This window comes from Solanum pennellii, chromosome 7 (assembly GCF_001406875.1).
Source record: "Solanum pennellii chromosome 7, SPENNV200".
Taxonomy (NCBI): Eukaryota; Viridiplantae; Streptophyta; class Magnoliopsida; order Solanales; family Solanaceae; genus Solanum; species Solanum pennellii.
Window position 1 is genome coordinate 61,559,431 of NC_028643.1, and position 72,089 is coordinate 61,631,519.

General features: G+C 33.7%; 2 protein-coding genes across 11 annotated transcripts; one reads left to right on the top strand and one right to left on the bottom strand.

The window, feature by feature from the left end:
* Positions 1 to 24,544: 24,544 nt before the first annotated feature.
* Positions 24,545 to 27,902, top strand: LOC107026343 (protein phosphatase 2C 50). Of its 9 annotated transcripts, none has more exons than XM_015227280.2 (6): positions 24,545 to 24,663; positions 24,933 to 24,999; positions 25,399 to 26,211; positions 26,361 to 26,699; positions 26,792 to 26,897; positions 27,225 to 27,902. In XM_015227280.2, the coding sequence occupies exons 2-6, from the start codon at positions 24,979 to 24,981 to the stop codon at positions 27,557 to 27,559; spliced, it is 1,614 nt and encodes a 537-aa protein (XP_015082766.1). In that variant the 5' UTR covers positions 24,545 to 24,663; positions 24,933 to 24,978; the 3' UTR covers positions 27,560 to 27,902. The 9 variants fall into 9 exon arrangements, with proteins under 9 accessions (XP_015082766.1, XP_015082770.1, XP_027774230.1 ...); XM_015227284.2 differs by having other exon boundaries at positions 24,546 to 24,663; positions 25,647 to 26,211; XM_027918429.1 differs by lacking the exon at positions 24,933 to 24,999 and having other exon boundaries at positions 24,582 to 24,663.
* A 605-nt stretch (positions 27,903 to 28,507) lies between these two features.
* On the bottom strand, positions 28,508 to 31,966 carry LOC107025546 (pre-mRNA cleavage factor Im 25 kDa subunit 1). Of its 2 annotated transcripts, none has more exons than XM_027918431.1 (7): positions 31,664 to 31,966; positions 31,535 to 31,580; positions 29,519 to 29,585; positions 29,333 to 29,400; positions 29,165 to 29,251; positions 28,967 to 29,077; positions 28,508 to 28,820 (listed from the first exon to the last, which is right to left on the bottom strand). In XM_027918431.1, exons 1-7 carry the CDS (start codon positions 31,789 to 31,791, stop codon positions 28,746 to 28,748), a joined length of 582 nt encoding a protein of 193 aa, XP_027774232.1. In that variant the 5' UTR covers positions 31,792 to 31,966; the 3' UTR covers positions 28,508 to 28,745. The 2 variants fall into 2 exon arrangements, with proteins under 2 accessions (XP_027774232.1, XP_015081817.1); XM_015226331.2 differs by having other exon boundaries at positions 29,492 to 29,585; positions 31,664 to 31,961.
* Positions 31,967 to 72,089: the final 40,123 nt, after the last annotated feature.

The following is a 72,089-nucleotide window of genomic DNA, read 5'->3' on the forward strand; positions in this document are numbered from 1 at the left end:
CCTGCTCAAAGCATCAATAACAACATTAGCCTTACCTGGGTGATAGAGAATACTCATTTCATAATCCTTAAGTTACTCCAACCACCTCCTCTGAATATGATATTAATATCTTTTTGAGTGAAGACTCTTGTGACCACTGAACACATCTACATGGACATCATAGAGAAAGTGAAGCCATATTTTCAAACCATATACCACAACAACCAAATCTAGATCATAAGTTGGGTAATTCTTCTCGTAAATCTTAAGTTGATTGGAGGCATAAGATATAATTTTGTCATTCTGTATCAATACACAACCAAGTCCAACTCTGAATGCATCACAGTATATAACAAAACCTTTTGTACCCTCCGGTAGGGTCAACACTGGGGTAGTAGTCAACCAGGTTTTCAATTCTTGAAATGTTTTCTCACAACGCTTAGACTATTTAAAATTTGTTGTCTTCAGAGTCAACTTGGTCAACGGGGATGAAAAGGATGAAAACCCCTCGACAAACTTCCAATAATAACTAGCCAATCCTAAGAAAATCCTAATATCCATTGGTGATCTGGATGTGTCAACTCAAATCCCTTCACCAGAATAATGTGGCCTAAGAATTCCACAGAATCAAGTGAAAACTCACGCTTAAAAATTTGGCATACAACTCTTTATCTCAAAGAGTTTGGAGAACCACTCTAAGATGACTAGCATGATCCTTCTTATTTCTCAAATAAATTAAAATGTAATCAATTAACACGATAACAAACATGTCACAATGAGGCTTAAGTACTCTGTTCATAAGGTCCATGAATGTTACAAGAGCATTAGTCAAACAAAAAGACAACCAAAAACTCATAATTGATGACCATAATGGATCCTGAATATTGTTTTCGGGATTTCACTTTCTCTAACTCCCAACAGATGATAGCCAGATATGAGGTCTATTTTAGAAATGCAAATAGCACCCTGAATTTGATAAAAAAAAGATCATCAATTCTCGGAAGGGGATACTAATTCTTTATAGTAACCTTTTTTAGTTGGTGGTATATTGTAAGAGAACCATCTTTCTTCCTAACAAATAAGATCGAAGTGCCTCAAGGTGAGACACTTGGTCAAATGAAACCTTTATCAAGGTCTTTCAACTGCTCTTTTAACTCTTTTAACTCACCTGGAGCCATTTTATATGGAAGAATGGAGATAGGTCAAGTATCACGAAGAATATCTATATCGAAGTCTATTTCTCTCTCAGGAGGGACTCCGGGAATATCATCAGGAAGTACCTTTGGAAACTCACTCACAACAGGAACTAATTGAATAGTTAGTGTCTCAATACTAGAGTCATTAACTCGAACTAAATGATAGATGCACCCCTAGGAAACTAACTTTCTGGCCTTAATGTACGAAACAAAACAGCCCTTGGGCACTGCTGAACTACTCCTCCACTCAATAAATGAATCATTAGGAAACTGGAACTTAACTACTCGAGTTCTACAATCAACCAAGGCATAACTAGAATGAAGCTCGTCCATACCTTGAATAACATCAAAGTCCACCATGTCTAACTCGACTAAGTCAGCTATGGTGTCCTTGTGATTGACGGGATTGGTACAATCACGATAAACTCTCTCGGCTAGAATAGACTGACCAACAGGTATGGAAACACTGAAGGGCTCAAGAAATTGCTCAGGAAGGATATCAAATCTCATAGAAATATACAGTCACAAAAGGTAGACTCGCACCTTGACCAAGAAATCCATATACCTCAAAAGTAGAGACTTTTATCATAACAGTGACAACTTTTGGTGAATTCTCGATTAGTGATAACATGCAGACAATTTGGTCATCCACTTATTCCTAAAGTAGCTCCTCTAGGTGCAACTTTTCTGTTGGAGCCACCGAAGAAGATTAGGATATATTACCCCTATTACCATTACTTTGCCTGATCTTTGGGCACTCTATTATGAACCCGTCTGATCACACTAAAAACATCTAATAGAGCCATCACAATACGCTCTTGGGTGATTTTTACCACACTTAGCACACGTAGGAGTCTAGTTAGCCCCTTGTACCACACTATCTTGAGACTGAGCAGGTCGAGCTTTGAAGTTCTGCAAATTATGATTCCTGATTTCACTCACCTTTGTTCATTGGTGTAGGTGCACTAGAAGATAATGGATCAGGTCTAGTTGACCTTTTTGGAAAAGAATACTAGTTTGCATTGCTGACATTTTTTTGCTCAAACTCATTACTCATTGTCTTAGCCTTTTTGCTGCGGAACTCTTCCATATATCTCAACTTGTCTTCCTAAACCTGTTTCACATGGATCATAAGCCTTCTGATGTCCATGTCTCCTATCAACATAGTAGCCTTACCCACTTTCCTCGACAAGCGAGACAAACCATACACAAACAAGTTCACCTTGCTCCTCATATCTGCAACTATCTCCGAAGCATAATGGGACAATTGATTGAGCTTAATGCTGCACTCATGCACACTCATGGGATCCTTCTTAAAAGTGAGGAATTCTTTCACCTTTGGCTCTCATAGCTCATGGGGGAAGAAACGCCCCCATGAAGGCACTTTCAAACACATTCCAACTCAGAATTGGTTCCCCTTCAGCCTGCTTTTTTCTATTGGTCGTACCAAATCCTCACAACACCCTTGAGTTGGTATGTAGCCAACTCCATTCGATCAACATCAACAACATGCATAACCTCAAACACATTTTGCAGCTCCTCTACGAAGTTCTACGGATCCTCAATGACATTTGACCCAGTGAATTCAGGGGGATTCATCCTCAAGAACTCAATGATCTTAGATGTATCGACCACATAATATTGAACCGATCTTTGTTAACCAACTTGATTGGCCATAACTTGACTCAACAACCGGATACCATCACGTAACTCAGCATTAGTGACCTCTCTTTGGGCTTGCACTTTTTATGCAATAGGGACCCCTTGATCATGGGGATCAACATGTATCCTAGCAGGACGAACTCAAACAACTCTTCATGGATGCATGATCTAAAAGATTCGCGTAAGAACAAAATTAGAAAGAAATTTTAGTAGAGTTGAACTCTATCACACGAAAAGAGAATGAAAGAAAAGGAAATGTTTCCTAATTGTACTTGCCTCTTAATTATAGATGTGACACGCTTCACACAAATAAACAGGACTCTAAAGACACGTCTTCATAAAAAGCCTAGGAATTTTTTAACTCTGTGCGTCGATACCAAACTTTTCACACCCTTAGCCTACACCCTACACGTGCTGGCACTCGAGAATCATTGTTGATCCCTAAGCTAACCCTTGGTCTGGATCAATACTCGGTGAAGACTTAATTAACAATATAGGAACTCAATAGTAAAGGTTCATCAAACGTCTCAAAGTAAATAACTCTAAATATTTAGAAAAAACATTTAACTATCCAAAAGAATCAACTCAAGTCTTAAACATTAACAATGGAAATGAAAAAGTCTCCTAAAAATGCTACTATCTATAAAGCCTCTAAAATACTATGATAGGAGTTAAGGCAAGACCCAAGACATCCCAACAAGACTGAAAGTAATAATTGGGAAATTCTCCATTAGCAAATAGGCTCACCAAAGCAACTCTAGGTTGCAAGTGGACGGAGCATCTGTTGATGACCCTGAATAACTGTATTGCATCTTTTCATGATGCATGACAAATGGCGTCAGTACATTGAATGTACAAGCATGCAAGGGGAACCCTAATGCATATACATAAGCTTGAACTGATAAAAAGGAAGAACATACTCACCTCATCTTAACTCAACTCAGCATAACTCAGCTCAAGGACATTGAAGGACATTCAACTCAGAATGTGCAACTCAATTCAATATAAAACAACAATAAAGATGTAGAATAAAGAAAGCTTTTTAAATAGTAGATAATAACTCAATGTATATAAAATACAATAGTTAACTCTTTACTCTTAAATGAGAGATTCTCTAACCGACAACCATCACTATGAGCTATGTGATGATATAACGTCTCGCCCACGCTGTCAAAATTGTCCTATATCTTGTTGGAGTATAAGATATCCTCAACTAGTGGATCCACTAAGCTAAGCTAAGAAACAATAATAAAATATGTAAAAAGTAAGACTGTTATCCATGTTGGCATACATTGTTTGTGAGGACTTTGAGCTGTCGGAACTTGTCCCCATATCTGTGCTCAATACTACTCCCAATAGTATAACCCATGCACATATGTTTAAAAATATTTATCTCATCCTCAAACTTTGAGATTATTACTCGGGAAGTTATCTTTAAAGAGATTATACTCAAAACTCCTCATGAACTCATTCGGAATCAATGTTTTCCTCTCATTGTGAAATGTAACACTTTTACACATGAACTCAACTCTCTTCATCCTCATGCTTAAGGTACTCAAATCATAAAACAAGTTCTGAAAGTATGTAAAAGACTCATTAAAGTGAGTCAAAAGACTTTACTCTTATCCTTTCTTGAATTCTTCTTGAATTTGAAATGTGAATTCAAGAATTATGATTTGGATAAATAGGATTTTTTAGTGATTATATGATATTTGGATAATTGTAATTAGGAATAGACAGAAGATACGTTTTAGAAGAACTTAGACAGGACGAACGATGGAAAAAGAGGCGGGAGTAGGCGACTCTGGCACACTGAGTGGCGCGGGGCGCCATCCCCTAAACTTCAGGATACCAATACTGACGTACTGCAGGCGCGGCGCACCAGCCACCATGACGCATCAGCCACCATGACGCATCAGTGGCATGTCTCCCTAGGCCCTGCCCATAAAATTCGATGAATTTTCTTCTTCGAGTTTCGGTCTAATCCACATAGAATCGCTTGATTTCTTCCAAGCTTCCTTAGATTCATAAATCCAACATAAGTAAACTAAAATCCATTGAATTTCCTCAAGAGCAATGCACAAACTCAAGACATTCACCTCAATAACTCATCAAACCCCATTTACAAATAATAAAGAGCGAAATCTCAAGAAAATCATCAAGAACGTCGATACACGGATTTTTCATGGAAGAATTTAATAAAGAAACTCATGATTGGCGTGAGGGTGAACAAATTCATCACTATGGAAGCTAACATACCTCGAAAGGATCAAATCCTTAGAGAAATTCCTCAAAGATCATAAGAACTCTTGAATGCTTGAAGTTCTTCTCCCTTTTCTCCTTTTGAACTTTACCCTAAATTTCCAAACACTTTTAGACTTTAGCGTAAAATGATTTTAATCATCATTGACCCCTAAACTGGGTTAGAAAATGTGTGGAATTAGTGGGGTAAGGAAAAGATAAAAATATCTCTCCTTAATTTGGATAAATTTCCTTAACGGATGGACTGAACTCAAACGGGCATATCTCCTTCATCTGAAATCAAAATTTAGCAAACTCGGTGGGTTGGAAAAAGGACTCAAAGATTCTTCATTTAATATCTCATGGTCCACCTAACACATCCTGTACTAAAAGTTATGGTTGTTTGAGTTGACCCAAAACTTACAATTAAAGACTAACTTGCACAAATCTCAAATTAGCTCTTTCCAATTTAGTTTTTTTTCTTCTAAAATTAGCTCTTTCTAAGATCGAGGTGTTACAATTATCTTCAAAATTAAAAAAATCTATAGATTGTACTATTTGAAGCATAACCAAGTAAAACAAAAGTAGTAACTTTCTTACCCAACTTTGTTATCTTGGATTCCACTAGCCTCACAAAGGCTAGACAACCTCAAACTCTTAGGGGTCGTTTGGTGTGATGGATAATACCATATAGTCTTGGGATTAAATTATAGTATCACTTAATTTGTTGTTTGGTTGGCAAGTTAGAAATAACTAATTCTGAGATTAATAATTAGTACCGGGATAAGTTATCCCTCTCTTTGGGTGGTATAGTAATCCAAGGATAACTTATCCCAGGATAAAATAAGTAAATGACAAAAATGTCTCTTTCAACCCTTCTGTTACATCACTTTTTATATTTATGAAGGGTATTTTCGTAAACCAATAGTTTTTCTTAAAATTTATTATTTTGAATACAACAAACCAAGCACTCAATAAAAAATAATTCATCAGAACTAATCCCATCATAATTTATCCTATCATAATTAATCTCATCATAACTTGAATTCAAAACAAACAACCTCTTAAATATTCCAAACTTGACTTGTGACCTTTCCACAATTGAAAAGGTCTCAATTTAGATTTTTTAATGAGGCATCTGATTTAACACATAACAAACCATCAAAATAGTTTCACCCCGTAAATTAAAAGGTGCATGTGACTCAATAAACATGACATTAGTCAACTCAACCAAAGTTCTATTTTTTCTTTCCATTACACCATTAGATGAAGAAGAATAAGGAGAAGGAGTTTCATGATTTATTCTCAATGATCTAACAAAAGAATCAAACCCATTTGATTCATATGCACAACTTCTATCACTTTTAATTCTTTTTATTTTTCTTCCAAACTGATTTTCAACCTCATGTAGATAGATTTTAAAATTTTCAAAAGCATCATTTTTATTTTTCAGAGATAAATCATCAATGAAAGTGATCAAATATCTATTTCCTTTAGGAGTTAAAATTTCACCAAGTTCGCAAATATCATCAGTATACACTAATTCTTAATTTCACCAAGTTCGCAAATATCATCAGTATACACTAATTCTAGTAAATCAGTTTTTTTACGACTTGACATGCAGCATTTTAGTGATTTTTTATACTACAAGTCTCGCACTTTTAAAAAAATCTTTGGTCATTGAGATTAATCGTAAATTACTATGATTGCAACATAAAAGATTATTAATATGACACAAACGAGCACCACTTGTCCAACATATCTTGACTTGTCCCCTCCAGGATACAACAGTCTAATCACAAAGTATAACCGAAAAACTCCAGACAAGAATAACGTCCAAAGCTCCACAAAAAGAAAACCTTATACCTTCCTTCGACTAATAAGAACTCTCTTTTTGACTTATTTTTATACACTCTTTATGTTCTTATATCCAAAACAAATGAGACCACCACTATTCGTAGTTGAGAAAATCCTCCTAGCAATGAATAAAAAGATACTGGGGTAGTAGATAGTGAAAATAAATAGTCTGGAAATTACATATATACGAGGTACATGGAGAAATAAAGAGCTAGATAAAGTGAGGAATAACCCATGCCACCAATGGCTACTGAAGATGTTGCCCCCCAACGTTCTATATATGGAATGTATGTTAACGACAAATGAATGATTGCAATTAAGCCAAATAAGAATCAAGATGGCATCAATTGTCATCAACTGCTAAAAGGAAGTAATGCACTATAATCATGTGTTTTTTAGGCAGAAATGAAACAAAAGGAATTGGAAACCGCACATTAGTATAATATAATGATATTAAAATGTCATAACACTTTAGAAGATTTGCATGATGACTTTATAAATGAACGCACATCGATTAATCTTACTCATCTACACTATCATAAAAACAATTTTTAGCGGCTATAAATAGGCACAAATAATGAAGAGTGTTAAAATCTTTACCTCTATTAGTTAAGTGTCATTAGATTCAATATCGCTAAGGCCTTTGGAACATATACAAAGAGTGCTAATTGTCACTAAAAATACATATTCAGCGGCAATTGCTAATTAATTACCGCTACAGCTCATTTTTGATGTAGTGCTAGGGGCTAATTTGCAAATATAGACGATGTATAAGTTCCTATTTTTTTTACTTCTTTGTACAATTAGAATGTTTCAACGACCTTTCACGTGCATATTCGTGAAATTCTAAGGTTTCTTTTAAGGAAATTCTTGATATTATGCCTAAAATATTTCAATAAGGACTAGTCCTATCACCATGTAAGTCTTACACATGAACAATTTTGTCACATGTTACCTAAGTGGAATGATGATATATAGGATGTGTCTCATAAATTGAGATCGAGAAAGCGTAACATATGTGTTATGCATGCTTTTTTTGCTTGGTTATTTTTATCTTCGTCTTGAAATTGAAGAGCTTTGTTTGGTTGAATTTTGTTAGAATATGTGCGTCCACTAACAGTCAATGAACCAAGTCCCTTGAAACGCTAAAAGTAAGAACAAATTGTAAGTAAAGGCAGAATATAAACACAAGCGGATTACGTGGAAACCTCCTAGCTCAAGGGAGTAAAATCACGACCTGTCACACAAGATTTTCAACCATTTTCACTAGTCTTCACAAGCAAAGGTGAAACCGATTACAAAAGCGTGAGAAAAAAGTTATTAATCTCACAACCAAGCAATAACTCTATTGCTTGAAGAGCCTAAGCAGATATGACTCCGCCCACTAAGCTATCACCACTAGACAACTTAGGATTCACTAAGCAAAACGCAGGTTACCCACTAAATCACCACACAACTGATGACCAAGAATTTACTAAGCCACACACAAGGTTGCCAACTAAATTAGTTGACCTTAACTTACTTTGAATTTACAGACCAAAGCAAACTGAATCCTTTATAAGTTTAGGAACAGATTTACAATATACGATCAGAAGAAATGCTCCTAAGACAACTAAGCTTCCAGCTCTTTCCATTTTGAGTTGCTCTTCGAAATATTTCTTCACTTCAGATTTCTAAGCCTTTGAAAGAGTTCTTGAGGTGCTTCTCAAGTTGCAAAAACTGAGATTGTGACTATTGGATGTTGTTGTTTATATGAAATATTCACAATCCTTAAAGCAATGTCATTGGCTGAGGTTTCTGTCGTGTCTGCCATTTCTGTCACTGTTGGAGACTGTGCACCAACTTTTTTTACTTTTTCCAGCTGGCAGTGAAAAGTATGTTGAGCCAAGAACCAGGTCCCTTCACAAGGTCCCTGAGTTTGTTAAATCATCAAAACTACAAATAACATTTTTACCCTTTTTGATGATGATAAACCATACACTGGTTCCCTGCATTTTCTCCCCCCTCTCAAGTAGGCACACAAATAAACAACTTACAACCTTAAGTTCCCCTTGTCAATATATCACACCCTAACCTTCCAGTTCCCCCTGTCAATATATCACACCCTAACCTTCCAGTTCCCCTGACAGTCACACCCTAAGCACCCCATGATTCCCCCTTTTGGCATCATAAAAAAGAAGTTCAGTAAACCAACAGTACAAGTAATACAGGCAGGTAAGATCATAGCCTTGTGGCAACAATCACAAAAAAAACATTAGAAAATAGATATTAGACAGAACAAAACAAGAATTAGATTCATTGCACAAAAGGAGCAGTCAATACATTAAGATTAAACTGAGCTCAGAGAACCCTGCAATTTGCCACACAAAAAGAAGACACATGAGGAACTACATGAAGGACTATGAGGAGGGAGGCTGATGGGAAAGGGACTGAATGATGAGGGTAAGTCTAGCATTGGCTTCATCATTGTCCTTGATTGCTTTTTCTTGCAATGCACCAATCTTGGTCCTCAGTTCTGCATTCTCCCTATGCAGTTCTTGAACTTCAGAGGTACCAGGTCCCTCAGTCTGCGCCTTGAGCAACTCAGCTTTAAGTAAATCGAAATCTAAGCATCTTTGTTGATCACTCTCAAGGTCATTTTCTCCAATTCATGCTTCAGTTAAACCTACTCTGCTATCAGATGAGACACCTTGATCTTTGGATTTCCCTTTCCTTAGATGCACTCGTATTCGACTAAAGTGGTCTCAGTGAATGATTGCTTGGAAGTCCCCACCTTTCCAACACCAAGTGGAATGTTCAGATACTGAAACACCTTGGTCAAAAAGTACCCATATCCCATTCCATGCTTTCCCTTTCGTTCAATTACTGTCTTGTACATGTGTTCAATCATAAGTGCAGGAAGATCCAGGGGTTCAAATTTGCACAAGGATTCCATGAGGAACAAGTCAGTGGAGGTGCCAAAAATCCTCTTCTTTGTTCGGGGAACAAGAACCTTGTTGACAAATTCAAACACCAAATGATACTCACCCTTCATTAATTTCTTGAGTAGTCCAACACGTCGGGTTGTAGGAATTTTAGAACATTCCTTGACAAATTCGACAGAGCAGGTCCTTCCAACAACAGACCTAATCCCCTCTCTACGTACTTCCAAAATGTTTCCAAGTATATCCTCATCAAGATAGACACCCATCCCCTACCCTGGTGTTGATACTACCATCCTCCTTGAACTCAATATTGTAATAATACTCATGTACCTCTTCCTCGTGAAGAATAGGAGACTTGGTGTCAAACAGGTGCAACCATGACCGAGTAAGCATAATGTCATGCAAAGCATCCATCCCAGGCCTCCTAAAGATGTTCATATCAAAAACTCTGCCTCCCAAGACGCTTTGTACACGCAGATTGTCAATGATTTTTTGCTTGTTGGTATCTCCATCATCTACATTTACTTGGGGACCAGGTCCCACTTCAAACATTTCAGGTTCAACTTCAGGAGTTGCTCTCTTCCTTTTTCCCTTATCCTTAGTACCACCTGTTTTCTTGCTCACCGATGATTGGGATGTACCTTTATTTTTCCCTCTATGACCCTTCTTCTTTGAATGTTCTTTCAGGTTATCAGATACTTCTCTAGCAGGTTCCTCTTCAGATTTTGCACCAGATACCTCCACTACATCAGAAAGCGGTATTTGAAATTGAGACACTTTAAACGTTCTTTTCTTTCTGTTGTCAGCAGTGGAGGCTACATTTGCTTTCATAGCATCAACCATCAGCTTCTTGGATTCAAACCTAGTAAAAGGTCTCCTTTTCGGCTCAACCTCAACAACCTTTTCTTTTCCCTTTTCATAGATAAAATTCTCTCTTCTTTTCAGTAAATATTAAAAATAGGATGATCATCGTCATCTGTTTCTGTAGAACTTGAAGAAGGATATCTACCAAAATCTGGAGTTTTATCAAACACATGTTGACTTTCTCTCAACTCTTCATCCATAAAATTACCATTTCCTTCAAGCAAGGCTCCTTCTCTCATCAACGTCAAACTCTCGATAACCAGACTTCCACTAGAAGCCAAAATGTTGGACTCGAACATTCTGCTTTCTGGGAGATCTCCCTCAGATAGATGATCGAACAACATATCAGAATGGTGACCAGGTTGAGGGGAGAGTACTGGGTTATTTAGATCAAGAGGAGACAATGGGTTTGGGGACTATCTAGAGCAATGTTGACTGGAGAGGTAGTCGACATCTTAGACGGAGATACAGTGGATAAAGGTGTGGAGAAGGACACAGGGTCAATTTTATTTAGGGATGCAAGCATCTTCTTCGAAGATGATGAAGGTTCAGACATTAATGTAGAAAGAAAAGAAGTGATGCAGCAAGAAAGAAAAAGATAAGGAAGGGAGATTTAGGGTTTTCTTAGAGAAAGATTAAAAGATGAGAAAGAAGAAGATGAGAGATGAGGGAGTTGTATAAAAAGGAGTGAAACAGTGTTAGGTCCATTAGATTAGACGTGTCGCTTGGATTGAAGTGATGGGACAACGGTCAAAATGACCGATGACTGACACGTGGCCATCTCAACGGTTCTCTTTAAAATAGTTTAAAGACAATGTAAAGAGTGCTAACTTGGAGAGGGACTAGGTCCTTTACTGCAAGTGAAATCCCAATCCTGAATGGTTCTGGCCATACTTTGTTTCCATAATTTTTTCATGAATGTATACCCGCAATAGGTACAAAGTTGAACTTACTCAAACAGTGTGTACTATAAATGAGGATACCTGTACTGCAAATCATAGCCATCACGAGAATTGAATGCTTTTGGATGAGGTCAGGTTAATTTGGGTTCATCATTCCCAACTTCAACTTGTTGCTCTCAAATTGGTCTTTGCTTAGAGCTTTTGTGAAGATGTCTGCAATCTGATCCTCTGTTCTGCAATACTTCAAGACAATATTCCCTTTTTCAATATTATCTCTCAAAAAATGATGTCTCACATCAATATGTTTTGTTATCTTATGTTGAACTGGATTCTTCCCCATATTAACAGCGTTGGTGTTGAGCACAGCAAGAAGCAGCAACCACATATTCAGCTTCAGCTGTTGAAAGAGCCACTGAATTTTGTTTTTAATTCCCCAAGAGATGAGAGAGGATCCAATAAAGTGTGTCATGCCATAGGTACTCTTCCTGTCTACTTGATACCCAGCAAAGTCAGCATCGGGAAAGCCTACCAGGTCAAAGGAATCACCAGCTGGGAATAATAGGACCAGGTGTCCTATTTTCTTCAAATACCTTAGTATCCGTTTGGCAGCCTTTAAATGAGAATCCCTGGGACATGCTTGAAATCTAGCACACATTCCAACACTGAACACAATGTCAGGTATTCTAGCAGTTAAGTACAACAATGAGCCAATAATGCCTCTATACATGGTCTGATTTACGAGACAATCAACTTCATCTACTCCCAGTTTAGAGTTGGTTCCCATAGGAGAGTCTATAGGTTTAAAATCCACCATGTTGAACTTCTTCAGCAGCTCCTTTGTATACTTATCTTGACTGATTTAGGTTCCATCTGGTGTTTGTTTAATTTGCAGCCCCAAGAAAAATGTTAGCTCTTCCATCATACTCATCTCAAATTTGTTGCCCATTAGAGTGGTGAATTCTTCACACAAATATACAGATGTAGCTCCAAAGATGATATCATCCACATACACTTGAATGACAAGCAGTTCTTGTTCTTTTTTCATTAGAAATAAGGTGTTGTCAATTTTCCCCCTTTTGAACCCATTCTTTAGCAGGAATTTGGACAGCCTCTCATACCAAGCTCTAGGAGCTTGTTTCAAACCATACAGAGCCTTGTTCAGTTTGAACACATGATTTTGTCGCTCAACATCTTCAAACTCAGGTGGTTGTTTAACGTACACCTCTTCCTTCAAGTCTCCATTTAAGAAGGCACTTTTGACATCCATTTGGTAAAGTTTGAACCCCATAAAAGCAGCAAGGGCTATAAGAATTCTAATATCCTCTATTCGAGCAACAGGAGCAAATGTCTCGTCATAGTTTATACCCTATTCTTGATTATAACCTTGGACAACCAACCTGGACTTGTTTCTCGTGATTACACCACTCTCATCAAGCTTGTTTCTGAACACCCACCGGGTCCCTATGATGGTCTGTCAGCAGGTTACATTGCTTTTCTCAAATTGATGCAGTTCATCTTGCATTATGTTGACCTAGTCAGCATCATTCAGAGACTCTTTCACATTCTTAGGCTCAATGGTCGAGATGAAAGCTAAAAATGCAACCAGATTTCTTGTTTTTGATCTAGTTCACATTCTAGAATTAAATGGTGAATAAGATTATCAAGTGGATGATATGAGGCGTGCTTCCACGCTGGCTTTGAGACTAAGGGTTGGATTTGATCCGTCTATCTTCTTCATCTTTAGAGCCATCATTTTCCTGAGGATGAGTTTCTGCTTGATTTACATTTTGTATGGGACCAAGTCCTTCTACAGACTGGTCATTTCCTTTTGTCTTCTCAGATGAATATGGACTAGAATCATTAGGCTCCAAATTTTCAAGTGCTTCAACCCTGCTACCTTCGATTTTCTAAGCTTGGAACAATTCATTCAAATCATCTTCATCCTTCAACTCCAGCTTTTTCAGGTCACCATCTTCATCAAATACCATATGAACACTTTCTTCAATGCATTGTGTTCTTTTGTTGAATACTATGTAGGCCTTGCTTGATGATGAGTATCCTACAAAAATCCCTTCATCACTACTAGGATCAAACATTCCAAGATCATCCTTTCCATTGTTCAAAATGAAACACTTGCATCCAAAAGCCCTTAGATAGCTCAACTTAGGTTTCTTGTTGTTGAGCAATTCATAGGGGGTTTTGTTCAGTAGAGACCGTATCAAGCATCTGTTGGTAACATAGCAAGCTGTGTTGACTGCTTCAGACTAGAAATTCTGAAGGAGATTGGACTCAATGAGCATGGTTCTAGCAATGTTCACCAATGTTCTGTTCTTTCTTTCTACTACTCCATTTTCCTGAGGTGTTCTTGGAGATGAGAAGTTGTGACTTATGCCATTTTCTGAGCAGAACACATCAATCTTTGCATTTTCAAACTCAGTTCCATGATCAGACCTAACCCTAGCTATCAAGCAATCAAATTTTGTTTGGATCATTTTGAAAAAGATAATCAGCACATCAGGTGTCTCAGCTTTTGATTTTAGAAATCTCGTCCATGTGAACCTTGAGTAATAATAAAAAATAACCAGAATATACTTCTTTCCGCTTCTGCTTTGAACTTTCAGAAGCCCACACAAATCCATGTGTAACAGTTCCAGAGTCCTTGAAGAGCTCACTTGCTTCTTCTTTGACTTGAAAGATGATCTAGCTTGCTTGCCTTTAACACATGCTTCACAAACCTTGCTTTCTCTAAACTTCAATTTTGGCAGACCACGGACGAGGTCCGTAGAAACCAGCTTATTCAGCAAAGACGAGCTCACATGGACTAGCCTCCGATGCCATAAGTTAGCATTATCACTCTGAGCACTCAGGAATGTCTGATCGTCTCCGTGAGATGTTTGTAGGTTGACCACATACATATTTTTACATCTTTGAGCTGTAAGAACCACCTTCTTGGTAGTCAGATTGGTCACAGTACAACTCTCAGAAGTAAACTTGACTTCATTTCCCTTATCACAGATATGGGAGACGCTGAGAAGTTTGTACTTTAATCCACTCACATGATAAACATTTTCAATGGATTCTTCAATAGATTTTCCAATCCTGCCAACACCTAGTATATGCCCCTTATTTCCGTCACGAAAAGAGATACCTCCTCCTTGAAGTGCCTTGAGTGAGAGGAAGTCTTTTGTGTTCCCAGTCATATGCTTTGAGCAGCCGGTATCCATATAACAACACTGACTGCTATTCTCCCTCACTCCCCTGCAACAAATATCACTTGTTAGACTTGGGAACCCATTTTAACTTGAGTTCCGAGAAGGCAGATAGAGGAGCAATCAGAGTATTTCTTGCCCAGTAAGGTAATTTGATGTTTTTCTTTATCAATGGCTTGGGTACAGGACCAGGTCCCCTTCCTGGTACCCTTTTCTGTCTGGTATAGATCGAGAACCTCTCTCGTGACTCTTTCTACGTCTCACATTCCTTTTTCAAATGTCCATTTCTACCATAGTAAAGACACAACAAATTATCTGACACATACACATATTGATTGTGTGGATTATAGGGAGGAGTGATGTTTAAACTTCCTAGACCCTTTTTGTTATAATTGCTTTGACTGGTTACATTGGAGAGCAATTTTAAGGATTTGGTCCATTTAAGAGAATTAGTGAGTTCTTTCTTAAGCTGGACCAGGTCCCTTTCTAAGTGATTATTTCTCTCCAATGTTAGGGCAAGTTTAGTCTCAGTGGTTTTTAAGTTCTCTTCCAGTTCAACTTGTAAACTAGTAGACTCTCCTTTTCTTTTTCCAGATTTCTCAATCATTAAGTCTAATTGGTTTTTGAGTTCTAGTTTTTTAGATTCTTGAATAACCATTTGTTTATCAATGACTGCCATTCTCACAACCATCATCTCTCTGTATTCATTAAGACTGTCAAAGTCAGCATTCATAGAGTCCCTTTCAGAAGTTAACTCTATTACAGAATCAATCAAGACATTTGCTAGCTTTCTTAATCTTTTAAGAGAATATGTATTCAGATTTTGCTTAAAGTTGAGGAGAGTTACCTTATCTTCATCATCTTCATCATCTAAGCCATGAGAGCAAACATTTCATCAAATACATTAGCCTCGTCTTGAATCACCACTATTGATGCATCTCTAGGTCCTTTTGAGTCTTTTGACTTGCTTGAGGAGTCTCCCAATGCAGCAAGAGCTTTCTTTACTACATAGTCAGTTGCAGCCTTTCTGTCACTTTTGTCAAGTACCAGGTCCCTTCGTTTGTCCTTTTTAGCTTTTGGCCTTTGATACTCTTTGTTTTCAGCTTTGAATATCAGACAATCCCTTATGAAGTGTCCAACCTTTCCACACTTGTGACAAGTGTCACTAGCAGTTGCAGCTCGAGGAGGATCCCCCCTTTTCTAAATCCTCTGTTTTTCCTTATAATCTTTTGAAATCTCTTGGTAAGATAAGTCATATCATCATCTTCACTAGACCCTTCTCCTGGAGTAAATTTGAGCACTAGAGACCTGTCCTTCTTGGCCTCCTTCTTTGAGAAATGTTGACTTCTGTTCATTTCATGTGTCTTGAGATTTCCAATGAGAGCATCCATCGTTGGAACTTTCAGATCCTTAGCTTCAGTGATAGCATCTACCTTGCTTTCCCATGATTTAGGAAGAATTCGAAGAACTTTCCTAACTTGCTTACTCATATTGATTGGCTCTCCAAGGCTTCGCAGCTCATTGGTTATGGAGGAGAGTTTGGTATACATGTCATGAATAGTTTATCCTTCCTTCATTTTGAAATTTTTATATTGAGAGGTGAGAATGTCTATCTTTGACTCCTTCACTTGCTCAATCCCTTCATGAGCAGTCCTTAAACAATCCCAGATCTCCTTTTTTGATTCACAGGCAGAAATACGATTGAATTCTTCAGCGCATATACCACAAACTAACAACTTCTTGGCTTTGTATCCCTTCTCAATCTTCTTTTTATCTGCTTCGTTGTATTGTTGACGAGTCTTTGGAATAACTCTTGTTATCTCACCATCCTTTACTTCAGAAGTTGGAATAAAAGGTCCATCCAACACAATATCCCATAACTCACTATCTTCAGCCATAAGAAAGTCTTGCATTATTGTTTTCCACCATCTATTGAACTGAACATTGAAATGCGGTGGTTGAGTCGAGGATTGACCTTCTTCTAGGTTAAGTGGAGCAGTCATTCTAATGCAGAAACCACTCTCTTGGTGTTAACCACCTAGAGAGTACCTGCTCTAGTGTCAATTGTTAGAATACGTGCGTCCGCTAACAGTCAATGGACCAGGTCCCTTGACACACTCAATGTAAGAACAAATTGTAAGAAAAAGGCAGAATATCAACACAAGCAGTTTACGTGGAAACCTCCTTGCTCAAGGGAGTAAAACAACGACCTTTCACGCAGGATTTTCAACCATTTTCACTAGTCTTCACAAGCAAAGGTGAAACCGATTACAAAAGCATGAGAAAAAGTTATTAATCTCACAACCAAGCAATAACTCTATTGCTTGAAGAGCCTAAGCAGATATGACTCTGCCCACTAATCTATCACCGCTAGACAACTTAAGATTCACTAAGCAACACGCAGGTTGCCCACTAAATCACCACACAACTGATGACCTAGAATTTACTAAGCAAAACACAAGGTTGCCCACTAAATTAGTTGAACTTAACTAACTTAGAATTTACAGACCAAAGCAAACTGAATCCTTTCTAAGTTTAGGAACAGAATGCTCCTAAGACAACTAAGCTTCCAGCTCTTTTCGTTTTGAGTTGCTCTTCGAAATATTTCTTCACTTCAGATTTCTCAGCCTTTGCAAGAGTTCTTGAGGTGCTTTTCAAGTTGCAAAAACTGAGATTATGACTTGGATGTTGTTGTTTATATGAAATAGTCACAATCCTTAAAGCAATTCATTGGCTGAGGTTTCTGCTGCATTTGCCATTTCTGTCACTGTTGGAGACTATGCACCAACTTTTTGTACTTTTTCCAGCTAGCAGTGAAAAGTATGTTGAACCAAGAACCAGGACCCTTTACAAGGTCCATGAGTTTGTCAAATCATCAAAACTACAAATAACAAATTTTCTAAGCTCTAATCCTCATGTCTATTCATAATATTAGTTATGAAAGTAATTTGGTCCTATTGGTCTTTAGGGATTGTGAAATGTATGTTAATTTCCAACATGGAGGAGACGTGATGTTTATGCTTATGCAGTTAAAAGTGGATATTTATTTGGGTATTCATTCGTGTTGTTCTTTTGCTGCCTGAAGTTTGATTGATAGAGACGTCGAGATTAGGATAAATGTTAGTCGGCAGTTGAGTGTTATCATAATTTTTAATATGAGATGGGAAGAATTAGTAGTATTTGCATAGTATTTTATTCTTTAAGTTTTGCTATTACATGGAGTATTATTTTATTTTTTCTCGATATATTTTGCTATTATAATTTTTCTTTGATCTTATTTTACTTTAATATCACTTTTTTTGAGTCGCAAAATTTTTTTCTACTCCCATGAAAAGTAAAGGTAAAAATAAGGTCTCAATATTCTCTGTCTTTTGTTTTCAAATTCACTTATGAAAAAAAATTTGAATATGTTATTCATTGTTATTACCGTTTTTATATACATCATAATAAAATAAAATATCAGATATTTAAACATTTTAAAAGAATTAAAAAAATATAGTTTACTCTTAAGCCAATTTATTGTAATTTAAGTAATTTTGTATGATTAAATAATTCATCTTCATTTAATTTAAATTTATTTTCCTCATTTAACCGTCCAATTGAGGAGGCTATAAATATTTTTTTTTAAAAAAAAAAGTTAATGCAATTGAGATATTTGCTGAATTGATTTTTTTTTTATTGAGGAAAAAATACGTGGCTAACTTGGAGTCGGTGGTGGTCCGCAATTGAATACGATAAGAAAAGAATTCAGATTTTCATATAATAGTGACACGTTCAAGGTTGTTCACCCATCTACTCTACTTTCTCATTATTATTATTATATATATATCCTTTTTTATATTGCAAATGATATGAAAAAGTTGTACCAAAAAAATAAATTATAATATGAAGAAGGATTTATTAGCATACGCTTATAGATAAGCAAACTAATTCCTCTTCCAATTTCAAATTTAAGCTTTAGGTAATTCTCAGGGAGTGTTGGTTATGTCAAATTTGTTTTATAAGCTATAGTGTTGACTAATTAAGAATTTTTAGATTCTTTCAATGTAAATGGAGAAAATGAAGATATTAAGATTAATATGTAATTATAATCAAAGTGATGAGATTATAAATAAGCATATCTAGAACAAATGGATCCCTTTAAGGAGAGATGTTGAAATTTGGGGGTCGAGAATATATAGAAATAGGTTAAAAAATTATTGCAGAGAGGTGATTAGATAGAACATGACTTCAGCTTATCAAGAAAATGATCTTAGATAAATAGATGTATATGGAAGTTACAATTAAATAGAAGAAATAATTTATTGAAAATTATTGTATTACTAACTTATTTGTGTATTTGATCGATTTATGATAAATGTCTCCCTATTCATGTAGTCGGTGGGATTTGATATCTGATATCATATTTAGGTAATCCCACCTTATAATTATTGTTAGGGTTTTTTGAATTTATGTTTCACCATTATTTTATTATTAATTGTCATATTTTTTTAATTACTGATTTGATTTATTTGAATTGATTGTATTCCAAAAATAGATTTTCTATTTCAAAATAATAATAATAATAATAATAATAATAATAATAATAATAAGATAGAGTGTTAATTGTTATTCACTATAATAGCTACAGTGTTTTTCTTCTTTTTCGGTGATTCTTTCGTTTTAATTTGTTTATCTTTTTTTTTAATTTTAAATATTTAAAAATTATTTAAAAAATACTATAAATCATGAAAATAATAAACTTAAAATATATGTAAAAAACATACAAATAAATTCAATTGATTCACATACAATGGGATTAAAAAAATTACATATATTATTTAATTTTGAAAATTACGTAGAAAGTATTTTAAAATTCAATAATTAACAATATTTAATTGACGCTTGAAATTTTATTTGTGCTACATACATTGGGATAAAAGAAATAACATATATTATTAAAAATTTATGTAAAATGTACTATAAATCACAATAATAAAAAAAAGTAACATGTAATATTTAATTTGAAAACTACGTGTAAAGTATTGTAAATCTCAATAATTAACAACATTTGATTGACTCTTGAAATTCTATTTGTGTTACATAAATTGAGATAAAAATAGTAATGTATATTGTTTTAAAATTACGTAAAATATTATAAATCATAATAATTAATAACTTAAAATATTTAAAAACATATTAAAATTTAATTAATTATCTAAATTCAATCTATACCACATAAAATGAGACAAAAAAAACACATATTATCATATTGAGTGTGTACTCGGACACTTGTGTCTAGTCCTAATATATGTGTTCGATGATATAAAATATATTTATCTGATCTAAGTGAAATAGTTAACATACACTATATAATTTATATCGGGAAAAAATTATTCGTGTCGAATATTTATATTAAATTAATATAATTTTAATATTTATATAATTTAATAAAATAAAATATATATTAATAATTAAAATTAAATAAAATAAATATTAAATTTAAACACATTACGTACATATATTAATTGATATAAGCCAATATGGATAAGTTTTACTTCTTTACATCATCAAAATCCATGAATTAAATATGTATATTAAATAAATCGATAGATTAGTATACTTTAGATCTACCTCTTTTTAAGCTCACTAGAATTCACCAAGTGTCCAAAATCAGTCATAACTAGATACACATGGTTTCATTAATCTACGTGATTATCTTTTTTTGGTAAAAAGTGATTTAAGTGATTACTTACTATTTTATCACCACATCAAATGTGGTTAAGATTTATTCACGAAAAAAAATAAGTTTTCCTTTTCTGGAGATATATAATTATTTTGGCTCATAGTGGACTTCATTTCTAGAAAAATAAAGTTGTGAAAAAGAAGAATGAGATCTAGGATACACCAAAACTAAACTAATAGGAGGCTTAATATTCCTGATAATTGTTGTTTTAATTTATTTGTTTTAATTATTGTTTAAATATCTAAAAATATTTTTTTATTATAATTTTTTTTAAATATCCTACTTGTTAATTAGTGTGACATAGAATATTATTTTTTATAAATGTTATATCTGAAACTATATCAAATATTAATTTGATGTTTATGCTCCTAATCAAGAAAAATAAATTAGGAAGTTGGACTAACATTGGAATCAAGGCTGAAATAGGGACAATTGTCCCATAATTTGTGGGGAAGCAAACACTTACCACTACTAATCTCTCTTTCTTAATTAAGATACAATAAGAATTCTATAATGTATACTAATGTCTCATTAAATTAATATAATGGACCATAAAATATTATTATTTTGTAGGAGTACTATTTAATTGATATTATTTGATTTAAGGAGTGTTTTGAGATTCAAAGAAGGTTAATTTTGATTATACTAAAAAAAATTTACTTTACTAGTATATGTTTCATATTTACTACATTCACATAAGAAATTACAATAAAGTATAACAAATATATTCAAATTATTGTATTTTACCAAATTATGTATCATATTTATTAAATTCACATAAAAAATAAATTCATTATATATAAAGTACAATGTACGTGTGTGATTCATTATTTCATTGTAATATTATTAATTTTTTGTTTAGTGATTGATTGATAAGATTAATTTTTATGATGCTACTAATTTTGTAATTCCGGCTTGAACGATAAATGTCCAGCAAGAGACAATAACAAATTATTTTCGACGCTACAAATTTGTTCAGGGGATGAATATCAGAAAATTTGAATGAATTTACTCATTAAAATGTTATTTATAAACTTGAAGTCATGATCAATGATATATGTTGCCGCAATAAAATGAAAAACAATAACATGTTGGATTGCCTGAGTGAAAATGATACACGTTTAGAAGTCCAAAGCTCAAAAGTAATTTTTTTGAATGTTACTGGAAAAAACAATGTTGATGATGAAGCTAAAGATGGTACAATACCTTACAACTCTTCACAATTTTATGATGCAGTTCAAAAAGACAATACCGAAACTTTTTTATACAACAAAAAAAATTAGAGATGAGCTTGAACGAGATTTAAATTTTAACAAAAAAACACAATACAATCACATTTCACTAAATTATCTTAGATATATTTATACTTTTAAAAATCATTGATTTATAATATTAATGAGATCATATATTTATATAGAGGCTTCCTCAAAATATATTGTTTAATTATTTTATTGAAATTGGTGAATTTTTTCATTGGCCCAGTCAGAATCGAAAAAAAATATCATTTTAGAGAAATTATTAATTTATCAAATATCATTTTTATGAGATTTTAATGAATATTAATCACGATTACATTTGAAAAGATTTATATTCACCGAATTTTCCCCCCTTTTTCTTTTTGGACAAAATGAATATTATTTTAAGAGAAGTATTAAAACGAAGATGAAGGTGGGTAATGTTAGGATATAATAGACATTTACAAAAATAACATGAGAAAAGTTTGGGAGTATATCTCAAAATTAAGAAGAAGTTTGATTCAGTCAATAATTATATCTATCAAACTTTAGATTAACGAGGAAATAATCACATATTTTTTTATTAAACTTTGGACTATGACCCCCACAATTCATTATAACTTTATTAATCATAAGATTACTTTTTACATGAGAGATGATTTTTTATTGTATTAAGTGTGAATCCAAATAAAGTCAGCATTTTTTGGTTAAGTACACTATTTATATTTTAATAATTATTAAATACATTAAATATTTTATTATGAATATAATAATTAAAATTTAACGATTTAAGTTTATAAATTTTAAATCTTTAATTTGATTTATTTTAAGTCAATATTTTAAAAAGGGTGGGGGTGGAGGTGGAGGGAGCGCATGAGGCAAGCAATAGTATATAGCACGAGCGAAGTATAATCCTCATAATGCGTAACATAAATTTCATCAATCTACAGATTTATATGTTATGTATTTTTAATTTTATAATTTTTCACTAAAATTAAATAAATGTAAAAAATTTAATATTGTAAAAATAAATTAAATAAATATTAATAATATTCAAAAAATCATACTCCTTCCGTTTCAAAAAGAATGTCCTTATTTTTTTTAGTTTGTTTCAAAAAGAATGACCCCTTTCTTTGTTTGGTCATTTTAACTTTAACTTTCCACGTGGCATGTTTAAGACCACATGATCAAAAGACATTTTGGTACATTTGATATAACTTTAATTTAAAATTACAAGATTAAAATGTCTTTTTTCTTTTTTTAAACTCCGTTCTAAGTCCAATTAAGTCAATCTTTTTGAAACGGAAGGAGTAATTATTATTTGAGAAAGATAAAAGAACTCAAAAATAATAATAGCACAGATAATCTTTAGTATGAAATCATTGCTCACTTCCACATCTACTACTGATTCTCATACTCAACTAGTATTTATACGGATTATTATTTATATGTATTCAAAGAAGAAGAAGAAAGATAAAAAGTATACGAGTGATTACAAAAAAAAAGAAAAAGAACTTACACAAAGAATATGAAATCTCAATCCTATCAATTTCAGATACAATTATCTAAAAAGAATTATATATATACGACAATATAATAATTATATATAAAAAAAATTACTTATTTTGCTTTTATGCTCTAAATTCTACGGCTTATGTCCAAGTATTTCGATAAAATCAAAAATATTTATAAATATTTATTTTAAAGTTAAAATAATAAATATAAATCAAAAATCATAAGTTATAAATCTTAATTTATGACTTTTGACTTATAAGTCATAAGTTAAAAATCAATTCAAAGGACACTATTTAAAAATATTTTTGAAAACACCATTTCAAACATTAAAAAATTAGAATATTTTTTATTGAAAAAGATGGTATGCGTCAATTTGTCCGTCTTGAGTCTTTGACCCAATTTACCCAAAAGTTTTTTTTGTACAGGAAAACTAAAGCTCAACGTGGCAAGGACACGGAGTTATTATGGGCCCCACTCACCAAAAAAAATTATTTTAATACTTTTCAGAAAGACTATTAAAAAAAGATCATCCCATTAGTTCACCGAAAGAAACATTAAAAATCAAGAAGTGGGTCCATTACCAATCAAAAGAAGACACCTCGTTGGACACATGTCTGCTAACTGGGACCCACTTGACTAACAATTTAATAAAACCACAGTTTTGTTTTTTCGGTTTTTTGGCCCCCACCTTTTAAAAAAAATAAAAAATACAAAATTAAGGCATAACTATTTGTTTCTATATATACTTTTATTAATCATACTAATGAAGAGATATTAATATGATGCAAAGAGAAAAGTATTATTAAATTGATAGGAGTAATGGATATCTTTTTTAAGAAATGTGCAAAATAAAATATTTTCTTTCCTTCAATAATAGATTTTTATTATATTAAAAATAATTATTTGATAATTTTTATTTAATTTAAAAAATTAAAAAGATAATTTATTTTTATATCTATTTTTTATCTTGTTATTAAATATTATTTATCATCTAATATGTTTTAAAAATATAAAATTTTTAATAAAATCCAAAAAATAATATACTAATACTATTCGTACTATTCATTATTTCTTTAAGGAAGGTAATAAATCAATAATGGAAATGAATGAGTATATTTTACCTATCTTTAATTTAAATTTTGTTTTATTATTAAAAATAAATTTAGATTAAGGGGAGAGTAGATAAAAGTGGACACATCACACACACTGCTGTCTAATCTATATTTTTTTCAATTACTTACTATTAGTATCATTTATTTTTTAATGAGAGGAACTGAAGTTCCTTTTTTTTTTCTTTTTCCTTCTTTCTTTTTTATTATTTAGTGTGTCATTAATGCAAGATTGTTTTGAAACGGTAAGCAACTTCTCACTTACCTTCCTCCCTTTTTTATTATTATCATTATTATGAGTATTTGTTTATTGGATTATTGTATTCATTGATTTGTGTATCTAATCAAACCTTGTTTTTATATGTACAATATAATACCCACAATAAATATTGAATGATTATTATCTCTAATAACAAATCTTTGCATGCACCTTTTCTTGATTTGTTTGACCCTTGAACTATATGGGGTTTTCACAAACTCTTTCTTTTTTTTTTTTTGATTCAACTAACTTTAGGTAACCAAGAAGAAGTTGGGTTGCTTTGAATTTGGAAAAAAGTTTCATGTATGGTCTGCTTGTGCTTGTAAGTCCCTTTTTTTTCAATAAAGATTGAATCTTTATATGTTGTGTCTCTGTCTTGTTAAGCAGTGACCACTAGATTTGTTGTTTCCTATATATTATAAGTTGATGAAAAGTGATTCTCTGTTTAGGGGGTTTGTTGGTAATGTGTTGTTGAATGGATAGAATTGGAATAGAAGAGTACAAGATGCTGAATAGGGTTATATGGATAGTGATTCCACAAGTTTAGACTTTGGATCCATATTCTCTTCTGTCATAGATTTATTCTGTTTTTTTGTTTTTGTCAAACCTTTTGTTGGCTTAAAACTTAAGTAAATTTTAGGGATTTGAATAATTTTGGTTGGTTAGAAGAAGGGTACTGATGGAAGAGATGTTTCCAACACTTGCTGTATCATATAAACAGGGAAAATTGATATATGATGAATCAGTATTACCTACATGTATTGACTTTGCTGGATATGAGCTGATCCCCAATACGACTAGCTTGCTGTCAGAACCTAACAAGTGCAAACTTCCTTGTTCGGTGTCGAATCATAGAGTGTCCAGGGACAAAGCTAACCTCTTTATGACAGTTGCTGATTGTCATGAAATCAGGAAAGGGAAGAGTTTTTCTTCGACAGTTGTAGCTAATGGGAATTGTTTGATTGCTAGTGAGGTAGAAGATGGTAGATCTATGGACAACAATTTGATTTCACCTACTGATGAGCTTTTCGGAAATATGACTTGTTCTGATTCTCTAGTTGATGAGCGTGTCAGCATGCCTAACCAAGAATGTACAGATTTGGAGGTTAAGGTTGGGAAAATGCCTCCTCGAGATGAGGAAAAGAAGGTTGGTGTATCCCAGATTCTGAGAAAGTCTTTTTCGTGTAGTTTGGCTAATGAGTTGGTTAATGAGTCACAACTTGTAAGTGATATTGTTTCCACCATGGTTGTGGGTGCTGAAGATTATAAAAGAAAATTATCACCATCCCATCTTGAGACCTCACAAGAGATAAAGATAAGCAGGCCAAATACCCTTTGTTTTGATTCTGTACCGCTTTGGGGGCTCATCACGATACAAGGAAAGAGGCCGGAGATGGAAGATACTGCTATAGCTTTACCAAGGTTTCTGAGAATCCCTTCCCATATTTTGACTGATGCGCCAGTTTCTCATGCCCTGAGTCAAACACTTACAGCCCATTTATATGGGGTTTATGATGGACATGGAGGCTCTCAGGTGAATTTCTATCCGTTTTTGTTAAATTCCACTCTTGTTTTTAGTTTCTAGTAACACAAGAACTGTTAAGTTGCCTGTATGTTTAGAGTTCATTACCTATTTGTTTGTCATTTATGCCTATGTACTAAGACCAACTGTTTTTTCCATAGCAGGTAGCTAATTATTGTCATGAGCGTCTCCATATGGTTTTAGCACAGGAGATAGATATCATGAAAGAGGATCCACATAATGGAAGTGTTAACTGGAAGGAGCAATGGTCAAAGGCTTTCTTGAATTGTTTCTGTAGAGTCGATGATGAGGTAGGAGGGTTCTGTAGTGAAACAGACGGGATTGAGCCTGACCTTTCAGTCATTGCTCCTGAAGCAGTTGGATCTACAGCTATAGTTGCTGTTGTTAGTCCAACCCATATTATTGTTGCGAATTGTGGTGATTCAAGGGCAGTCCTTTGTCGGGGAAAACTGCCCATGCCATTATCCATTGACCATAAGGTAAGGCTAGTGTTTGTTGTTACACCGCTCTGCAACATCTGCTAGTAATTTCTTTTTGCAACCATATAATATTCGTTGTTAATTGTTTCCAGCCAAATAGGGAAGATGAGTGTTCACGAATAGAAGAACTGGGAGGGAAGGTCATTAATTGGGATGGACATCGCGTTTCTGGTGTTCTTGCAGTTTCAAGGTCAATTGGTATGTATATTGTACTAGCCGCCTGCAAATTTTGTTGTATTGTTGTATTTTTACTGGAGAGGGTTAAGAGAGTCATCTATATTGTGCTTGATTTGCACATGGAAATGAAGGAATCTCAAAGCTACGATGGAGCAGACCTGCACATGTACCAAACTTAAAGTGTTATTCCATACAATATATAGTGTCAAAGGTCAACCCTGAAGCAGCCCACTGATGTTGGATAACGACGTCTAACTTCAGTTGACATGGTTGTCATTTATTATTTGGAAACTGCTATTCTAGAGATCAAAGCTTTCTTGATTTGACGAGGTTGTCATTTTATTACAGGTGATAGATATTTAAGGCCTTATGTGATTCCAGATCCAGAAATGATGTTTGTACCCCGAGCAAAAGAAGACGACTGTCTAATTTTAGCAAGTGATGGGCTATGGGATGTCTTGACAAATGAAGAAGCTTGTGATGTAGCCCGGAGACGAATTCTTCTCTGGCACAAAAAGAATGGTGGTACTTTGAGTAGGGAAAGGGGTGAAAACGTAGATCCTGCTGCTCAAGATGCTGCAGAGTACTTGACTCGAGTTGCTCTCCAAAGGGGCAGCAGAGATAATATATCTGTGATTGTGGTCGATTTGAAGGCACAGAGGAAATTCAAGAAGAAAACATAACGCACTAAACCATCCTCGTATTTCATTTGTGGATGTAACATTGGAAAGTTATCGTACAGGATGATAATCAAATAGTACTCATTGCAGATTTTAGCTTCCTTTATAATTAGGCTGTTACCGTACATGACGGAAGTTATTCTGACAATAAAAATTCAGCAGAGTTGGTTCAAAGAACAAAGTATTGACTCCCAGCACAGATTATTTATGTTACTGTAGTTTAATGTTGTCTTCCCAGAACTCTCTCACTGAACACACAACTACACAAGTAGAAACAAGTTATGTGAGTGAGCTTGCTGTTTTTGTATCTATCCTTTTCTTGAGGTCTAATTTTCTGTTGCCATTTCTTGGTTTTGTTTTACCACCGTCTATAATTTCCCCTTCTCCGCGCATTTGCTTGTCGTGTTGGTCCAAAAGCATTCAAACATAGATGGTAGTCAAAGTCAGCAGCTTTTGAGCAAGAAAAGAGAAGAAACTATCAAACAAACATAGTTCTCAAAACTTGAAAATGACAAAGCTGGCAGCTTGACAGGATGTATTACAAGTAATTGGTGCATTTTGTAAGCTACTTTCTTGGAATACATGGGTAGAAAATCAATGAAAGTTAAAGAATGTTGAGGAATGGCATACTGTTCGACCAAAAATGATAAATTAAGTACTGTTTTTAATACACTTGCTCTAATTTTCTGGCAGCAAAAGTTTAAGTCTAACTCTCTTGATCCTGTTCATGGATTAACCAAAATGTGCAAAAGCTCAATTTTCCTCTGTCATTTCCTCAGTTAGTTAAAAAGAATGATACTGTGACAATACTAGGTAACATAGATATCATTATGAGTGTAGCTACAGAGATCAATGCAGTCAGTTATGTCTAATGGAAGTTGGTTAGGCACCTCTCATTCCATTCAGAGATTCTTCTTCTTCAGAGGTCAAGAACTAAGCATTACAGTTGAATGATTTATAAGTTAAATTTTTTTTTTTTCAGAACAAGCCAATACAATTATACAAATATACAGGTAGAAACAGACACTGCAGATGGAAACATTACAAATAAAAACATGTGTGTCTCGACTTTGCTTAATCACACTCCACATACTACATATACATGTCAAACTCACTACTATCTTGGCATTCTACAGCATGCTGGATGGAAATAGCATTGAGCCTAATGTAACTTGTATTATGACACAGATCAGTCAGTATCAGGTGTATTGTAGGAGAACTTCGATAACAGTTGGGGAACTCCGGCTATTATTGGCCCATATGTCTGCATACAAGGGTATTGATTGCATTAGTTCAAGTATAACATCGAGTAAGGCCAACTGTCTGTAAGAATCCATTGTGATAAAAGAAAAACAGATTGATCAATTAGCATGGTAATATTCTATCATGAATGTGCCTGCTGTACAGTACCTTGAAATTTTCATGAACTTGGCACAATGGAACGGCAATAAGTTTGAGGTTCTTCGGTACAATGAATTTGCAACTTTCGGGCAACCTCACTAGAAATAGTTTTGTGCACTCCTACAAAGAAAGAAGTTAACCTTGCTAATGCCTTCAAGAACTCCTGACAGCTAACTAGACAAATTTCAGAATATTATGACCAAGTACCTTTGGCCTTTTTATATTAGGTGGCAAAACTGGGTAAATCAATGTTTCAAAGTCAGGTCTCCACCACATCCCAAGGCATTCACCGACCTACGTATATATCAAATGAAACATTTAAAAGATGCGTAGCCAAAAATATAAATTGAAAACGCTACGTAAAATGATGAATACCTCCCATCTGTCATCTTCTTCGCTCATGGATAATTTACTTGAGAGTTTACGTCTAAGACATTCAATTTCTGTGTATGTCAACAAGAAAAATTCTTCAGCGCTCAAACTACCAGCTTCAACATAGAAAACTGGATAAAATGAGAAAAGATATCGTTGAACCTGATTCACCAGGCCTAAGACGACCACCTGGAAGTTTGTACAGGGAATGCCGTACTTGCAATAATAATAGATGTGGATGTTTGAACAAATCAACCTGCAATGCAACGTATGCATACTATATCATCTAACAACAACCAAGAATCGCCCCTTTCTAATGCAGTATATAATTCAATGGGTAATTGACATTTTTAACAACAGAAGAATACATAAAGGCTTGAGTTGTTTGAATAGAAATTGCACCCCGTACTACAACCGTCCATGAGGATGCACATGAATAAGTATCAAGATCATTCACTTAAAATCAGGCACCAATTTATGGAACTTGAACTATTGGAACAGATGTCGGAACTACAATCTCTACTGCTCTTTTGATATTTAACTACTCACACTGGAAATTAGTAAATTGCAGACTTAGAGCCTGTTTGCATTGGCGTATAAGCCATAAGTTATTAGCCCGTCCAAACAGGCTCTTAGAACCTGCAAAGTTGCAAAACTGACTGCTGAACTATCTCGATGACTCCATGTTTAAGCAGTTTATGATACAAACAGGTTTTGTCGCAGCTCACGGTGTTGGCTCCCACTACAACAAAAACAACTTTCGTCTTTATCGGCATTAGTTAAGTGCCATTAGAACCAATGTCGCTAAAGGCTTTAGGGACATATATAAAGAGTGACAATTGCCGCTAAAAATACATATTCTTAATTGCCGCTAATGGTCATTTTTATTGTAGTGTCTACTTATTCAGCACTTCATGAGCCAACCATGCTTAGCTGCAGTATCAAGTTGTTTATCATAAGGCGGAGGCGTAGAAGGTACATCTTTAGGTCACTATGTTCCCTCAAAAAAACTTCAGCCAGGAGGCGTTTACTCGTGGATATTGAATCAAAGCAGTAGGGCCTGGATCCTACAACTACATAGTGAAATAACAGAAGAACCTCTGTTGCAATTCTATTCCAAAATGAGAACCCTACAACTTCAAGCTACTTTCTCACTAAGAAGAAAGAAATGCAAGATAAGATAACAGCTTTTAGAGATGGAAACCACGTGTAGTCTTTGAAAAGTTTAGACCATTTCTCGATTTATGTTACATCCTTGTGCACGAGCCACGGGACACTATATCGTCCCAATTTTATTGAATGTTCCATTTGACAAAGTTACTGGCCTGCTAAGCCAAGTCAGTCGCTTATTGCGATTTTATATAAAGTTAAAATGGTGTTAGAGATCCAAAACAATTTTAAACATATATTTATATCCAAAACTTCTCTTTTAAAGTTTATAGTTTATTCGGGATTTCTGATCTCCTGTATTAGTTCTGATTTACATTTTGATCAATAATGATCCCTTAACCATTCATAATTTTGCCAGCTAAATTCATCTTTAATGCTACCAGCTTCTTTAGATAAAGCTCCACACCATTAAGATTATAGGCACACCTTAAACTGTCAGGAGTCGTTTGATAGCTGATTAGGAGAAATAACATACATGTATGAGATCTTGTATAAGTAAAATATATTTGATAGTTGGTTATGACTATGTATAAAATTAATAATACAATGTTTGTTTTGCAATTCAAAAACCTGTATAGCTAACACATATATAAGTTATAAGGAAATCTATATATAGTTTTATGCAACATATAAGATGAAACTACTAAACCCTACACAAACAAATTCAAAACTAGTTCATGTGTTACTAATACCTAAATAACTCTAGTTAGCTACAAAACAAAACCCTCAACTCTTGCAGAAAAGCACTTATATTAAGGGAGCAAAATTCCAGAGGCTAATTTTTAGGCTGTAACAACTGAGACTTTCAATTATTTCTAAAGAAATGGCGCTTTGATCATGTATTTTATATTAGAAAATTAAACAAATATATATATATATATATGTATATCAACTTGTGAAACATGTTTTGCGATAATCGTGGCTCCGCCTCTGAATTTTGAAACTTATAATAATTTGGATCGCAGTATCTAAAGCTACTGTATACTCAACCCTTGCCTGTAGTTGTATTGAAAAAAGGAAGAAAAAGAAACTAACCAAAAGCACAGCTTGTACACAAGTCCTGATTCCATGAGTATTATAGCTGAAATAAAGAGGAAAAAAAAATGAACACACAATATATTATTATTATTATTATATTGATAGAAAGTATAGAAAAATATATACTTGAATTTGAAGCGTTGAATGCGATGATCCAAGGTTTCCTCCTCCTTCAATGGAAGCGATTCTTTTGAACCAAAATAGTAATGATTGAGTGGGTAAATATCCAAAACATCCAAATTTCCACCTGCCATTGACAAACTCAAGAAACAGAGTTGCTATTCTTCCACTTATTAATTAAATAACAAAAAACACAAACCACGTGTCTCTTCCACAGAGGGTTTGAGCGGCCTCAAACTTCAAATGACTAAATCACAAATATTATGAAACACAAACACACTGCCAATTTCCTTCCCGTTTCATTTTATATGTCTTTTTTGACTTAATATCATATTTAAAAAAAAAAAAAAACTTTAAATTTATTATTTTAAAATAAATTTTAAATATTTGAGTAGCAAAATATTATTTTATTAAGGACAAAAAAAATTTAAAATTAGTTATTATAGTAAACCGATGTTCAATTTGTTTATCAAACATTAATATGGAACAGACGTGTGATTTTGGACAGAACAAGTCTTCCTATTTTGAGGCCATTGTTATTTGAAATTTTGATATATTAGTTTCACGGCACATGCATTACATGTGTATTGTACATATTATTTATTATGTTGAAAAATAGGCTTTGTTTTAATTTGGGATAAGGATATGAAAAATATACTAATTTTGATTAAACTTTCATGAGAACCTATTACCTTCCTAGACTCTTTAATACAGTATTTTAAACATATATAATTGTATACATGAAAATAAAAAATAATATAAAATTATAAATAGTAATATGTCCACGTGGGCACGTATATACCTCTAAAATATATTATTAAATAGTTCAGGGAAAAAAATAACTATTAAATAGTTCAACAAGGTAATAGATCCTCATGAAAGTTTAATATCGCAACACCAAATTCGACCAAAGTTAGTATTTCAGACCTTTATCCCTTTAAATTATAAAAAAGAGCCACATATATTTATTTTTAAATTGACAACTGACTTAAAATAACCATAGAAGTACTAATTAGTGTCACGATATTAATTACTACTATTTCCTTCATTTAAGAATAAGTGGTGTTTTACCTCTTTTTTTTGGATAAAATTTAGTTTACATAATCAAGAACAAGTTAATAATGTTCTTCCAATTTTATCTTTTTTTTTTTGAAAAAAAGTGCTACATGCATTTATTTAGTATATTGACAACAAATTTGGAATAATCGTACTAAGTAGTGACGCTTTATTAATTATTCCCTCCGTCCTATTTTATGTGGCACAATTTTCTTTTTGGTCAATCCCAAAAAGAAAGTCACATTTTCTTATATGGTATATTTATATGTATAATTTCTTTTTTACCCTTATTGGTCCCACTAAATTTTAAAGATAGTACCTAATGCATTAATGAAGAGAGAGAAAAATTAGTTTACTTTTTTGAAGGGTAATTTGGTAAACATTTCAAAGTCTTTATTATTTCTTAAACTTCTTGCCCGATCAAATGTTGCCACATAAAATGAGACGGAGAGAGTATTATTTTTTCTCTATTTCAAAATAAGTGGTGTTTTAACTTCTTATTTTTTGTTTACTATAAAATAAATTTTATGTTACATAATCAAGAACACGTTAATAATGTTCTCTCAAATTTATCGTTATTTAAAATAATAAAAAAGAGTTACATGTGTTTATTAAAAGTAAATTAGAAAAAATGCATCTCACTTTTTAGAAATACTTAATTTCCTTAAGAGGTGTGCACAAGCTAAAAATACGACTTATTTTGAAATGAAGGGCTATTGTGCTATGTTTTTTTTTGTTAGTTTCACAGCACGTACATTGTACGAGTATATCGTATATATAGTATACGGTTTTGTAAATAGAATCAATATTACTATATTAATGTTTTTTAGTAAATAATTATAATTTAAAAATACATAGCACAAGTTCTTTTAAATTTATATTCAGATTGTCATAGAGTAACTTTTACTTTGAGATCAAATCGACCAAATGTCATTGAAACATTTCAAAATATATCCAAAGTTTAAATATGTAGACAAAGAAACAGTTTTTTTTCAGTATTATTTTTACTTCACTCGATTTTGTAAATAAATCTAACCAACAATTTTTTTAAACAAAAAATCAATACAAAAAATGTTACTAATAGTCTTTCTTCTTGAGGTTATGAAACTAAATGATGGTCACCATTTAGATATAATTTTTCTCTTAATTATTCATTACTTGAAATTTAGCATGTGCATGACATTAATAATGATTATCATAAGTATTTTAATATTTTATCTTTATATGTAATGTATCTTTTACCAATTAATATTTGAATAAGACTATCATAGAGAGGTAATTGTACAAAAAAAAAAGGTACTTTATTGTTGTAACGACTAATGATTAAATTGAGGTTTGAGTGTATGTCAAGTATTTAGTTTGACCAATTCTTTATTTTAGATATACATATATATTTTAGAAGCATAATTTAATTTTAATATATGAATAACATCACCTTTGGTGAAATTTTTTTTATATCTTTAAGTTTCTACCTTATTTTTGTAGAATTGTAGTCTTCTCCTTTTTCCAGCTGTATATATATCATATAGTTGTTGTCTGATGAAAGTATCTAGTATTTTATAAAAGTTGTACCGTGATATAAAATATTAAACTTTTTCATTAATAAAAATTAATAAATGAATACAATTTAAAGTATTGTTTATAGAATCCTTAATTTGATTTAAGATTATTTTATATTCAATCACTTTTTTCTTATCTACTTTTATATAGATAGTATAGAGTGTATCTTGTGACATAACATTTTCTCAAGTTAAAATGAACACAAAATAACAGGAGATTCATACTTAAGAAAATTTCGTACTCAATAGAAATATTAAAAAGAAAAAATATATGAAACGATACATAGCCTATGAATAAGAAAGATGAAAACATATGTTTATACTATATTCACTATAGTGTTTCATTTGATTAAAATCTATTGCCACCAACATTCTACTTTCTCCTTTAATTGTTACTTATATATCTATTAAAAATAGGGAAACTTTCACATATAACCATTTAAAAATAGCCTAATTACTCTCCATAGCTATAATTTGACAATTACATTTCATAGCTACATGTTATATGGAAGACAGAGGCGAGAGAGACTGGGAGAGAGAGGAGAGAGGCGAGAGAGAGGGAAAAGAGTGGGAGATAGGTGAATTGTATATGTATATCGGTTAGATAATTGTATATTATACGTATGATTTGTATATATGATAAGTGAGATTGAGAGAGAAAGGAGAGAGGCGAGCGAGTCTAACACCTCATAACTCGAAATAGCTAGTAATAAGTTAATAAACTAAAAAGTGGAAAGAAAGGGGAAAATCTGAAATTTTTTCTAAGTTTAAGAAGGGAGTTTTGGTCATTTTAAAACGGCCATAACTTCAAGCTCAGGATGAGTTAGAGGTAGTTCTTGATATGGTTGGAAATCCCTTGGAGAGATCCTTCCAACGCTGCCGAGTTTGCGCATTTTCGATATCGTATGAGGGAGATATTCCTATAGGAAGTTAGGTTGTTGAAGTAAAGAAAATCCATTTTCGGATTTAAGTAAGGGCAAACTAGTCTTTTCACCCATTTATTTCCTAATTCGTTTTAAGGGTTTATTAGGGGTAAAAATAAGCCTTAAGTCAATTTTGGAAATCAATTCACGCTTAGGGTTTGGAGAAGAGAGAAGAGAAGAAGGAAAAGAGAGAAAGATCAAAGTTTTGCCAAGAACTCCAAGGAATTTTGAGTAAAATTCATCGGGGGTGATCCCTATTGAGGTATATGAGGTCTTTCGTGTTGGGTTAATTCGTCCGTACACCAATCTTGTTTCAATTCAGTGGTTTTAAAATTGTTTACATGATTAGAAGTGAATTCTTGATGAATCTTGTCTAATCCCTATTTGGTTAAGTTGTTTGAATGCCTATTGATGTTGATTTGTAGTTTTCGATGTTGTTTTCGAGTTAGATCTATTGGGTATTGAAGGTATTGATGATTCTAAAGATTTGGGAAAAGAACTAGGGAGGTTTAGGGGATTTAACGTTGAAAATCGAAGAGAGAAGTTCGTCAGCCACACCTGGGCAGCACCAAGCGCGTCGCGCCCCAGCTGTGCTAGGGGGCCTTGGGCGGCGTGCCTGCAGTGCCCCAGGATGAGGCCTCAACCAACTGGTCTGGCACGGTGCTCCCCAAACGCGCCTGGATCGGCGTTTTTCGCCTAGTTTTCGTAGTTTAGCCCTTCTAAGTCCTTCCAAGGTACATTAACACCTTCCAATGATTCTAATTACTTCAAATTATTTTTAAACACCTATAAATCATCAAAGAACACAAATCATAACCTTGAATCGATAATCCAATTCAAGGAAAGCTAAGATCACAATCGAAGAAGTTAAGAGTTAAGTCTAAAGTTACGAAGTTAGTCCAAAACAAAGCTCTTAAAAGGTTTTCAAGAGTTTTTGCTTAACGTTTTAACTTCATGGTAATGCTTGAATTTCAAGTTAAAGTAAAGAGTAACAAGTTGAAGTCTTTCCTTCAAAAGAAATATAAGGGAACTAAGTATTCCCTAAGATTTGAGTAAAACTAAAGTTTTCATGTTAAGCAAGGAATAAAAAGTTGAGTTTCATTTCTCAAAGGTTATAAGTGAACTAAATATTCCCTAAAAGTTTATAAATATTTTCACATTTAAGTTAAGAGAAAACTAAGATTTGCCAAAGAGATTTGAACAAGAAAAGAGAACATTGATTCCAAGAGAGCTTTTTTATAAGCTAAGTGTTGAGCAATTATCTCAACCCAAAGAAAGGAAGTTATTTTAAAAGCATGAGCTAAAGTAAATTTTGGGAGTAGTATTGAGAACCTATGTGGGGATGAGAGTTCACAATTAACTCAAGTCTCCATAAAACCATGCGGTCATCCAGTGGCGGAGCCTGGAATTTCATAAATGGTGTCCAAAATATGTTATTTAATCATTTCGGGTATATTTTACTTGTATATATGCTTTTTTTCCGACGAAGGATGTATACCCTTACTTCTATGTGGCTACGCCACTGTAGCCATCATGGGTATTAATGGGTCATACTTTTTAGATGATCACGTAAGTTAAGCTAGTGGATCCACTAAGTTAAGTAAGGTCATATATCGATGGCAAGGTATAGGATGGTCCTTGGCAGCGTGAGGTAAAACGTTGTACCATCACTTAGGCTCATAGTGATGGTTGTCGGTTAGAGAATCTCCAACAGAAGTTATATTACTTTAAATGAATAAATTTAAGTTCGTTATTGTTTTAATTTTTAATGAACTAAGATTGTTTCAGTTGCTTTAAATACACACACACACACACACACACACACACATATATATATATATACACATGTGTTTTACTGCTTTATATATTGAATTGATTATCCATGAGTTGAGCAGAGCGAAGGTAAGTGTTCCTTCTTAGTCCTTTTCAAGCTTAAGTTGTTGTTTAGCATTCCAACTCGCATACTCGTACATTCAATGTACTGATTTCAGTTGCCCTGCATCGTCTTATGATGCAGACGCAAGAAATCAGGATCATTATCCAGCGCCTCGTTGATCCAGTTTGAGCACTTAGAGTTAATGGTGAGCCTCCTTGCAATTTGGAGGACTCTTTTATTTCTTTCTAGTCTTTTCATTTTATAGAATGTTGTGGGGTTTGTCCCAATATTCATCTTGGTATTATAGAGGCTTCATAGAACATATAGTCAGACAAAAAAGTTCAGTTTGAGTATCTCTTTATTTACAAATATTGTATCTCTTTATTTACAAATATTTTATCATGAGACTTAAGTGTCATTTTGGCCAAGCTACTTTATATTAAGTAATTCTTTTGAGAATGTTTACTTGTTGTATGATGAGTTAAGTCTTACGCTGAGTTAAGTAAGCCAAGACAAGGGTTCGCTCAAGGTCAACAATTGTCATTTGGTATCGGCCACGTTCAGGGTGTAGGTTCGGAGCGTGACAGTGAGATTGCGAGAGGAAGGAGAGAGGCGAGCGAGATTGGGAGAGATAGGAGAGAGGCGATCGATATTGAGAGAGGGAGGAGAGAGGCGAGCGAGAGAGGAAAAAGAGTGGGAGAGAGGTGAATCGTATATGTATATAATTGTATATTATACATATATATTTGTATATATGGTAAGCGAGATTGGGAGAGGGAGGAGAGAGGTGAGTGATATTGGTATAGGGAGGAGATAGGCGAGGGAGAGAGGGTAGAGAGTGGGAGAGAGGTGAATTTTATATGTATATCAGTTAGATAATTGTATATTATACATATGTATTTGTATATTCTGGCGAATTATACATATACAAACGTGACTAATTATACAAACTCAATGTGAGCCCATATTATTAGTGTATAATGATAGTTGCGAGTGGTAATTGTAGCAAAATATAACTATGATGAGTAATTAAATAATATAAGTTTGCTTAACAGCGTAATTTTCTCTAAAAATAATCAGTATCATGACTATATTATGATATTGTAAGTAAAAGTGAAAAATCTATTTTTGAATTCGTGGATTTAACATCAAATCTAATGATTCAATGGACTACGTTGACGCCCGTTGTTCTAGTAAAATTAGAAAGAAACCCCTTCATTTGAGGGTAAAAAATAAAAATTAAAAAAACAAAGAAGAAATATCTTACCTAAATCATGTGGTTTTTTCATATTTATTTTTTATTATTGTCTTTCCCACAACTTTTCGTCACCGTTAACTCATGGAAATCGTAAGAAAAATAGGAGTATAAATTTATGAATGATTTTCCACAATTTGATTACTATTTCTTTCTTACGTGGTACCTCAAATTTCGTTGAATTTTGAACTTAATCAACTGTTGCAAAAAACCCTTAGATTTTTTAAGAAGAAGAAGAGTAAAAAACTTTTTAAATATCATAGTTTAAAAGTGAGAGGAAGCCCCTCTATTTATAGCTAACAAATAGTAGTATGAGTAGGTACTAATTGTGCCTTATCAGAAGAGTTACAATCTTTCGTAAAAGTCACTTTTCATCGGAAAAGTCACAACTCATTGAAAAAGAACAACCCTTTTGAACAGTCACAACCCTTCAAACAAATCACAACTCTTCGAAAATGTCAAAACCCGTCAAAAAAAAGTTCACAACCTTTTGAAAAAGTTACAACACTTTGAAAAATTCACAACCCTTTAATATTATAGGGTATCTACTATTAATATAATACAAATAATTAAACTAATAAATAAAATGAATGAAGTATTTTTAGTTGAAAGTATTATAGTAAATTAACATTCAGTATAGAAGTTCATACTGTTAAAGGTAATATATGTTGTGAGATATACTATAACATGGATGTCTACTAAATATAATTTCGTTATTATTTCATTACTCTTCTATTATTACTCGACACAAGTGTCCATAGTGCAGGTTCAATTTCTATTATTTTTTGTTTCTCTTTAGGTGACCCAGATGAATATTTAGAGAGTCAATTATATTTTAATATAGCTTTATATATTTTAATTTGTTATTAATGTAATTTATAATTTTTATGTAATTTTTAAGTAATATATATTACTTTTTCTATCCCAATATATGTAGCACAAATATAATTCCAAGAGTCAATATGTTATTAATAATTGAGATTTACGATACTTTTTATGTAGTTTCTAAATTAAATAGTACTTGTTATTTCTTTCGTTCCATATTATGTAATACATATAAACTGATTTTATGAATCAATTGATTTTTTTTTATAAGCAATCGATTTTTTTAATATATATTTAGCTTTATGTCTTAGCAACTCAGCGATCTAGACTTGTACAAAAATAAAACATAAACTTGTGCATGAAAAGCCAATACTTCAGTATAATTCAGACTATGATTTTTAAAAATTTTAAACAATTTGTGGCATATCACATACAAACAACAACAATAATAATATATTCAGTATAATTCTAAAAGAATGCTCTAAAAAAGATAAAGTATATGTAGACTTTATCACTATCTCATGGAGATAAAAAGATTGTTCTTGCATACGCTTAATTCAAGTACATCCAATCCAAGTACAAAGAAGAATGAAATAGTGTAGAAAAAAAAATAGCAACTAACAATTAAAGCAGTGCAGAGGAACAAGACCAACAAAATAATATGATACTAGCAACACAGTAAACCACTGACTATGAGGGATATCAAAAGTACGAACTACAGCAATACAGTTAATACAACGAATAACACCAACAAGACTATACCGTCAAAAAACAAACACAACCCTCAATTATCCGACAACCTTCTACCTTAATATGTGTTTTCAACACCCACCTATATAAGGTCATGTTCTCTATAAATTAAAGTTACACATGTTTTGTCTAATCATATGATCCCAAATACATCTTACGTCGACCTCTATCTCTCCTAGTACCTACTATAACCAACCTTTTTCATCTCCTCACTGTGAATTTGAACATCTCTTCTTCACATGTACAAACAATCTAAATCTCACTTTCTCATCTTGTACGCTACGGGAACACTTTTAACTTATCCCAAATATCCTTATTCCTAATTTTATCAATCCCTTTATGTCCATATATCCACCTTCTTAACATGCAACTTCTAAACATGACAGTTTTTGACTAGACAATATTTTACCCCATACAACAAAGTCGGTCTAACCACCTCTTTATAAAAAAATTATCTTTAAGTTTTAGTGGTACCTTTTTATCACATATATAAAACCTAGCTTATAGACAAATCCTAAATTCATGCCAATATATGATCATCTTCCCAAATTTAGGTTTTTTCCCATCATAAAATCATGTCAAATCTTTCCCCATGAAAACAACCTAGATTCTAAAGCTTAAGAATCAATGCACAGGGTTAAGGAGTCGAATATTATCCTTATCAACAAATTATATGGGAAAAACAAGGGCAGACGGCCCAAAATAGCTTGTCCCAAGTCAAAGAACACAATATAGAAAATAGGAATTTTGAGGCTAATCCTGCGATAAAATTGTTTCGCCCCGCTATAACAACCCCATCCTCGATAGTGGAAATTAACTTCGCTATAGCGATAGGAGAACTGCTATAGTGGGACGCCTTCCGCTATAGTGGTCTCGAAGAAACTTCAGAAGCTCAAAATTCCAAAAAGATCATTTTTACACCGCTATCTCTTTTCCTGACGTCTCGACGTATACCTTTCACTTCAAGAACTATTTCAAGAGTTTTACTTACCTGAATTTGATTTTAAAATTCTCTATGGACTCCTTAATGCTTTGGCTACAAGAAAACATCAATCAAACCTTCAAACATACCCCACCTATTTCTGAACGGTCCTAGACCTTTGAAATACACTATTAAATAGTGCAGGAAATAAAATATCCTTTTCAAAGTTCGATATTATTACAACACTTTTGATCAAATTGAAATTCAGATATATTTTAGACCCTTGTCCCAAAGATCAAAAGTCAAAAACCCCATTTTGATTAATTTGATATTTATTATAAATTTCAGAATATAATATAATTCATTTAATTTGATATTTAAAAATCCAAACTAACTTATACCCCTAAGTTAATTTAAGGTTGATAATTTAGACTATTATTGAAAAGGACAAATTTCACAAAGTGATACAACAACCTCTTTTGCGTATTTTAAAAAAAAATGGAGCAGTTGCACTTGCTACAGGAAGTCGGCATCTCGTTAGATTATATTAGACAAGAAAATAGAAAATTCCAAATATTCATATCATTTTCGAACTGTACATAAGTTTATATTGAGTTCTCAAAAAATCAACCAACTCTTGATTCTTCTTTGAGGAATTTTTTCAAATAGTTAGTATAATGAATTTAATTATGCTTCATAGCTCTAGATTACATATTTATGGATTTTGGTATAATCTAAAATGTTTTGTTTGTATAATTCATGAGTTTGTATACTTTGCGAGTAATTTTATATAATTTATGGATATATTTATATGATTGAGTATTTGTTATATAAATTCAAACTAACTAATTTATACAAACGCAGAAATCGGAACTTAAAACTTTTATACAATTTAAGTTAAACAAGATTACGTTATGTACAAAAGTTATATAAATTTATATTATAGAAATTCCGATTTTACAAACGTATGAATCATACAAATTCGAAATCCCAACCCACATAATTTCATTGATTATTTGTTGCAAGTAGTAATTAACTAAAATTATAACTATAATAACTAATTAACTAGTATATGTTTGATTAACCACGTAATTTTTTTCTTTTCTTTTGGATGTTATTATACCAACATGTTGGAATATATATTTGATTTTGTTCATATTCTAATTTGTCTTCTTCTTTTTTTATAATAAAAAAAGATACTTATCTAAATGACAATTAATTGTTATGTATAATATAATTCGTTTGCCTAGTATAAATATTAAATAGTTACCTATGCAATCAATCACAATTCACATACAAACATAAATTAGAACTGTCATGCTTGGTATCGAATATCAATTAACATTAGATCCAATCTATTAGAGCCTATAGAGAAATTTAAACAATAAAAGATACTCCAACTTGTTCGTAATCTGGGTTGGGTCGATACAGGAGTAAAAATCAAAGTTAAATTCATTTAATCAGATTTTTAATTATTCAATCAAATCAAACTAAATATAACTTGAAATTAATTGTTGTCAATTTAGTTCGATTTTTAAGAAACATAATGAGATTTTTCTTTTTTTCCCCTACAAATAAAAGCGAATATTTTGCCGTTTTCCAACTTATAATCCATAATGAACCTTTTATTGTTATGCTATAACTTTGTTCAACTACGGAGAAACTCTTTTAATATGTAAAAGTTTTAATCAAGTGAATAATGTTAGATAAGAAATACACGCGCATGCGCACACAGCCGACACATGTACGCACGCACGCACACCTCATTGTTGTGTTACTTTCTTAAATAAGTGAGTTTTGATTCATGACTTTCTTTTCATAAAGAACTCAATATATATATATATATATATATATATATATATATATATATATTGTGTAATGATAACCTATTTGTTTAGTTCAGTTTTTTATTTGGATTGTTATTATAAAATCAAACCAAATCAAATCAAATGTTATTGTTTTTTGTAAAACTTAAATTCAAATAAAATAAACAGTTTAATTTATCATTTTGATTCTATTATTTATTTAAATCTATTTTTAACATAACAATGAACATCCAGCTCCTACTACATCAATTTGTTTTTGCATTTTGATGTGGCATGGCAATAGTTAAGAATTTTGTACGATTTTTGTGGATAATATTTCGCTCTTTCTACAATAATTAAAACTAAAAAAGACAGTTCAAGTTGAGAACACAAGTGAGTCCATAAAACTTTTAAGTACTTCATTAAATTATGTAGAAACTTTGAAAGTAAGAAAAGTGACCATTACTTTATGCTAACTCAAAAAGAAGAATGAAAAAGATGAGCAATAAAATATTTTGGGATAAAAGAAGTACATAATATGAAAAAGCTAAACCACTTCTCGTTCTAGAATACAAGAAAAGAAATGTTACAAGTGTGTTTGGTAAGGAGAAAATAATTTTTAATTTTCTTATGTTTGATTGGTCAAATTATTTTTAAAATTTTCTTATATAGAAAAATATAATTTTTAAAAATAAAGAAAATAACTTAATGAAAGTATGAAAAATAAATTTGACAAGTGATATTCGAAGTTTATTGTCTTCTCCCTACCTACCATAACATCTTGAATCTCTGCCCATTGACCATTCCATCCCAGCACCCCCATTCCCTACTCCCTACCTGAAAGAGGGTCGATTTATTTTTATCGAACATCACCCTAGGCAGTCTTGCAAACGCCTGCAACACTCAGCCTATCTTACTCCCACAAATTTGACTAAGTATAAAAATACTTTAACAGCAAAGTTAAACAACAGACAAAATGTACAGGAACTCGTCCCAACCTTTATTAATCTTATAATTAATACAAAGCGAAGGCTTCACGAATTTGTCTAAGGCCAGAAACACACTCTATAGCCTTAAACGAAATTTCCGCCCTTATAAAATTTCTGCACATGGCAGTTACATGCGGCAGTTACAAATGACACCTGTCCGACGCTTGTCATCACAGGATTCAAACTAAGTTTCCAACAGCTATATTTCTAACAGATAGAATCTAATTCAAATTACATCCTTATCCACACGAAATATTAATATTCTAACACTTAGAATATTTCAGGCTACATTCCAACACTTAGAATATTTCAGCCAGCTTCCAATACTTAGAATGTTTTAGCTGCCCTCCAACACTAAGTTTTATTTCAGCAATTCACGTGAAATGCGTTTGTTTTTGCCATTGTCAAGTTTTCACAACTTTGCCTTGTCAAGCCAACACGCTGCCTTGCCGATGACTCTAGTCCGCACGTAAGCCTTGCATGTTCAAGTTGCCTTGCCAACACCCAAGCAGCTTGAACCTGTGTTGCATTGTTTTGCCCCCATTCATGTCAAGACCAATGCCCAAGTCCTTGACATGTCTGCACGTAGTTAGATCAAGTAGTTTATGGGTCTAACACTACCCCTCACATTACATTTTGTTAGATTATATAAATCTTATTAGACTAATATTTTTTACTTATTTATAAAAATACTAAAAAGTAAGTTAAAAAAACCCACTTATTTCTAATAAAACTTTTCTAGAAATATTTTCCTTTCTTACTAAACACACAATGCCCCCCCCCCCCACCTTTTTTTTAAACATGGGATAGAAAGTGGACAGTTAAATACAAAAATTAGAAATCTTGAAAATGTGACAATTTCTTTTAAGGTATTCCAAAGAATATGTAAGACGCCGTAACTAGAAAGAACCAGAAAGAAGTTAAAAGTTGGAAATAGTCATTTTTGGAAAGAATATAAAAATCCAGAAATTTGTTAAGTGTATAAAATTGAGTTTTTGGTCAACTCAAACGACCATAACTTCTAGATCAGAATGAATTATTTGTCTCCAGATATTGTAGGAAAGATCTTGGAATAATCTTTTCTACTCCGCCGAGTTTGCACGATTCCGAGTTCGTCTGAATGAGATATTCCCATTGGAAGTTGGGTTGTTCAAATAAGGAAATGTCGAATCCGGATTTTAGAGGGGCATTAAGGTCTTTTCCTTACCCAATTATTTTATTTTGTTTTTGGGTAATTAATTGGTGTCCAAACTCATCTTAGTCAATTTATGCTTTTGAAAAAAGAGTTAGGATTTTGAGAAAAGAGAAAAAAAGAGGAGAATAGAGGAGAAAAAGCAAGAATCGTCAAGATCATTCAAGTTTGATCGTGAATTTCATCAAGGGGGTGATCCCTATGAGGTGTGTGATATCACATAGCATTGGGTTAGCTCAATCACGCGCCAAACATGTTTCATTCAACGTATTTTCGTCCTAAAAAGATTGAGAATTTGATGTTGTTGATAGTTGTTCTTGAATTGATTTCATTCTTGAATATGCGTTGAGATTAAGGAGTTTATTGATGTTAAAGTGTCGTTTCCTTGTGTTCTCAGAGTAAGATCTTTGTATATATGATTTGGGTACATGGATCTAAAGTGAATTTGAGAAAAAGAATCGGGTTAAATCGATTTAAGATCAGAAAATGAGACCAAAAGTTTGTCAGTTTTTGCCTGAAGGAATAGGTGGCACGACGCGCCCCCATAGTGCCAGGAAGGATGGGGCGGTGCGTCAACTGTGCATCATTTAGAGCCTCAGTAAGTTGGGGCTGGCGGGGCATGCCCGGGATGAAGCAAGTCTCCACCTCGAAGCTCTGAAGCAAACATTTTGAAGTCTCCATCTCAAAAGGTAAGCGCTCAAACTCCATCTCGATTTCATTTTGCTCAAAGCTTCAATTTCCCCAAATGAATTTGTTGGTTTAGATTTCCATGGGAAACAATTTTACAAGATGGGTTTATCAAGAATCAGTTATAAAATCAAAACACTAGCTCCAATTCGCACTATTTCAACATTAGTCCAGCTTCGATTTTAATGACTTTCAACTCTTTCTCTCTGGAAAATAGGAACACCAACTAAGAATTTCCATCAGATTCCCACATTAGTATATCTTATTAACTCAACATACTATTGTTTTGCAGTTCCAACTAGACATACCATTGTTTTCCAGTTATAAAATATGAATCCTAACTTGTAATCGTTTCACTCGACACACCACTGACATAGAGATTTTAGTGGTTTAGGTGTTATGATAGTATGATATTTTAACTCTAAACTCTTACCATTTCATTATCTTGAAGTAAGATTAGTATTTTCTCACAAATAAGGATTCTAGAAATTGGAATGTTCTGAAAATAGAGGGTTTTTAGAAGTAATATTTTTTTGAAATAGGTGTTAGGGTCAAGCAAGCATTTGGAGTTAGGTTCAAGCATATTACATTGGCTTCTTTAGTTTTATACTTCAGGTAACTTTGTGACTACTCGCGACCAACACATTCTCTTCGTAAAATGTATCTCTTTTTTTCTCACTTGCACAATAACTTTCTTTTTTCCAGAAAAATCTGTTGATACAGATTTTCTGGTTATACTTTTGTTTGGTTTCATTTTTGGTAATAAATAATGTTAGTGTAATATTGAATCTAGTGCTAAAAATGCTTCTGGTTGATTTTGGTAATCCAATTTAGGATATTTTGAACTTGTGTGATATATCACTTTTTTTTTTGTTTTCCGATTGATATTCTAAAGTGGTTTTTTATGTTTTTCTCACTTGAAATAACTCAAGCCGAGAGTTTATTAAAATAGCCTCTCAATCTATGTAACATCTTGCAACTAGAAAGAACTATAAAGGAGTTTAAAATCTGGAAATACTTATTTTTGGAAAGTATAAGGAAATCTGGAGATTTTTTAAGTAAGTTAAAAGTGAATTTTTTGTCAACTTCAAACGGCCATAACTCCTAGCTCAGAATGAGTTAGGTATAGTTCTAGATATGGTTGGAAAGTCGATGGAAAGATCTATCCAACGCCGCCAAGTTTGCGCGATTCCAAGCTCGAATGAGTGACTTATGATTTTTGAAAGTTGGATTGTTAGAGTTAAGGAAAATTTCCAAATTCGAATTTTGAAGGGGCAGTTTGGTCTTTTCCTTGCCCTTTGACTTTTTTCCGTTTTTGGTAATTAAGTTAGGGGTCTTAGTTTAACTAGATCAGTTTACACTTTTACCAAAAGAGTCAGGTTTCTGAGAGGAGGAGAAAAGAGGAGAAAGACGTTCAAGATTTCGCCAAGCTCGTCGAAGTAACTTATGGACTTCGTCGGGGTGATCCCTAAAAAGGTATGTGAGTCTATATAAACGTTAGGTTCATTCACCCACATGTCAATCATGTTTCATTCATCGTGATTTTATCCTAAAAAGATTGGATTTTGAATGTTTTTGAACGCTGTTTTTTAATTGCTTTCGTTCTTGAACATGAGTTGAAGTTTATGAATTTCTTGAGGTAGAAAGTGATGAACATTAGAAATTTTTACAATAGACTAGTTGATCCAATTAGTAGTTTATAAATTTACCAATGGCAAGGTATAGGATGGCCCAGGCAGCGTGAAGCAAAACATTGTATCATCACTATAGCTCTTAAATGATGGTTGTCGGTTAGATAAACTCCCACAGAAGTTAAATTTATTTTATATACACAGTTGTTTGTATTTTTACATAAATCTCAGAGTTATATTGTATCGTTGCATACATACAAAGTTGACATCATGTTTTAAGCAGCTTTTCTTTATGTTTCACTTATTTTAAATTTGCTATATATTGTAATGAGTTCAGTCTTGTAGAGTTGAGTTGAACCAGGTAAGTTCTTCATATTTCCCTTTCAAGCCTATGTTAGTATTATTTAGCATTCCAACTCGCATACTCGTACATTCAATATACTAATTCCAGTTGTCTTGCATCGTATTATGATGCAGACGCAGGTAACGAGGATCGATATCCAGCACAACGTTGATCTAATTGATCACTCCAGAGTCAGTGGTGAGCCTCCTTGCGTTTTGAAGGGATCTTTTTATTTTTTTTCTAGTTTAATTCATTAGGATGTTGTGGGGTTGGTCCCAACATCCATCTTAGTTGTTTTTAGAGGTTTCGTAGACAGTTAGTAGTTCAATTGTTTTTACATTATTATTTCAAATATTGTTTAAAGTTGCCATTTAGGCTAAGTACTTATACAACTTGAAACTATATTTCATATGTTTAAGTCTTCCGCTAAGTTAAGTAATCCAGGCCAAGGGTCCGTTCGAGGTTAGCAATGGTCATTGAGGGTCGGCCACGCCCGAGGTGTAGGCTCGGGGCGTGACAAACTTGGTATCAGAGCACAAAGTTCAAGAGTCCTAGGGAGTCTATGAAGATGTGTTTGTAGAGTCATAGTTATCGGTGTGAAGTGCGCCACATCTATAATTAGGAGGCTGCAACATTTAGGAAATTACTCACTTCTTTCATACTCACTTTGTGCGTTAGAGTTTATCTCTAAAAATTTCTTTCTAACTCGTGCTTACTCGTAGCCGATTGTGAGTTGAGCTTTGTTTGAGGATGCCTCTTTGGGGAGTTTTGTTTCCTCGTGAGCTAAGAGAAACAAATAGATGGTTGTTGACATGAGGAGTAGAACGAGTTTGTTTGTTGTTGGGTTGACTCATCTATCAAGTAAGGAAAGTAAGGCAACTATGCTAATAGGTGACAATGACACAACAAGATTGATGATCCATGTTCAACAAGTTGTGGAGGACCAGCTGAGGGATAGAAAAGAGTTCATGAATAAGAGGGCTAAGACGTAAGGAACGAGTCCGGGCAATAAAGAAATACTGTGAGGTGGTCTTCTTTCTAACAAAAGTAGAAAGGACCTGCTTCATTATCTGCTAGTTCACTTGTACCAATGAACCAATGTGTGTACAATACTCAGGATTCTCAGAACTTTAGATATAGGCATGCGTACTCGCAAGGTGGTAAGGAACAAGGGGGTACTTAGACTCCTGGATGTTCCAAGTGTGGTAGGAGCCACTCAGGGGTGTGTCATGATACATTCCCGGATTGCTTCAAGTGCGGCCAAAATGGTCATTTTAAAAGAGAATGTTCTAAGAAAAGATAGAGAAATGATAAAGAGGGCAATATAGTCTATTCTTCTTCAATTTCTTCACCAGATAGAGTTACATCTGGATAATCTACTTTAGAGGTAAATGGAGAAGGAAACCACCTTTATGCTATCACTAGTCGCCGAGAGAAAGAGGATTCACCGGATGTTGGCACTGGTATGATCCAAGTCTTCAGTTTTGATGTCCTTCAGTGTTTTTATAACTGTTGAGAAATCTATTTGAGCAGAGAGAGTCTATCATGATTGTACCATTTCTCATAAAAAACAAGAGTACCATAGATGACTTAGTTTAGTTAGACATAGTAGAGTTTGATGTCATTCTAGGTATGGACTGGCTTCATGCCTATTATGCATCAATAGATTTCAGCACTCGAGTAGTCAAGTTCCAATATTCCAATGAACCAGTTATAAAGTGGAAAAATAATTCAGCAATCTATGAGTTATTCCATTTTGTACCTTTAGGCAAGAAAGTTAGTTTTCAAGGGGTGTCTCTATCACTTAGTCCGAGTTAATGACTCATATGTTGAGATACTTTCTATTCAGTCAGTTTTAGTAGTAAAAGAGTTTCCAGAAGTCTTGCTAGATGATCTTGTCGAAGTCCGTCATGAGAGAGAAAGATAGATTTTGGTATAGATGTTCTTTAGATACTCGTCCTATATCTATTCTGCCATATAGAATGACACTAGCAGAGTTAAAAGAGCTTAAGGAGAAGTTGAAAGACCTCATAGAGAAGGGCTTTATTCGACCAAGTGTCTCACATTGTGGAACTCCATTCTTGTTTGTGAGAAAGAAAAATGGTTCCCTTAGGATATGTATAGATTACTGTCAGTTGAAAAAGGTTACCATTAAGAACAAGTATCCTCTTCCACGGATAGATGATTTATTCGATCAACTTCAGGGTGCCACCTATTTTTTCTAAGATAGATATCATATCTGGCTACCATTAGTTAAGAGTAAGGGAATGTGATATTCCAAAGACAACCTTCAAAACCCGATATGGTCATTATGAGTTTTTGGTCATGTCCTTTGGTTTAACTAATACACCAGCAGCGTTCATGGACCTTATGAATGAGTTTTTAAACTATATTTAGATATGTTTGTTATCATCTTCATTGATGACATACTAATTTTTTCCAGGAATGAAGAAGATCATGGTAGTCATCTCAGAATAGTCCTTCAGACTTTGAAAGATAGAGAGTTGTATGCCAAGTTCTCTAAGTGTGAGTTTTGGCTTGAGTTTGTGGCATTCTTAAGCCATATAGTGTCTGGAGAGAGAATTAAAATTGATACTCAGAAAATTGAGGTGCTGCTGAATTGGCCTAGACCTACATCTCTAATTCATATTAGGAGTTTCTTGGGTTTCACTGGCTATTATAGAAGGTTTTTAGAGGGGTTCTCATCTATTGCGTCTCCTTTGACCAAGTTGACTCAAAAGACAACGAAGTTTCAATGGTCTGAAGCTTGTGAGAAGAGCTTTCAAAAATTGAAAAAGAGGTTGACTATTGCCCCAATTTTGACCTTACCGAAAGGTACTCAAGGTTTTATAGTGTATTGTGATGCATCGAGAGTTGGCTTGGGTTGTGTATTAATGCAGAATGGAAAAGTTATAACTTAGAGCTCCAGACAGTTGAATGTTCATGAGAATAATTACCCAACTCATGACTTAGAGTTGGATGCAGTAGTATTCGCCTTGAAGATATGGCGTCATTATTTGTATGGTGTTCATGTTGATGTATTCACTAATCACAAGAACCTTTAATATGTGTTTACTTAGAAAAAGCTTAATCTCAAACAATGGAGGTGGCTAGAATTACTCAAGGGTTATGACATGAGTATTCTTTACCACCAAGGTAAGGATAATGTTGTTGTTGATGCCTTAAGCATGTTTTCAATGGGTAGTAACACCTACGTTGAGGAAGAAAAGAGAGAGTTAGGGAAAGATGTGCATAGACTTGCATGACTAGGAGTTCGATTAATGGATTCTATAGAAGGAGGAGTAGTGGTGATGAATGGGGCTGAATCATCATTACGGTAAGAATTAAAGAGAAGTAAGACCAAAATCCTCTATTGCTTGAATTAAAGGAAAGTGTTCATAAGTAAAAAATGCTGACTTTGGAATAAGAGGGATATAGTGGTTTGAGGTATCAAGGTAGTGGTTTGAAGTTGATGAAGCAGGGTTGATAGGACCAGATTTAGTTCACCAAGCTATGGAGAAGGTGAAGGTGATTACATAGAGGTTGAAAATGGCACATAGTTATCAAAAGTCCTACATTGATGTTAGGAGGAGACTGTTAGAGTTAGAAGTAGATGATTGGGTATATTTAAAGGTTTCACCCATGAAGGGTGTTATGAGATTCGGTAAAAAAGGAAAGCTCAGTCCCCGATATATTGGACCTTAAAGAATATCCAATACGGTGGGCAATGTAGCTTATGAGTTGGAGCTACCACAAGAGTTAGTGGTGGTTCATCCGATATTTCAAATCTCCATGTTGAAGAAGTGCATGGGCGATCCTTTTTTGATCATACCAACTTAAAATATTGGGATCACAGGATAGCTTAACCTATTAAGAGATTCTGATTGAGATTTTAGATCGCCAAGTTCGCAAGTTAAGAACAATGGAAGTTGCATAAGTTAAAGTCCTTTGGAGGAACCAATTTTTTGAAGAATCTACTTGGGAAGCTGAAGAGGATATGAAGAAGATATATCTCCATCTCTTTGAGTTCGGAGAAAATGCAGACCGAGGTTCTAATTTTCTTCTTAGTACTATTTAAATTATGAGTAAGCATGTTGTTGTTACATTTGCTTGTTGAGTGTTTTAAATTGATGTTACTACCCTTAGTATAGCAAGACTAACCTCATTCGAGGATGAATATTCCAAGGGGGAGATATTGTAACATCTCGCAACTAGAAAGAACTAGAAAGGAGTTTAAAATCTGGAAATACTTATTTTAGCATAGACTTGTAGATTCACTTAGTAGTTCAGGTTTTATACCAATGGCAAGGTGTAGGACAACCCTGGTAACGTGAGGCAAAACGTTGTATCATCCATATAGCTCTTAAGTGATGGTTGTCGGTTAGAGAAACTCCTATAGAAGTTATATGTAATTTAATATATATAATTTTTTGTATTTACATACATCTCAGAGTTATATTGTATCTTTGCATACATACAGAGGTGACATCATATTTTAAATGGCTTTTATTTATATTGCGCTTATTTTAAAGCTTATGTTAGTATTGTTTAGCAATCCAACTCACATACTCGTATATTCAATGTACTGATGTAAGTTGGCCAGCATCGTATTATATTGCAGATGCAGGTTACGAGGATCGACAACCAGCGCACCGTTGATCCAGTTGAGTGATCTAGAGTCAGTGGTCAGCCTCTTTGCATTCCTGAGGGCTCTTTTTATTTATTTTCCAGTTTAATTCATTAGGGTGTTGTGGGGTTTGTCCCAACATCTATCTCAGTTGTTTTTAGAGGTTTCATAGACAGTTCGCAGTTCGGTTGTCTTTAGATCATTATTTCAGATATTATTTAATGACTTGAGTTGTCATTTGGGCTAAGTACTTATATAACTTTGAACTATATTTCTTATCTTTATGTCTTTCGCTAAGTTAAGTAAGCCAGACCAAGGGCCCGCTCGAGGCCATCAATGGTCATTGAGTGCTGGCCACGCCCAGGGTGTTGGCTTGGAGCGCGACAATCTAAACCAAAAATATCAGATTAGACATTTAATGATCATCAAAATTTTTTGTTCAAGGAGAGAATGATTAGTTTATATATTATAAAGTCTAGGCTAGATGTGGTAAAATTAGTTGTTGCTGAAATAAGGGATGTGCAACTTCAATAACATAGTAATACAATGAAACAAGGGGTCGTTTCATAGAGTGTATAGTAGTGCTTGCATTAGTAATGCTTGCATTAGTTATGCTTGCATTATTTATTATAAACTGTTTGGTTTGATGTATTAGAAATAACAAATCCTGCATAATTTCTATTAAAAATGTATGCTTATAAAAATACCCTTCACACTTTATTTCTTTGTACAATACCTTTGCAAAAAGATTCTTTGCTATAACACAAAAAAGATTTCTTTGGTTAAACATTAATAACTCCTCTTCTTCTTTAGTTGTTACTATTGCGTCAAAATATTATTGTGGAAAGTTCAAGAATTTTTTTATCAAACTAATCGTCACAATAGTAAATATTTTGATTAAAGTATATTGAAATAAGATTTTTTTTTTTTAAAAAAAGAACATGTCAATTTTTCTAAGCTCAAAATTCAATCACATATCTTATTAAGCTCAACCTCAATTTTTTTTGATATAAAACGAGTCCAAAAAATAAAAAAATTAACATGGATGGAATGTAAGTGCGACAAATGTAGCATAGACCTAAGATAATTCCTAACTACAAAGTGGTACCCTATTAAAATCAGTACATGCACTTTATATAAAATAGGAGTCTGGGCATATGCTTTAGCAACCACAAATCCTATTTCCTAGTGCAATTGAAATACAAAAAAGTATTACCAACAATCAAACTTATAAATAATGGAGATGTTTTTTTAAAAGGTTCAGCATCCACTGAGAAGATGAAAGGTTTTTAAAATATAGTACCATGAAAAATGGAGATGTTTCTTTAAAATGCTTTAAGGGTAGTTTTGTAATTATATACGAATGCAAGTGTTAAATGCCATGTATTACTAATACCTAGGATTTCTTGGTATTAGTAATACACAACTTAATATGCAATATAGTGTATAACTAATGCTTGCATTAGCAATACATGACATGAAAAAGTGTATCAAACAAGGTACTACTAATACAAACACCTAATGCATGCATTATTTTTCTAATACACTCTAGCACACGACCCCTATATAATCTCAAATTGTTGAAATAAGCCTCAATAATCTTTTGAAATAAGGAACTTCTAAGAGTGGATTCAAAAACGACATTGGAAAATCTAATGTTCCATGTTGAAATAAGCCTCAACTAAAGTTGACCACTCCTAAAAGACGAAATTAATAGTTGTGCAATTGTTTGAAATCAATTATAATTACGTGCCAAAAAATAATGCATCATCATTATTTCAGTTTAAGTTCATCAGTGTCTTGCTTCTCTGCCAAGTGTTTAGAAGTTCACGCTATTTTGTTTTCTCATGGTGCCACAAGCTTACAAGATTGGGAGCTGTCTAATTTACTAAACACGCAGTTAATAATATGTTCTAACACGTGCAAGCTTCAACTAAATGAACGTCTAGTCCTCATGATGGAAAGGCTAAATGAATTAAAACTCTTTTTCTGTCATCAATGTGTTGCCTGGTTAAAAGAACATGGTGAAGTTTGTAGTAGCATATAGTATGAGGCCTTTAAATGTTCTCAATTTGCCAATTAAACTTGAGAAATAAATTATATACTGTTATTTCCATGTTCTTGTTAATTACCAAGACAATCTAATGTTAAAATGTTGCATCTATTTGTTGTTATAACCTCATCACCAATATCTACTTGATATTCATTCAAGGTAAGTCTTGCTCTTCATTTCTATCTGTACTTTACCTCAAGATTTAAGTCCTGAAGTATTTACTTACTGAATCTAATAGTGGGTAATACATGCTCTTAATGTTTGTATTTCATATATTGTGCATTCACATGTTATATATTAGTTGACTTTAAATATGTTCTTTTTTAGAACGATTTTTAGAGCTAAGAAACGAATCTAAGGCGATTCTTGACAGCTTTTCACCAATTTTGAGGCTAAAGATAAGATTTTAACTCCCCAAATTTATTTTTTGATCCGTAAAATGTAATATATTGGGTAATTATTGACGGGGAAGAGATTTGATATGAAATTTATGGTGAAAACAACCCTAATTTTGATATTGAGATTATGAGTATGATCTAAGGTTGTTAAAATTGTTAGTTATCTGGATAATTAGTAATTTTTTATTGGTTTTCGTATTATTATGATTGTTTGTAGATCAAGAAAAAGTGAAACAAATTTAGAAACAGAAGAATCAATTTCTTAGGATTTCAAGCTATTTTCGAGATAGGTGATGGTTGTGATGTATGTTTGTTCTTGCTTCATTATGATACATATATGTATGTGAACTTTGCGTCATTAATCACACTATTTGTAAATGAGGATATATGGATGATGAATGTCATGAATCACGACTTGATTGTATGATTGTGAGAATGTACCTTGTGATTGTGATTTTGCTTATTGAATGGATCAAGTGTTGCGTACCAATACACTAACTTGGATCCATCGCCACATTTCGGCATAAACGTTGGATCGGGTATTATGTTTCGGTATGCTAACTGTTTGGGTTTGAATTCCATGAGAGGACCAATGATTTGATATAATTCTGTATCTTGAGGAATGGAAAATTGCACCTTGTTCGTCAATGTTGATAATATTGCATATGTTCGACATATGCATGTGATTACATTTTTTATTGACTTATATAAGTTGCACTTTGTGGGATAATCACGGGATCCTACCAGTACACTGTGGTTGTGTACTGATACTTCACCTGTATTTCGTTGTTGAGTACGGTGCATCTTCAAGCGACTATTGACAAACCTCATTTAGAAGATCAATGATCGTCCATCGAATTCAAGGGTGGCCAGTTCTTTCGGGCTGCATGAGTTCTCCTTTCGTCTATGTCTACATTCCAGACTTAGACTCTTCTAGTTAGTTAATTAGTTTATTAGTTGGGGTTTCACTCCATCATTTTAGACTTTTCGATCGTTATTAGATGTTTTGGTACATTGACTTTCAAGTTTTAGGCGTATTTTTTGCATTGTTTATTTGTTAGATCTTTTGGAAGTTTATGGGAACTTCAGTATTTATCTATTTAACTTGCTTTCGTGACTTAAATGCTTTAGTTTTTGGTTTAGTTGCTTTATTTGGATTGTAGTAGTGGTTCTCCCACCGTAGGGTTAGCGTGAGCGCCAATCACGATGGTCTACGACGTGACATGCCTGCACTTCCTAATCTTCTTATTCTTATTCTTGTTGAGTGGGTGCAAGCAGTGATTACTCCAACAGTGCCTCCTGCTACTACTAATGTGGATGAGATTGATCCCTCAATTTCAAGTGACGATCGTATCTCTTAGTCTCCCTCAACTTTAATTATTGATATTGTCATGTTTTTTTTGGAAACTACAAATTGTGTAGTAACATATTTTGATAAATCTAAAGATTTATTTAAGAATAGTTGATAGACTGCTTTAGATATTTTGAACCAAAATGTGTGGTTTGAATTTCTCTTTTCGTATATTTTGAACTGTCTATGAGTATTATTTTATATGAATGTTGGTTTCTAAAAATGTGGATTATTTTGGAGTATTTAGTAATTTACATTTAATTCATTTCTGCAGTGCATATTCAAAATAAATAAATCAAATAGTTTTAGAAGAAAAAAGTTAGCAACAAATTTAGCGACTATTTGGTTGTTGCTTTGAAAAGAATGTTGACTTGCAACGGACTAGCCACATATGTTGGCTGAAATGATATAATATATAGCGACAGACTAGCCACATATTTTCGTCGCAAATTTCTCCAGAATGACAAAATGAATTATAGAATTATTAACAAAACTATATAAATATAATGACAGATCATTTCGTCACTAACAAGTGGCAACAAAATCGTTCTTCAGTATGCATCTATTAACGAGCGTAATAGTAACAGTCAAAAATCCATCACTAATCATGTTTAGTTACGTAATATCATAGATTAGAGAAAGATTTTGCCCATCGATAAACACATATTTTTTTTTATTGTGATCAAAGATCCTTAAAACATTATTTACAATGTTTAACATGAAAATTTGGTCTACACAACAGCCATCCTATCATTTAAACACAAATTTGGTTACCCATGGACCAATATATAACAATCTTATCATAAAAAAATAAAATACAATCTCATGAGACACACACATTATGTGTTAGTATACTGATGTGTTACTCGAGTTAATCAATATTAGTATATTGTACTACTGTGGTATCCGAACTAATTATGTCATGCCTGAGCTAACCCTCGGGACGCGGACACGAGTAACCCCAAGCTATGCTTGCATAAATAAGCATACTATGATAATTAAAATACGATAATTCTGCACAGAAGCTAAATCATACGATAAACTGAAATGGAAAGGTTGGGAATACCCATACTATCTGAAAATATGAAAACTGAGAGTTCAAACAACAACTGAAAAGTCAAATTCTAACTCTATAGCGCTGGGACATGCCCCCAGCTAAATCTAGCAAAAACTGAAAAGTAAAGACTAAAATCAAGGGAAAATAATCATGTCACTTGTCCTCGGAGAATTAGGACTCACCGCTGTAGTTGTTGAACTAAAGATCGGAAACCGATCTAAAAGTGATTTGGAAGCTGCAAACCTGGACCTACATCATGAGAAGATGTAGCCCAGAGTATGAGTTAGTACTTGAAAGGTACTGAGAATGTAGGATAGAGTCAAGCTGAATAGTAACATAACTGAGTAGAGCAATAAAGCAATAATATGACCTAAACATGATAAGAATAATGAACATTAACGATGAATGCAATGACCAAGTTTATAACATGCTGAGACTGAATAGTATACTGATAACACGTTCAATGCAATAGAATCTGATTAAATTGTGAGAGCTACTAATGACCGACATAACACTACATAAGCTAAATGAGGAGTCCGATGTATATGGCCCCACCACAGGACCCAATATACCCTGCCAAAGGTATAGAGGCATGACTGGCGTGATCACTAAAATGATGCCCACACAAGGGACTTACAACCCACGTGGCACATAGTTCTGGTACTATAATGGTGACTAACCCTAGTCCAACTCGATATTAAGCTACTTCGAATTGACTATGTAATCAAGCAATATTATGACTGAAATGTTGTAATACTGAATAGTTCAAAATACGGACATGCAAACTGAGAATCTCAACAATTTTACTGATGATGTGACATTCGTAAATTGGACTATGTATGTATACATCTAAATTAACTGACCTAGCATGTGCGATTCATGAACTAAAAAACTACACAGCTAGGATTCTGAATTTATGAGAAATTTGCGCTAAAACATACTAAAAATCATGATAAACTGATTAGGAATGTTAAAGAAACTAATTTATGATAATCTACTAAAGTCTAGAAACCCTAGGTCTACGTAATATCAAGGGAATCAAGAAACTGAAAAAAATTTAGGCATCTAATTGGTTAAAGGAACCCACTAGTGAAATCTCATACATGGTAGCGAATTCTATAGAGAAATCTTTCGATTTTCAGGCTGGAACCTTGTGTTCTTGAACTAGAGTTCGGGACTTCTTTCTTCTCTTACATTATAATTTCTTTCTAAGTTTTGATGAATGATCTGACTTAGTTAAGTTCTAGTTCTGTTTCTAGGTTAAAACTAACAAAAATCACGTAATTTAGGGGTTAAACGACGTAGATTATGGGTCAATACATAGGGAAATGACCAAACGACACCTGACTTAACTACTGTCGGGGGTCACCTATGGACCACACTAATGCACCACGGGTCGGATGATTTCACATATTAGGACACTTCATCCAATTCTAAGTGTCAACGATCGTGAGTAGTAATATAACCTAACCAATGGTTGGGATCGTTCCCATAGCCAAAGTGAAAATGCTCTAATCAGTCATAGCTAAAAAATTATGAATAAAAACATGGTTTAAATTATTGGGTGACACAAGTATAGAGATGGAATTCTTGGGATGTGATTGAATTATGGGTTAAGGTAAACAATTGCGTAATTGCAATTACTAGTAAATAGTTGTAAATTAGTGAATAAGCTAGAATTTAGTGTGGATAAACTCTCTCTCGAACAGTACACCCCGAATCAAATTGGTTTCTCTCGAATACCAATAAGCAACAATTAAGAACTGCATTCGCTTTAGTCCATTCACTCTCTCGAACTGAATGTGTGGAAAATGGTTTAGGATTCACTCTCTCGAACTGAAACCATGACAACCCAATACCCACAGACCATCAAATCAGTAATGTTGGTTTTAAAACCTCTCTCTCGAGCAAGCCAAAAATGCGAAGGTAGAGTTGCATTTGCAACTACAACCCTTTAGGTTAAGATACAACTACTGAATAAAATCACTTTTAAACAATATTTACACTATCAATTAACAATACCCACCAGTTAAATCAACTCATAATCACATAATCACACCCTAAGAATTGGGGTTTATCTGTACATCATAAAAGGATAAAAATCATTACAAAATTGTGTTTCGATCAACTGGTTTAGATGAAAAATGTCATTACAGTGGCCTAAGATGAAGAATCTTCAATACCTACTTATAATTTCCCAGAAAATGGAAACCTTTAAAGCTAAGAAAAAATTGTCTCTGAAACAAAACTCAATGAATATTCTAATTTTACAAAATAAAAAATAGATCTGATGTTAGATACTAAGCTAAATATTTAAATAAGTTTATATAGTTGTCAAAAATTGTGTAGCATAGAACCATTTGACGCAGTAAGTAGGGATCGCCGATCCAATCGACAATCCACCCTATGGACATTTTCATCATTGTTTTTCTTTTAACAACAACATCTTCAGGTTCTTTAATTTTGAGTGATAAGGTACTACACTGTGGAACCGTTTGGCGACATGTCGACTGTTCTTTTCTATCACTGACTTGATTTTCTCCTCCAGGACTTGGCACTCTGGAACATTAGGCGAGACAATAGTCGTACGAAGACTCGCCTAATGGGCTAGGTGATCCTCAGACCTTCTTTCTTCGTTCTTTCAGCTACCTTAATCCTTTTTGCTCAATAGTGTCCATGCTTTGTCCCTCAATCCAAATACTTGAATTTCATGGATTTACATCAGTTATTGGGACAAATTCTGCATTCGAGGATACTAAATCTATTAAAATAAATCCCTAAATAAGTCCAAATCGTGGACTCATCAACACCCCTAACTTAAAACTTTTGCTTGTCCTCAAGTAAAATTCAAATTCAGCAGTTCAAAAAGGATGTCTCTAATAGTGCTACACAAGACTCAATCATAAATTCACACAATAAGACTCAACTTACTCATGCAAGGATCAATTGTGCACTCAAAGATTCAAGTTATGACTCATCATTATCAGAGAATCTCAAGCTCACATACTTACTTCAAATGCAAGTTCGATCTCAATAAAGGTTTTCAAATATCATCACACAAAGAATGATTCCATATTCACACACAATGGTTCACAATTTAAAGTTTTAGGATCAAATGCAACACTCACACTCACAAATATGAACACAATGTATGATTTCACCCATAGGTTTGCACTTACTTTCCAGTCAACTTTTATTTCAACTAGCTCAATATCAAAAAGGTCTTTTCAAGGCTTGAAACGGGGCTGAGTGCAAAGGTATGGTTATTTTAGGCTTGGCGACTTCTATCCTCATGAGATGTGGTGTGAACAACACTTTCTTTCCTTTTCTTCATCATTCTCATTCAAGCTCAAATGTCACCCCTCATTCATCTTCCATGGACTGTTGCAAGCCCCATTTTCTTTTTGCATTTTCATACTTTATTCCACAACTTTTTCATTCTTTTTCTTTCTTAATCTTTTTCCTTTTTTGTATGGAGGGGTTCCATTTAAAAAAAAGATAAATCATGGGTAAATGGGGACTTCTTTGCATTTGTTGATTTACCTTCTCTTTTCACCACACCCCACCTAAATTGGCTATTCAAACTAACCACAATTCATGAGGATTATGGGTCAAGTAAGGTCACAATTTCATCAAGTTTCTTCCAAGAAAAGATTCAGTCTCAAAGGGTGTTCAAGCAAGGATCATACACTCACAAGATTGTCCATAAAAGAGGTGTACATCAAATTGTTTCACACTCTTCAAAGTTGCCTACGATGATATCAAGAGATTGCTTCACATAGTCAACCGGACCAACGAGGTAAATTGTAGGTGTCATCATACATGATTCATGGTAAGATCATTACACAAGGCATAAAATCAATGTCAAACAAGACTCCGCACTTCCACTAGTATGCAATATTCATCATTAAAGACTCAATTTGATTCTTGAATAGTCACAATGAGATGTAAAGAGTTCACATATTGTCTATGCAACTTCATTTGGCCTCATCGTGGCCACACATTCATGTTTGTTCGATTATGAGCACTATTTAAGTCATCAATATTGATAAAATCGATACTCTAATTTACGAAAAAACAACCATATTATCATAAACAAGAGGTGGCACAAATTTTTTCAGAAGGGTCAAAATCATTTACAATTAAAATAGGAGGCATAAGTTCAATCATCAGCAATATGCAATTAAAAACACAAGATAAAGCTCAAAAACCCAATTATATCAACAAAACCAATCTAACACAAAAGGTGGGCCTCACCCCCATAACAAATAAATTCATTTGTCCTCAAATGCAAAGAAAATAAAAATCCATAAGTCAGAATTAAGAAAGGCAAAAAGGGAGGTAAAGAGGGGATCTTGTCTACACAGTCACTCTAGCTTTCTAGGTATTCGTGCCCGGTACATCAGTTTGGACTAATGCATCAACTCCTGGAGTCTCCTTAGAAGAAACAACAGTACCAGACCAACTAAGAGTTGTCATGGGTGTATCCTCCAATAAGGCCTGCAAAGCTGCATAGAATCTTCGGGCCCACGAAGGAATATAGAGACCTCGGCGAGTAGCCTCTCTATTAGAAATGGGCCTCCTGCCCTTGCCTTTTCCTTTCCCACCAAATGTGGGGAGATTTATTGTTTTGCTTCTGGATGCACTTGCATTCTCATTGATTTTAATCTCCCTTGCTTTCTTTCGGGGTGGCATGTCTCTACCTACAACTTTTGATCTAGCCATGTTTGCAAAACATTGGGAAAAAGTTAGAAACATTTCAATCAAAAGCAGAGCAAAACAGTGGCAAGTCATTGAATCACTTTGTCCAGCCATATTAGGCTCGCCAAAAGGATTGACTCAAAACTTTTAGCAAGTCGGCAATGGGAAGGGTCTTTCGGTGAATCACTGATAGCTTTCGGCAAGCAAGGGATAGCCCGCCGAACGTTACAGTGCAAAAAGCGCTAAGGGGCGCAGACAAAGGGCGATCAAGAAGACTTTTGGTGAGTCGTCAAGTACCATCGGCGACCTCAAGCGTCTCGCCAAAATTTACAGAACCTCACATCACATAAAGCATGAAATTAAAGGCGATATGGGGACCTTCGACGAACCGCTGAGTGGTTGGGTGATTTCGACCCAGCTCGCCAAATGAACCAACGTGCCTACTTTCAACACAACTTATTGAATTAAACCCCGCAACCCCTAAAAAAATAAAAACATGCACAACTCAAATTAAAGCAAGACCAATAACACCCATTATCTCGATATACTCAGTCTCCTCTCGGTTTGGCCAAATTCTGCCATTTTACGACTTTTATCCTTAAGAATGATGTCACTTACTCCATTATTGGGAAAATTATGTAATTTGTCTCGCTTACGGGTTACTCATATTTCACCTAACTAAACAAAACAACATGCAAGCACAATCCCATAAAACTTAATTCATTCTAAGGCACAAAAATTACGGAAATTCAATACTAGAACAATTACATAATAGATTAACAATTCAACTGAGGCATTTACATATTCTAGTCCTAATAGAGAGGCCCTGCATACTTCAACAAGATAAAAATCATTTCAAATAAGTTCAAAATCTTAGAGATAAACTCGGGGTTTGGAAACCAACCTTAAGTGCCAATTAAAAATGATATTGAAATGTTAGACGACAATGTAATCCAAATTCGAGCACAAATACAATGATTAAAATACTTAGAGAATGAAAAATATAGAAACTAATGTGCGAGTGTGAGTTTGGGAAGATAGAAAGTGAGGAAAATGAAAGAGTTTGAAACTTTTGAACCTTTGGCCTTAAAAATCGTCCAGTTCTCGCCCACTCGAAGACATTAGTCGTTTCCGGTGACCTACTAGGCGTGTCGCTAAGTAGTCACTTACCACGTCGAGTTTTCAGGTTCTCAGATAAATGTGGGGTACTCCAAACAATGGACTAAATCATGATTGTCGACTCGGTCTACGATTCGACAAGTTGCTCTTGGGCTCGCCGAGTTTTACAAACTTCAATTTATTATTATCTTTAGTCAAACAACGAATTGAGTCGGGCACGTAAACTTCTTCGGCAATTTGCCGACTGAACCTTTAGTTCGCCAACCTGCAATTTTTAACCACTTTCCACACTTCGACTTGCAAAAGTTAATATACCATTATTTAACTTCGTGGCACGATACAATTCAAAACATAAACCTCATGGTTGGGGTCGTCCATACTGTCACTAGGAAACCCCTCTTTATGTTGTAAGTAGAGACACGACAACACTTGATTCATTAGATTCAGCATCAAGACATTCTCCGTTATATCCTCTAACACTCTGTCGTGTTCTTTGATTTTGTAAAGGATGAGTAAGAGCACCTTTTCAATTTGTCCACCCTCTTGGTTCTTCATTCGTCGATGCTTGTGGGGGGAATGTACATGCCCTTCTTTTTTTTGGACAATACTTCCAAGTCCTTGACCTTTTGGGTCAAAATATCCAGCTGGACCTACAAGGTGGCCAAGTGTTAGTCCTTTTCCTTTTCCATCTTCTCAGGACAACAAGACACAAACCAAAACTAAAAACTAAAAGAACAAAATTCAACTTAACCAAAACTTCTGAAGTAACACCTATTCCCGGCAGCGACGTCACTTTGATTTCATGTATCAAGACAGTTCATCCAATTTTAAGTGCCAAAGATCATAAATAGTAATATAACTCAACCAAGGGTTGGGATCAATCCCACAGGGAGTAGTTTTGAGAATCGATAGCCAAATGTGAATATGCTCTGATCAGTCATAGTTAAAAATATTTACGAATAAAAACATGGTTTAAATTATAGGGTGACACAAGTGTCAAGTAACCGGGGGGGATTTTGTATTTAATTATCAACTAAAAAAACAAATAATACGAATAAACAAGTATAGAAACAAGATTCTTGGGTTGTGATTGAGTTATGGGCTATGGTAAACAACTAGTAATTACAATTAATAGTAAATAGTTGTAAATCAATGAATAAGATAGGCTTTAGTGGGGATAAACTCTCTCTCGAGCAGTTTACCTTGAATCAAATTGGTTTCACTCGAATACCAATAAGCAACAAATAACAACAACATTCACTTTAGTCCATTCATTCTCTCGAGTGGAATGTGTGGAAAATGATTTAGGATTCACTCTCTCGAGCTGAACCCATGACAATCTAATACCCACAAACCATGAAATCAGTAATCTTGGTTTTAAAATCTCTCTCTCAAGCAAGCCAAAAACGCAAAGGTAGAATTGCATTTCCAAGTACACCCATTAGGTAAAGACATAATTACTGAATAAAATCACTTTTAAACAACAATTACACTACCAATTAAAAATATCCAACAATTATACCAATCCATAATCACATATTCACACCCCAAGAATTTGGAATTTTAACTTGACATCATAAAAAGATAAAAATCGTTATCGAATTATGTTTGACTCAACTAGGTAAGATTAATAATGTCTTTACAATGGTCTAAGATGAAGAATCTTCAATTTCCATTTCCAATTTATCAAAAAATGGACATATCATCAAATCTTCAAAGCTAAGGAAAAATTGTCTCTAAACTCAAAATTCAATAATATTTTGATTTTACAAAAAAAAAAATAGATCTGATGTTAGATGCTAAGCTAAAAATTTAAATAAGTATTTATGTCGCCAAAAATTGTGCTACGTAAGACCATTCATTGCAGATAGTCGGGATCGCTGTCCTTTGGTCATATTCATAGTCGTTTTACTTTTACTTGCATCATCTTCATGTTTTGTAAATTTGGGCAATAAGGCAATGCATCGTAGAACCATTTGGCGACACACCGACTGATCCTTTCTATCGCCGACTTGATTTTCTCCTTCAAGGCTTGGCACTCTGGAACATTAGGCGAGACCATAGCCAATTGGAGAATCGCCTAATGGGTTACGCGATCCTCAGGCCTTTCTTTTTTTGTTCTTTCAGCTGCCTTGTTCCTTTTTGTTCAATAGTGTCCATGTTTTGTTCCTAAATTCAAATGCCTGTAATTCAAGGATTTATATCAGTTATTGGGAAAAAATATGCATTTGAGGACACTAATTCAATTAAAATAAATCCTTAAATGAGTCCAAATTGTGGAATTCATCATCGCCTGATGGTCCATACTGGTTGATCGTAGGTCGTGACTGAGAGGGGGTTTGGTGGGAGGGGGGTTTGAACCACAAACGCGGCCAGGCCTACGGATCGTGGGTCGATCCTTAGTTTTCTGGGGTTGTTCACCAAAGACTACCAGTACGGGCCATGGGTCACTGTACGATCTGTGGGTGGTGCCCGTCAATGCCACCTACAACTTCAAAAAATCTGTATTTTTGGGGTTCTAGCATATAGGGTGTTTTATATATATATATATAAAGTGAATGATAAAGTATAAGTTCATATGAATGGTGGATGTAAATTTTCTTATGATTACTACAAAAAGTTAGTCACTCTTAAAATTTCCTTATTTGGAATTACCGTACTAGAGCTACTGAAATTTCTAGTTTGAATCCTTACTTTCTCAGTTGTATTAGTGATGTAGGATAGTCGTTACAGAAACTATTGATCATATTATCCTCTTTGGGTAAATGAATGCCTTTATTGGGAATTATTGCGCTAGATCTATTGGGATTATTAGGATCATGGATTCAGATTAGAAACACTATAAAAGAATGGTGGGATGCCCAAGATAATTCTAGGTTGAGAGTGATTTTCCATGATATGCCTAATATCATATTATGGTTCTTATCGGAGAAGAGAAACATAATCTTTCATGGAGAAATTAATGCTGGAAAATTACTCACATGTATATCTAGAGGTAATCCTGGTCTTAGTACAACGACTTTCTGTTTGAGATATCATGAAGGTTATCTTATAGGTGCTAAAGGACTAAGGATTTCTGATTCTGATAATTTAGTGGTTGAGGATAGGGATATAAATGGAGGGCTGCAATATTGCCTAGAAAAGTAGTTTACCAATATTATCATTTAATTAGATTTATTGTCTATAATTAAGATCATTAATGGGGTCTGGAGGATCCTTTGAGGTGTGAATATAGAGGTCAACTCCATTCACAAAAATCAGTAATCATATCATAGTAAGAGTACAACACTCTTAAGGAAGGGATACACTCTTGCTGATATTTTTGCTTACTTGATTTTTAGTTATGCATGTAAATATGAATGTATTACAGAACATGAAGTTTCAAGTGAAGGAAGGAGAATAATGATACTAGATAAAAGCAACACATCAATCTTAATACCATAACCAAGCAGAATAAACAGAATCAAATATGATTATACAAGAATAAAAAATATCACAAATTAAGATTCTAGGATGCAAAAGAGGGTTTTGGTGATTCTATTTGAGTTTCCTTTTAAGCCTGAAAAAATTTAATCTAGTTGACATACTTGATATACCGTGGTTTCACGGTATTTTTAATACTTTTTCCTTAAGTTTAGTGTGTCCAAAAGCCTTTTTGTACTAATTTTTATGTAAGTTTCTCTTTATTTGCAGAAAATCTGTCTAAAAGATGAATGCGGAGGCTTTTGAGCAAGAAATACAGAAAAGTACCACCAACGAAGCTTGTGACGGTTCATCGTGCCTGTGACGGTCCGTAGGTGGCATCGTAGTGCAGCTGCTGAAGGAAGATGGGGAAGTCTGACCAAGTGTGAGGTTACGGAGTGCGTGACGGACCGTCGTAGCCATGACGGTCCGTCCTGCTGGTTCGTCATGAAGATCAGAGAAGTAGTCCAGTACCCAATTTTCAAGAGTTCAAGTGTTATGGAACGGAGACCCCCGACGGACCGTTGTGCCTGTGACGATTCGTCATACCTGCCGTCGAGGGTAATGAAGAGAGTAGCAGAAGAAATTGCACAAGTATGGAACGACGGAGTCCATGACGGCCCGTCGTGACCACGACGATTTGTCGCGAGGTCCGTCGACCCAGCCGCGTTTTGACAGCTTTCCAGCAAATAGAGTCCTTATTTAATTAGGTTTTTATTTTTTTATAAATTGTTTGAAAAATCTCATTTTTGGGGTTAGACTCTGGATTATTTTTAGACTCTTTGTTAGACTCTTGATTATTTGAGCTTCTTTTGTGGATTAGACTTGGTGATTATTGTACACTTTTGGAGAATCTTTAGTCTTCAATTAATTTCAGTAATTGATTGTTGGTGATTTTTGCTGATTAATCAAGTGAACTTTTGGATTTTATTCATTATCATTGATGTAAGTGCATGAATTCTTATATTACATATTTGAATATTGTGATTATGACTATGGGTAACTAAACTCCATAACTAGGGTTGTGGGAACCATAGGTGAATAATGAGGTAAAACCTAACTAAAATAACAATTCTAGAATAGTGTCTTGCATGTATTGATAATTCTTTCGCTTAGAAGTCTTTTTAACGGATGGCCAACGTAATAACTCGCCTTAATGCTACTTGCCGGACAAAGGAGGTAGATAATAGGAAAAGAACTATCAACATAGATTTAGCGTATACTATCTAATAGGCTAGTATTGATTGGTACGAGGTAATAACTTAGTCAAATATAGAATACGATGCTTAATATGAGGTAAAGGTAAGGGTTAGTATAGCAACACACGTAGCCGGACCAAGGTGCGGAGTGAAATTTTCTAGATGCCGGACCAAGGATTTAGAAATACATAACTTATCACTTTGCATGCAAGATACTAAGAAAGAATTGTTATAGTTAGAATTATCAAGTTATGAACCTGTGGGGAACACGTAAACCCTAGTTACTTTTATTAATTGATTAAACTCCAACATTTGAAGCTGTTAATTGTCTCCTTTAATTTCGCTAGTTGTTTTCATTTATTTAGAAATAGAAAACCCCCTTTTATCATTTTTGCTTTCCAAGGAAGTACTTGACTGAACAATAGTAATAATAGATTGAACTTAAGTCTAAACTATTTTCCTCGTGGGAACGATCCCAACCTCATTAGTTGGGTTATTTACTTGACACGACCGCTTTACTTCTTATTTGAGAAGTAAGTTTGAGCGTATCAATACTTAAACCTGGTGAGAATATAGAGGTCTTCAAAAGGTACTAAACTAGTGCCTAAAAATATCAAATTATTTTCACCGACACTGATATTGGTTCAAAGGTTAATCTAGTCTTCTTTAGCTCAAAATAGTTTATTGAAATATCTAATCTTTTTTGGGTGGTATTAATTCAGTATGGAATTCAATCCGATTAATATTAGGTAATGAAATTACAAATCACTTCGAGTATGTTAGATAAGTATTTGATTTCAATAAAAGCAGGTGATACAAATACTTAATTTGAACAGTTTGAATGGTCCTTCTTGACTTTGATCATTATTAAATGAGATGTATGAATGAATTATATGATTTTAAATATTAGTGAAAAGGATATGGATGTTACCTGATTGAATCTAAATTTATCAATTTAGTTACCAATGAACTTTTCCCAATGGTGTCGATCGACTGAGCAGATTGATGGAAGACTTAGAGATACCAATTTTGAATTAGTTTCAGTCATAGATCAGCTCCTTAAATGGTGGTATCAATCTTCTTAAGAGATTCAATCTGTTGAAGGATAGGTTTAAGAATGATACTAATAGTTGGAGAGTATACCTCTGTTGTTTGTCTTGAAACAAAGCTCAACCCATACGATTTCTTATCGAAAATAGTTACCTTTACGATGACATTTTTGAGGAAGCTTGAAGATCTTCATATGCCTAAAGATATCATTCATTTTCCAATTCTAGATTTTCCCCTTTATTTCTACTAGTTTGAACGCACGTGCGTTGCACGTGATAGGTTTAAGAATGATACTAATGATTGAACAATATATCTTTGTTGTTTATCTTGAAATAAATCTTAACCCATATAATTTCTAATCGAAAATAGTGACTTTTGTGGTGATATTTTTTAGGAAACTTGAAATGCTTCAGATTTCTAAAGATATTGTTGACTTTTCAGTTCTAGACCTTTCCCCTTTTCTTTCTATTAGTTTAAACGCACGTGCGTTGCACGTAAATATCAAATTATGTACTATACTATTTTTTAAAATAATGTGAATGCTATTAAAAAAAATTAAGTAAACAATTATAAAGTGAATGATAAATTATAAGTTCCTACGAATGGTGGATGTAAATTTTCTTATGTTTACCACAAAAAATTAGTGACTCTTAAAATTGCATAGTTAGACATCGTAAATAAACTTCCTCCTACATGCCCCATAGTGCATTGCTTATTTGTTACTGTATTGTTGGAGTTCACACTTTAATATAATATAATATACATAATTATTGATATAAAATATATAAGATATACTTAATTGGATTTTTTTTTGTTGGAGTATTATCAATTTAACATTCATGCTATGGAGTATTCAAATTTCACAGAACTTAAAGAAAAGAATAGAAAATATGAAAAAGTCTTAATTTTAAAATGTGAGGAAATTCCTCCATTTATAGTTAACAAATAGTAGTATGAACATGTGCATATTGTTTCTTATCATAAAGTTATAACCCTTCGAAAAGATCACAACTCATCCGAAAAGTCACAACTCTTTGGAAAGTCATAACCATTTAATGCGAAATGGTGTTTTCTTTTAATATAAAATAATATAAAATAATATAAAATATAAAATATATACTAAATTGGGTGTTTTAAGAAGAACAATAGCAATGAAAAACTTTATAAAAACTGTCGTTAAATATTTGGAGGAAATCCTTCTTTTTATAGCCAAAAAGGGTAGTGTATGAAAAAAAATGTTTATTGTGCTTTGTAAAAAAAAAAAAAGTTACAACCCTTCAAAAAGGTCATAGCTAATTTAATGAATCATAACTCTTTGGAAAAGTCACAACTATTTAAAAAATTAGCAATTTTGTAGAAAAATCACAACCCTTCGATAAGATCACAACTCATCGAAAAAAGTTATAAATCTTTGAAAACGTCACAGTCCTTAAATGTAAAAAGAGATTGATTTTAATATAAAGAATAAATATAGTACAATACAAAATCTAGAAGATATACGAAATATGATGTTTTATGTTGGGGATTTTATAATAAATTAATGTTTAAGTAAGGTACTTCATTTTTTTAAGTTAGTATAGACTATTGTCAGTTTGTGTTTGAAAATTAAAATTACTGATTCTGATAAAAATTTGCAGAAACACGAAGCAACTAGAGTTTACAGAATCAGTACAAGAGATGAACAGAAACTAATTAAGAAAAAACTTAAAATATGTAACGTACCAGAATCTGAAAAAATTTGAACAGAAAAAAATCAAGTTCACTGAATTCACAGTGTCTCCTTAAGGAAATTATTCCCCTCTAGTATCTGAGGTTTGATTTGGAATACGACCTCCCAGGGTAAAATGATCTCAATCACCATAGTATAGATACCAAAAACTCTGGTGTCAGCGAACCAGTCAACAGCAGTAAAATACACGAAATAATTTATTGTGCAGAAGAAGAAGAAGTTTGCAACTCTGGCTGCAATCCTTTCAGAAACCACACGACCATTAATGAAAGTTTGCAACCTTTCAAATGATACTGACTGTTCCTGAAAGTTGCAACATTTCAGAACAGTCATTTCAAAAAATGGCGGGAAGTTTAAATAAAATGGGAAAGTATAAATTAAATGGGTTGCGCGCGGATCCGTGTCGGGTCAAGTTAGTCAACTAAAATGTTGAAACGTTTTGGTTAATTTCAACTAAATAACTGAAAACGTTTATGTATCAATTAATTAATTGAAAATATTTTGACCGTTTAATTAATTAATAAATAAATAAATAATTAAATAATTAAAATAAACTTTGTTCAAAAAATAATCTCTCGATCCATCATTTGCCAAAGCCGAAGCCGAATTCATAGCCGAGACGAGCGAGCGATGAAGACGACGACGGCGCGAGGGGGGTCCCTCTTTCCAACACTTTTAACAATTAATAGGAGTGTTCGATATTTAAACTCTCCTCTTTTTCTTTCCACCACCGATGAGGGACAAATGTCTTTTCATTAAAGCATAAAATGACTTTTCAAGTTTCCAACTCTTCAAGTTCTCAACTTTTCAAGTTCCTCTCTTTCCCTCTATTTTCCAACAATTCTTGCTACATACCCAACAATCCCCCACATTGATGGGGAGTGGTTATAACATAGGAATGCGCAGACAAGTGTGCACTTTATAGGCAAGGATTAATTACATCTGGATAAGTAGGTTTCCCCTTGGACTTTCCGTAGTGAAGATATGTCGGATATACTCTGTCAATCGGTAGATGTGATATCTTTGAATCGTCGAGATTTGGTGTATATCTAGACAACCATATGTTACACAATTAATCCTTTACTGTTTATGGTTCTTACGGTTGTGTTCATTTCAGCCATGAACACCTCCTAGTTTTATGAGTGTATAGAGAATAGGCTTTTGACATAAAATTCTCCTTGAAGCGGCTTCCATTTCACACTCACATAGGTGATTTCTAACCGTGTCATCTCGTAGATACACTATTTGGTCAAATCTACCAAACTTAGAAAATCATTAAAAAATTTCAAGTCTTAACCTTGGTCCTGAACATTGTCTTCATCATGAGAATGGATTAAGTTAATGGACAATATAGAACCGTCAGCCACAACTTTTTTTTCTCCTCGAATCTAGCTCTTGGGATCTCCAGTCTACTAGATAGAGTTACCATCATGTTGACTTGTCCTAAGCCGTAAAACCATGCCCTTGGATGATCTTTCAGCTGCCTCTCTCACTAGGCCTTTCGTTAGTTGATCTGACACATTATCGCTTGACTTTACATAGTCAATTGTGATAATACTACTAGAGTAGTTGTCTTACGGTGTTATGTCTCTGTCGTATATGACAATACTTCCCGTTGTACATAACGCTCCCTGTCCTACCTATTGCTGCTTGACTATCACAATGTACGCAAATAGGTCCAACAAGTTTGGGCCAGAATGAAATATCCTCTAAGAAATTTCGGAGCCATTCAGCTTCTTCACCAACCTTATCTAAAGCAATGAATTCAGATTCCATTGTGGAGCGAGCAATACATGTTTGTTTGAATGACTTCCAAGAGACTGCTCCTCCACCAATTATGAACACATAACCACTTGTGGATTTTACTTCATTT

Coding starts and splice junctions, on each gene's coding strand:
- LOC107026343 (XM_027918428.1), top strand. CDS start 25,357: ATGGAAGAGATGTTTCCAACACTTGCTGTATCATATAAACAGGGAAAA. Junction 26,700..26,791: donor CATTATCCATTGACCATAAG/GTAAGGCTAGTG, acceptor AATTGTTTCCAG/CCAAATAGGGAAGATGAGTG. Junction 26,898..27,224: donor TGCAGTTTCAAGGTCAATTG/GTATGTATATTG, acceptor ATTTTATTACAG/GTGATAGATATTTAAGGCCT.
- LOC107025546 (XM_015226331.2), bottom strand. CDS start 31,791: ATGGCAGGTGGAAATTTGGATGTTTTGGATATTTACCCACTCAATCAT. Junction 31,581..31,663: donor ATTCAACGCTTCAAATTCAA/GTATATATTTTT, acceptor TCTTTATTTCAG/CTATAATACTCATGGAATCA. Junction 29,252..29,332: donor AAGAAGATGACAGATGGGAG/GTATTCATCATT, acceptor ATATATACGTAG/GTCGGTGAATGCCTTGGGAT.